Consider the following 72089-nt stretch of genomic DNA (forward strand, 5'->3'; position numbering starts at 1 on the left):
CTGAAAATGAAAACTAGTTGTATGGACTTTTCTCATAATAAAATCTCACTTTCCTCTGATTGTGTTAAACACTCAAAATGCTAAGTCAATATTAATTGAATGAAACTTGATTCAATTCTTCTTCTTAAAAGCCCTTTCGCTCTCCCCCTCCCCCTTGAAGCAGATTTGTTAATGCTTTCCATAGGATATAAGAAGTAGATTTGAAGGTGAGATTAGGCGTATTGGGGTAGAGTTCTGACCTTAATAGCTTGTATATTATTTAATAGATGGAGCTCTACACAATTTTACTCATGTGTCTTCCATATTTTTGCCTGTTTTGTTCACTGCCTGCATGGCTAGGTCTTAGAATGGTGTTGGGAAGAGTATGGTTCTCAGTCTTTTGTTTAATGACTATCTAGTATGTAAAACACGATCATTTTATTGGGGCAAACATTGGTGGTAAATAGAATAGTTCAAATTAGACTATTTTCAAATAAACTGAAGTTGAACACTTCAGTGGCTCTTCAGCAGCTGGCTACTCTCCCCCTCTTAGTGAGGGGAGGTTTCTTCTTTTTCCTCGGCCTCCCCTCTCCCACCATTTGGTTTCTGTATCACCAATTAGCGGATTAGATAGCATCGTTTCAAAGCTTTTCTGTTCCACCTATTTACTTTTAGGTTCTTACGATAATGTCCCCTAGCCTTTTGGTTTCCTATGGGTTTCACTAGCTAGTGGCTAGCAGATAACGTGGTTAAGCATAACAGTGTTCTTGGAAGGTAGTCAGCCAGAGGGGGCGAGGTGCGCTCCTCTTGGGCTAGCACCTGCAGCTGGGGCATCTTGGTAGAAGCGCTCAGTCCGTACTCTCCGCAGCTGCGGGAGGAAGTGCCCGTGGCGGGACAGCTCAGGCAAGGTCCAATAGTAGGCACCTGGGCTTAGGTGGCGGCGGCGGTGGGGGCCCCGCCCCTTGGGAGCGCCTCCATCCCGCTGGTCCTCCATTCAGGCCCCGCCCCCCCGGCTCCCGCGCCCCGCCCCGCCCCGAGGCCGCGACTAAAACCCGGAGCCGCCGAGGCGCCCAGGGGACCGGAGAGACGCTCTGAGCATGTGCAGAGCAGCTCGGCGGCTGCTGCCTGGGCGGGAGGCTGGAGCCCGGTGCTGATGCGAGCAGCCCACTCGGCCTCAGCCCCAGCGTGGTCGGCCCCCCGGGCCGGGCGGCAGGGAAGGAGCCGTAGCCTCCCCGCGGCCAGAGGAGCCTGCACGAAGGTGCGCAACCCCCGGCGGCTGCGGCGCCCTCCGGGCCCAGGATGATGGCGGAGCAGGTGAAATGCGCCTCGGCGGGGGGCGGCTCCGGAGCGGGCTCCGGGCCGGTGGTGAATGCGGAGCTAGAGGTGAAGAAGCTACAGGAGCTGGTGCGCAAGCTGGAGAAGCAAAACGAGCAGCTGCGGAGCCGGGCGGCCAGCGCGGCCGCCGCCCCGCACCTGCTGCTGCTGCCGCCGCCGCCGCCGCCCGCCGCGCCGCCCCCCGCCGGGGCCTGCAGCCCGTTGGGTCCGCGGAGCCCCCCAGCCACCGCTGCCTCTTCCGGGGGCCTGGGTCTCGGACTGGCGCTGGGCGCCGGGGGCGGAGGCAGTGGCAGCACCAGTCCCGCGTTCCCGGGGACCTACTGCCTGCCCAGCCCGGCGCCCTCCCTGCTCTGCAGCCTGGCGCAGCCCCCCGAGGCGCCCTTCGTCTACTTCAAGCCTGCGACGGGCTTCTTCGGCGCGGGTGGCGGGCCGGAGCCGGGGGTCGTGGGAACGCCGCCCGGGGGAGCCGCCGCGCCACCTTCGCCGCCCCCCACGCTGCTGGATGAGGTGGAGCCGCTGGACCTGGAGAGCGTGGCTGCCTGGCGGGACGAGGACGACTACACCTGGTATGGCCGAGCTCCGCTCCCTGCCCCAGGACCTGGGCTTGGAGGCCCCGAGGACGACGGGGAGGACCTGGGCAGGAAGGGGGGGGCTCCCTCTCCCCTGTGCCCCGGACGCTGTGGCCTAGCAGGTGCCGAGTCGGGCGACGAGTGGAGGAGGCTTTACACGAGGGCGGAAACCTGCTTCTAAAAGCTCAGGCTGACCCGACTGGGGATGAACTGGTCCCCTCCATCTCCTTGTATGCAGCTTTCCGCTGATGGTTGGGTCCCAAGCGCCTCATAGTATTAACTGAAAAATCCATGTTATCTTGTCTTTTTGTTACTCAGTCTTGCTTCCCCGTCCCCCCCGCCCCCAGCATTTTTGGTAGTGACGCGGAATGGGTAGGGGTTGGCCTCAGTCTGCGACTGTTACTCCCAAACGAACGCTGGGCAGGATCTGCGTATTGTCCCTCCCCCTGTGGCATCCCACGCTGACTAGTGATTGATCTCCTCTTAGAGACTCGTTCTTGTAGTTTGAGTTGTGCGGTCGTACGTCCTCATTCCCTCCATTTTCATTAATAGCTTCTCATTTCAGAGACTGACTTGGTTTACTTAAATGTGCTGACCTCACTGGCTTCTTAGTAATGGTATCAAAAATGAGAGCCTTTCAGGGAACGTAGTGGGCAACTTGAAGACACTCTTGCTTGGGAACTAAGGAGCTTTGCTTAATTAATTAAACTGGTGATTGAAGAAAAGTGAGATTAAAGAAACTTTAATTTTCAGAAACTTTAAGTTATCAGAAAACTTGAGGCTGGCAGCATTTATTCAGTTTAAATCAGTTAAGCTCTTTCTACTTTCCATCAATGAGTAACTTTGGAGGAAGGGGTTCTTAATTCCTTTATTTTCCATTTTTCATGCTATTTGCTCATAGAGAAATAATATGCTTTCTTCAGTCTCTAGAGGTACTGGGATATGGTCAGATGTGTGGAAGCTTCAGATAGGGTGGAACTTAGGTTCATATGGGGAAAATGAACAGCACTCACCTCTGCATAGCAGTGGCCTGAAGAATTGAGTTGTACTCCTTTTATCTTGGGTCCCTTTATTTAGGACCCTTCCTATTTTTCCAAGTTGAGTTTTCCTTACTTTGTGTTCCTCTTGCATGATTGCACAAGAGGGAATGGGAAATGGAGAACACTACTGGTTTCCTGTTGGGATCTGTTGTGTTCCTTTTACTTTACACTCTTTTATGTAAGAACTCTGTACAGTATGTTCACTAATTGGTTTGATTCTGAGAATCAAAATGTATGGAGAATATTCATATATAAGGCATTCATGCTCCTCCTTAGTACTTTACTTTTGGGCAGCTGTGCCAGTAGCTCAAGTTGTAAAAAACAAAACAATTCACCTCTTTCTTTAAGCCATTCAAGTTCCATTAAATGGGACTTTAAGCCATTCTTTAAAAGCTACACCTTTATTTTTGTGAAGCTGAGGCTGTATTGTAATCTCAGTGTCAGCCTGAAAATGGTACTGGAAAATGCTCTCATGGTGGCTCTTAGGTTGGTTATCACTAGTAACTATAAACCCTTATGCTCTCATGTTAGTTTAGATTGATTTAGTCCCCATTTGGCCTTTTCTGAAGATATGTGCTAAAATAGTGGAAGGAAACTTGTTTGTATTTTTGATGGAGATCAATTCTATGCTTTAAAATATTAGCGCTTAAAAATTTATACTGTTATTAAGTGTATTAGATTGGTGATAGTATATATAGCTAATATAATCTTAATATTTCTTTTGAATGGGTTTCTACCATAGTTATCCAATGATTGCTTGTACTTGATATCTAGACTTGGCTTTCGTAGTTTTGTTCTTGTTTTTTTAATCAAAATAGTATTGAAACAACTAACTTAAAAAAAAAAATCACCTAGTTAGTAGGATTAGCTTGTTAGCACTTAAGATGGTTTGAAGCAAATCTAAATGGTGGCAGGTTTTACTAATTTTACTCAACTATATAGGTGAATAAATAAATCATTGCCTTGACACTTTACAAGTGTTCCTTCAGACAGATGGACAGTATTTATAGTACTGTGTCTTCTTCAAAACAAACCTAGGATTAGAATCCCAGGTGGAAAAACAGGGAGGGATCATTAATCTTAGTGGAATGGACTTAAAAATTTTTTAAAGGTCACCTGATTTACAGAAAACTTTCTATCATAGCATTTTATGCCTGAAGATATTTTTGTATTGCAATATTTTGGGCTGTTGATGAACAAATAATCAACAGGGTTTAACCCACTTGTTAATGCTTGCAGAGCCATCTGCAGTTCCTTCATCACTGCAAACTGTGTGTGTCCCCGTCTTGTGGTCCTGCCGGGCACTTTTCCTTTGAATTCCCTGATATGTTTGCAGGAAGGCAACTTATTTTTATTTTCCATTTATTAAGAAACAACTGTAGTAGATTACAGGTACCTGATTATTAAAAATATTTAAAAATAAAAGTTTTACATTTTCAATGTAAATAAAAGTCAAAACACAGAAATGAACATAAAGTTGCAAGTCTTCTCTCTTACTCTCAATTTACAATCATGACTCAGAGTTACCCCTGCTCACATTCTGTAGATCCTTCAAGATAAAAACATAATCATGCAAATCAATTTGTAAACATATACGGATTAGTTTTTTTATACTTACCTTTAATTGCACGTGGCTTGGATCTCTGTCTCCCTGTAGCAACGGCTTCGTTGTTCAAGTAAAAATATGAACCAAGTTACTGTTACCTGCATCACCTGCAATTTTTCATGCATTTTTATCATGGTTTTTATCCTAACGAGTTAAATAAAATTGGTATTTGATAATTTATTTTGAGTAGTGCTGCCTGCTAAGATGTCTTCAGGAAAGAAAGTTCACAGATGTGGATTAATCACTGAACATTTTACAAGTTTTTCCATGTAAGTCTATTTTTTTAATAAAGCAGAGTATAACTATTCACCTTTTATTAATCACCTGGACAACACTTGGCTCAAGAATTAAGGGAATGCATAAGGAAACAGTGAATTAAAGAGTCAGTATTTTCTTGATGACAGTTCATTAGTTAATGAATGGTCAATCAGGTCTCTTAGGTCTTTTTTCCAAACAATTATTTAATGTGGAAGTATTCTTCTATTTATAACAAAACAAAACTTGATGTAAGAAGAACTATGTGTTTTGCTTTTCATTTTCATGAAAATCTTTGAAACAAAACAGTTGTCTGATTTCTTCAAATATTTATCTCAGTTGAATTTAAAGTATTTAATTTTGCCGTAATACAACCTGATTGTCTTAGCACAGTGATGCTAGAATTAAATGTCCCAGAAAACTAAAGTTGATTACAGTTCCAGAACCTTAATTCTTAAGTCCAGTTATTACAATCCCATAGTATTTCAGCTCCCTTATTTCACTGTTGAGGGACTGAAGCTCCAAGGTGACATGACTTCTGTAAGCTCCTCTATTTATTTACTGAAAAAGTCAAGATCAAAATCCAGATTGTTTAAACAGATTCAGAAGTGTTGACAGCATTGGTATTTCCCCCCAGCTTCAGATGTAACCATTAGCGGGCTATAAAGTCAGGTTAGTGGATTTTCTTTTTAACATTTAAATTTTATTCAATTGTTAACTTCTCATGAAATTTACCTTGCATCTTTATCATATAAAAAGTAACAGATATTTAAGTTTTCTTTAAAAAAATGAAGTGCAATAGAATGTAAAATTAGAGTGCATTATATCTTACAATACAAACTTGTCTTGGGTAAACTTATTTCAGTTTTACATGTGTGTGACCTGGGCTGAAATAGTAAATGTATTTGTACCTCATGGTGAAAGTTAGAAAAAGTCTAGTTTACATTGTTTGAAAGCAAAATGGACTGGAAAAAACAGGTGAAAAAGCACAGCTCTCTGAAGATAGTGGAGCAGTGGGTTTTGCACACTGCAACCAGAAAGACAAGTCTATATTCAGAAAATGCCAAGATACACATATTCCAGTTAATATACAAAACATAGGTCATATAAGGAGACCTTTATTTTCGTGGAGTGGCAATTAGCAGAATATTGAGACTTATGTAAAAGGGATATGGCAGGGATTTTAAACTTGCCCGACTGGAAAGAACAGGAAAAAAGTCCATAATTATACGAAGGAAAAATGGTGGTATGTACAAATTAAGGAAAATTTAATGAATGAATTTTCATCTTCCATGTGTAACACCAAGACCCTAGACAGCTGGCTAACCTCCTTGCCAATTCTTCATCAAAGCTGTTGAACACCTTGAACTATACATATGGCATGGCTAAATTAGACCACCTAAACTGTTTCTTGCATAATTAATTTTCAGTGAAAAGACCAGAGGGTGCTTCACTTTCTGACAATGCTAATTGAAAACAGCAGTGTTTTCTAAGAGCAAATGGAGTTGACTGAAGTATGTGCTGATGTGTCTTTAAAATGAAAATGTTGAAACGCTGCAGTAAGACACTGAAATAGAAGTTTAGATCTAACTGTGGAGGCAGTGGGGAGTCTGCTGTAGGATCGTTCAGTAACTAAAATTTGGACTTGGTGTATTCTTTTAATAACTTAGTGGGGGTAAGTTTCTGTTGCAATGGATGACCAGTCTGACCCCAGTAGGTGCTAGTGAATCGAACACTTTAATTTGACTAGAGATTGATTGATTGTGCTCGTCAGTGCTGATGTTTTAGCTTTCCTTAAAATAAAACTTGGGATTGAAAGCTCTTAAAATTACTTGAAAATTGTCCCGTGTTACTTTTCAATGACAGGTCTTTTTTGGATATATTGCTTTTGTATTATCTGCAGAAGGATGACTTTAGAACTAAATATTTACTGGAGAATAACAGATTTTTTTTTTCCTAGACAGTTGTAATACTTCATTTGAAGCATATGGCGGGCTTTGTAGTATTTCTTACCTCTCAGTGGTAGCACATTTATGAAGTCAAGTCGCCTAGAATATGAAATGTTTGCAAAAGGAGATTCTATGAGAAGGATGATAGTTTCTAGTCATACGCTTTTGCAAATTATCGGAGCAAAGTTAAAGAAAATTAGAGTGTGACTCAAGTGATAGCTTTTTTAATATTTGAAGAACTCTCAAGTTTTAGACTAAGGCTTTTCATATAGTCTTGCCATATTCTAATATACCATCAATGAAACTATAGAAGTTGAAAGTAATTTGTAAGTCACTAGGAGGTATGATGTATTAATGACGGCAATAAAGGATATTGTAAATGGTGCTGGCGTTGGCAATGACAATGAATAAGATGATTTTTTTTTTTAATTTATTGGGGTGACAATTGTCAGTAAAATTACATAGATTTCAGGTGTACAATTCTGCATTACATCATCTATAAATCCCATTGTGTGTTCACCACCCGGAGTCAGTTCTCCTTCCATCGCCATATATTTGATCCCCCTTACCCTCATCTCCCACCCCCCAACCCCCTTACCCTCTGGTAACCACTAAACTATTGTCGGTGTCTATGAGTTCTTGTTTCTCATTTGTTTGTCTTGTTCTTTTGAATAAGGTGATTTTTAAAAAGAACTTTTTAAAAGATTAGAACCATTTACGAAAAGTAAAGATTTTGCTTTGCTTATCTAATTTTGGAAATTGTAGGAGTGGTACTCAAGGAATTTGTAGCTGCATGATCTCCATAGCTAACTGCCTTTTTCCTTCTTTATTTAAATCCAGCTCTAGGCCTTAGCCATAGACATAGTAAGCTCAAACCTTACACACAGTAGGCTCAAAGCTATCCTGGGTACATTGTTTGGAGACTGACTCTGAAAATGATCACTTGTCTTAATACCATATATTTGCATAGTGCTTCTAAAGTTTTATCAAAGTAATACAATAAGTAGATGTAAAGAGTTCCAAAACCCATCTATAGCGAGGCTTTTTGCAGAAAAGCTTTTCTACTCTTTCTACCTCTGAGTCCTCCACACAGGCATCACTTTAAACTCCTCTAGTTGTTTCCTTGGTTCTTTATTTCTAAACTTTTTACTACATGCTTTTAAACATCTGTAGACTTCTTTTGGAAGGTGAGGACTAAGCTCTCTTCCCCTCACCCCCAAACCACCATATTTCCTTTCCCTTCTGAAATGTTTTTTTTAAATAATTTTTGTATTAAATCATGTAATTCCTATATTATGATTATAATTGTTATTAGCCGAGCCCTGTTCAATGCATGTTATATTTATTTTCTCTAAACCCTATGTTCCTCTAAGAGTTAGTAATCATCTAGCTCTCTTTTTTCCTCTTCACTTTCTTTAATCCCTTATTAATTATTTATCCAAACACACTATTTGAGCCATATAATTCCCTAGTAAGGTCAAACACATTTGATAATCTCTTAAATCTGTTTTAAAAAATGTGTTTTGTAGAGCCACCCATTCTGGTACTCTTAAGCCCACTGCTCCCATCTTTACTGTTTGCTCCTTAGGCTGGATGCCTACTGCTGTTGTCTTGGTAATTCCTTAGGTTTCTTGTCTATGTAGGATCTCCTGTTTCTTTAATTCTTTGTCTTCGTATTTCATTTATTCTTGGAGGTGGGGCACAGCCTCCAGTAGCTTTCTCAGAAAGGGTAAGGATGAGGAGTATACTTTGAAATCCTGCATATTTGAAAATGTCTTTATTTGCTCATGCAAGAGTCATAGTTGAGCTGGGTATGAAAGTATGTCAATAATTTTCTTCATGTTTGAGGATATTGTTCCATTTTGTTCTAATTTTCATAATGTTCTGGATATTGAAGTTTATTGTGATTTGGATACCCAGTCCTTCTTGACTTCTGCTTTCTTTTTTTAAAAGTCCCTAGTGTTCTACAATGTTACGTTTTACCTTAGTATGGGCCTCTCTATTCATTTGTTGTACATGACATTTGTGGGTGCTTTCTCTGTAGAACTCAATGGCCTGCCTTTAACTCTCAGAAATTTTCTTTTTTCCTTTTTTTTTTTTTAGTGTGTGTGTGTGAGAACTTGTAGTAATCAGATGTAGGCCCACCTGGTACAATCATTTAATTTTCTTATTCATCTCCTATTGTAAATCTGCATCTTTGTTTTGCTTCTGGGAGACTTCTTTGACTTGATTTTCCAAACTTACTCATTGAATCTTTTGTCTCTACTATAATAGTTTCGTTTCCCAAGCTTGAAGAAACTTTTTTAATATCCTGTTTTTTTATGAATGCAACATTTTCTCTGAGATGATATTTTATAATTGTCTTGGATTTTTCATCTGTTCTCTACATTGTTTTTCTCATTTTTTCCCCCTTTTAGTCTGAGGGTTTTATTTAAAAGGAATATTCCAATTATCTGTTGTCATTGGTTGTTTGTTCATACCCAAAGGAGGTATTGAAGTTGATCTAAAGCTCTGTATGGGTGGTGCTTTCTGACTGGTGCACTTTACTAAATGATTGGGTGAGTAGCAGTTCAAGTTTCAGTATTTCTAGGTCTTCTCTTGGGTTCATCTGTTTTTCCAAACATAAACCTTCCATACTCCTGAGAGATTTAAATAAGACAATCAGGTATAGGAATGTAAAGGGAGAAATGGGGCTAGGGTTCTAACCTGCCAGCAGGTACACTTTCATTTAGTCCCTTTGGTTCAGTAAGGTTCTTCATCCCTGCTTCAACTAAATCTGGTGTGCCTGAAGTCAGAGCTCCTCTGGGTCAACCTATCCACATAGTAAGCCTGTGGCTTTAGGTTGTGATGGAGAAGGAGTGTTGGCTCTTGGCTGTATGGGGGCGGGGGGGACCTAGGGTTCTGTTTGTTCCTTATGCAGCCTTCCAGCTGTATTTCCTTCTTTCAGTCACTTGATCATCCCCATGTTCTATGAACTTAAGGGTAAGTGTGAGACATAAGTACAAGATAGCATGGATGGATAATGGAATATACAAAAGAGAAATGAAGATGGCAGAGTGGGTCACTTAACAATCATGTGCCTGTGGGAAGTGAGCACTGCTTTTGACTATGTTGCGAGGCTGTGTGGTCAAATGAAAGAAAACTACATTACATAAGCCCTAAGAGATAAAGGGAATCTTCTAAAAACAAATCCAGAGGTATCACAGTCCCCAATTTCAAACTATACTACAAAGCTATAGTAATCAAAACAAAATGCTATTGACAGAAAAGCTGAAACAGACCAATAGAAAATAATTGAGAGTTCAGAAATAAAGCCTTACATGTAAGGGCAAATGATTTATGACAAAGGAGACAAAAATATACAATGGAGAAAGGAAAGTCTTTTCAACAGTGGTGCTAGGAAAATTGAACAGCAGTATTCAGAAGGATAAAACTGGACCACTATCTTACACCATACACAAAAAAATTAACTCAAAATGGATTAAAGATTTGAATGTAAGATGTGAAACAATAAAATACATAGAAAAAAACATAGGCACTGAGCTTCTGGACATTGGTCTCAGAGGTGTTTTTGTGAATTTGACTCAAAGGCAAGGGAAACAAAAGCAAAAATAAATGAGTGGAAAGGATGTGGAGAAAAGGGAACTTTCTTACGCTGTTGGTGGGGATATAAATTGGTGCAGCCACTATGGAAAGCAATCTGGAGATTTCTTTAAAAATAAAGAATAAAACTACCATATGATTCAGGAAAAAAAAAAAAAAAAAAAAAAAGAGGGGTGGGTATCTGAAATCCAGAGGCAGGCCAGTTGGTGGTGGAAGCTTCCTCATAGAGGAAGATAGGAGCAGTTGTCCCTTAGGATGCTAGAGGTAATGAGCAGAGCAGGGCTTCAGATAGTAGTTTCACATGGCAGCCGAGAGAGATTTGAGAAGCAAAGGCTCAAACAGGTGTCATGAGTTTGTGTATTAAATAGTGAGGAAATTGTATTAAAGCCTAAAGGTGATGAAATTTCACACTTAACTAATTTAGGGACTTATTTATGTTAGGGCTGTGGCACCTGCTTCTCTGATTCATCTACATAGTAGATGGCAATTTGAATCTCAAGTCTTAACATTGAGAAACAGGAAGCAGTCCGTTCCTGTCTTGTGACTTTTAAAGCTTTATTAAGGTATACATGAAATGTAAACTGCATCTATTTAAGATGTACTACTTGATAGGTTTTGACATGTGTATCCACCTGTAAAACCACCACCACAATCAAAATAGTGGATATATCCTAACTGTCCAAGTTTCTTTGTGTCCCTTTGTATATTCTCTCTCCTGATCCTGCCTGTCTTCAACCCAGGCAACCATTGATCTGTTTTCTGTCAGTCTAGATTAGTTTACGTTTTCTGTACTTTTATAGCAATAAAAACATCGTATGTACTCATTTTTACTTGTTTTTGGTCTAGCTTCTTACAATCAAAATAATTATTTTGAAATTCATCTGTATTGTTACACGAATTGGTAGTTCATTCCTTTTTATTGTGAGCTATTTGATTGTATAACAACAGTTTGTTTATTCACCTTTTAAGGAATATTTGGTTTTCAATTTGAGGCTATTATAAATAAGTCTTTGTTATGGATATGTGCATTCATGTCTTTTGGCTAAACACTTAATGACTTTTGAATGGCTGGAACAGAGTAGTATGTTAACTTTTTAAATAGCTGCCATAATGTTTTCCAAAGTGGTTATGCCATTTTACATTTCCACCAGCAGTGTATTGTGTGAGTTTCAGTTGTACCACATCCATACATCACCGATACTTGCTATGGCCAGTCTTTCTAATTTTAGCCATTCTATTATAATAGATATATAGTAGTATCTCATATTGCTTCTAGTTTGTGTTTCCCTAATAACTAATGCTGAGCATATTTTCTATACGCTGTTTGCCATCCGCAGATTTTCTTTGGTGAAATATCTGTTCATATCTTTTGTCCATTTAAAAAAAAAATTGGGTTGCTTATTACTGAGTTTGCAGATTTTTTATATGTATTCTACATACAAGTTCTACATACAGATATATGATTTGCAGATATTTTTCTCCCAATCCATGGCTCACCATTCCCTTAATAGTGTCTTTCAAAGAGCAAAGTTTTACTTTTTATGAAGTCCAATAGGTATGTTTTTTTCTTTTATGGGTTATGATTTCAGTATGAAAAATTGTATCTCAGAAATATTTGCCAACCTAAGGATACAAAGACTGTCGCCTATGATTTCTTCTAAAAATTTTACAGTTTCAGGTTTTACATTTTTGTCTGTGATCTGTTTGGTGTTGACTTTAGATATAGGAAGTGTGGATCAAAGTTTACTTTTTGCATATGGATATCCATTTATCCCAACACTGTTTGTTCAAAAGACTACCTTTATTGAATTGTCTTTGTACTTTGTCAAGAATCAGTATTCCATATGTATGTGGTTGTTTCTGGACCATCTCTTTTTTCCCATTGATCTATTTATCTTTATGCCATATGAAATGGCCTTCATTATTATAACTTCAAAATGAGTCTCAATCAGCAGTAGTTCTCCAACTTCATTGTTTTCTAAAGGTTGTTTGGCAATTCTAGGGTATTTGCATTAACATATGAATTTTAGATTCAGCCTTTATATATCTACAAAAAGCTTGCTGAGATTTTGATTGGGATTTTGTTAAATAGACCAATTTAGGCGTAATTGACATCTTAATATTTACCCTTGTCACCCATGGACGTTCTTTTTTTCCATTTATTTGTATCTTTCATTTATCTCAGAATGTTTTCTAGTTTTCAGTGTATGGTTCTTCACATTTTTTTCTCAGATCTATCCTTAAACATCTTAGTTTTTTTATGCTATTGTAAATAGTAAGTGAAATTTAAAAAATACTGATCATTGCTAATATGTAGAAATGCAATGAACTTTTATACATTGACCTGGTATCCTACAATCTTGCTAGTAAACTCCCTTATTATTACTAGTATCTTTTTTATAGATTTCCTCAGATTTTTTTCACATAGACAATCATATCATCCGTGAATAAAGACAGATTTACTTCTTGCTTTCCAATCTAAATGTTTTTATTTATTGCCTGATTGAACTGGCTAGAACTTCCTTGTCTTGTTCCTGATATTAGGGGAAAAGCATAGTCTTTCACCATTACAGTGTTTTTGTAGATGCCTCTAACGAGATTAAGGATGTTTTCTTAATTTGCTGAGAGTTTTTATCAGGAATGGATATAATATGTTTTATTCTTTGTCCATTAAAATTATCATATGGTTTTTCAATTTTAGTAGATCTGGTAAGTTACACTGATGTTTGAAAGGTAAGCCAACTTTTCATTCCTGGGATAAACTGCACTTGGTAATGATGAAGTATACCTTTTTCATATATATGGTTGGACTAAATTTGCTAAAATAGTTAAGACTTTTTTCTCCTATGTTCATGAGGGATATTGGTCTTTAATTTTCTTCCTTGTAATGTCTGTGTCTGATTTTAGTATCAGTAACACTGGTGTTATAGAATGTGTCAGGATGTGTTCTTTCCTCATCTGTTTTTTGGAAGAATTTGTGAAGAATTGGTATTCTTTAAGTATTTGGTAGAATTCAGTGGTGAAATCTGGGTCTGGATTTTTCTTTATGGATTTTTTTTGGTAATTTTCCATTCTTTTACTTTTAATCTGTGTGTTTATACTTAAAAGTATATATATATTTAAAGTATATGTATATTGTAGGCAGCATATAATTGGGTCTTTTGTGACCCTTTAAAAATGGGGAGAAACTGGACCACATGCCTATCAGAATGGACCACATGCCTTAGTTTTTATTGCCTAGGATGGTTGGTGTCCAGGGCCTATGCCTAAAGCAGTCATTGGGCAAAGGGGACAGCGGGATTACTATGCTTGGCTTAGCCCGGTGCATCCATCTCCAGGAGTGGTCTGCAGGCAGCCATATCAGCATCACCTGGGAACTTGGTAGACACTCAGGTCTTGGACCCCACCCCAAGCCTACAGAATCAGGTAGGTCAGACCTGCCTGCAGTCACGTGTTAGCAATCTGTGTTGTAACAAGCCTTCTAAGAGTTTGTGATGCACCAAAGATTGCGAACCACTGGCCTAGACTAACCTTTACTTGGGGACATGAAGAGAGCTGCGTAGTGCTGGGCAGTTCACGCGTCCTTTAGCAGCGGAGGGTGAAAGGGCTGGATTTATATGGGTAGGTGATAATCTTGTCAGAATAGGCTGAAGTGGGGCCCAGGAATAAAAGTTTTAAGAGTGTCCACATTCTCAGGGGATAATGATATGTTAGGATTACTATCAAGTTGATTAAAAGAGTATTTTAGAATCTTCATCTGTAATAGAAGCTAGCAAACTATCCTACAGGCAAATCGGGCCAGCTGCCTGGTTTGTGTGGCTGGTCAGCTAGATTTTTACATTATTAAATGATTGAAAAAAAGCAGAAGAATACTGTTTCATGAACTGAAAATTATGGGAAATTCAGCTTTTAATGTCTGTAGGTGAAGTTTATAGGAACACAGCTGTACTTAGTCGTTTACATATCATCTGTGACGCTTTGGGGCTGTAATGGGGGGGGTGAGCAATTACGACAGAGACGGTGTGGCCCGCAAGCCTAAGTACTTCCTCGCTGGCCCTTTACAGACAATGTTTGCCAACCCCTGACCTAAAAGAATAATTTACCGAAGAATGAATGGTACATTCCCCGGCCATCTTGGATAACTGATGAATTACTCTGCTATGTGGAAGTCCTGACTATAAACAGTAAAAGAGTGAATAATGAAGTATGTTATTTAAAGAAAGTGTGTTCATTAGAATTATGGTAACTTTGAGGGAGTTATTTAATGAGATCTGTAATTAGAATACAGCTTTATAAAGTAATGTCAATTACTAGAGCCAGTGATTATAATTTTTCTTCCTCCTTTTTTTTAGTTAACTGTTGGTTAATCCTCAAGATAAACCTTTTTAAATAACCCTATCGCTGAAACTCTAAAATTTACCTTAGCACAGTATGTCAATAAGAGGAAATCTTTGTTTTAACTTACACTGCTTCATGGTGGTAATTTTGAATCCTACCCATTACTATGTAATGATATAGATGCTGGAAGAGAACTCTTCCTAAAACATATATTTTGAAAGCTGTTAGTTTGGCTTTAATGAGAAAGAAGTACATACCAAATTTAGTATAGATTTGACCCAGGGGAAATACCTGATTATTTAAAAGGTTGAAAGAATCAACAAACAACTTCCACTTATTTTTAGACTTTTTTTTTTTTAAAGCACATAAGATTTGCTTTGTTTGCTATGTCATGTTTACATATATTAGCCACAGTTCATGTAAGATTCTGTTGCCAAGAAAAATGAAAATGTAAGTGAGGTAGTCAGAATATCATGGTGTCTGTTCAAGGTTAGTTCAATAACAGAAGCCCCCAATCTCTCACTTTCTGAGATGTAATTTCATAGTTTCTTTTTTTTTTAAAGTCCTTCCCACCAAGCTATAGAAAGCATTTTGGGGATATTTACCTGTGAAAAAATAGTTTGGGTATTTGAAGTAATCAAATGTGAATTCTGTTTTGATAGAAATGGTCAAATACATGTTATTTTCTCTAAAAAAGGTAATTGCTACATAACTATATCATACCTATAATGTAGATTTCTTTTTTTAAGGTTATACGTTGGCTCTTCAAAGACATTCTCATCATCAGAGAAATCCCTGAGCCCTTTGCAATGGTGTAGACACGTCCTAGATAACCCGACTCCGGAGATGGAAGCCGCAAGGCGCTCCCTGTGCTTTAGGCTGGAGCAAGGTAATTGTGAACCCCTATATTTACATTCGCCAACTCTTGCCACTGGTAGCTCTGCTTTTGTTGTTGGTTTTGGAATAGACATTTAAATGAAAAAACCTTACGCTGAGGTATGGCTGTTGCATGCAATTCACTTCACCTGTATTACACATCAAGGTTTCTTAATATAGAATATATTTAGTTTCCTGCTTATTTTTAGTCAGATTTTTAGCTTGTTTTAGTTTGTATTGCAAAGTAGGAATACATATTATTTTTCTGTTTTTTTTTCTTTCTGTTTGCTAATATACCAATAAATAAAATGGGTCAGTCTTAAATTGTCGGTGGATGGTAACAAGGTTTGTGACCGAATTCTGGTAGAAAACTGAGGTTCCATGGGGATCTGAGTACTGACCCTTTTGAGTTCCTTAAGTGTTTAGTTGGATGTATAACTGAAAGTCCTAACCTTTATAAACAGGGAAATAATCTTTGTATTGGATGTAATATTAGTTATGGAACCCAACATAAGTTAAAAAAACAAAATTAAGACTGTTTTAAAATGAAAAACAGCGAAAGGAATGAGTGGTACTGAGCTCCTTGCTATTTTTGATTAAGAAGACTACTTAATTAAAGCTATGATTATTTAGGCTTTTGCTTGTCTCTTAACCTCTCAGTGTCTGTTTCATTATCTAGGAGCACTATTTCTATTCCATGAACTACCTGTATCCAAATTTCATTTGAGCTTGAAAATGCAGATTCCTGCCCCATTTTCCAAATTAATCAGAGTGGGAGTGTGGCCAAGGGCATCTGCATTGACAAGTTCACCAGTGTGGTTCTTATGTGCACTGAAGTTTGGGAACACTGCCTGTGAAGCTCTTCGGGGATAATGAATGATGAGAAAATATCTGCACACGATAAGACACAGTATAATAGGTAACATTTCTTGAGCTCTTAATTCTATGACAGTCAGTACATTAAATTCTTGACATCCTTCACTTTATTCAGTCTCACCACACTCATCTGAGGTAGGTACTACACTCACTTTAGGAGGTGAGGAAAGTGAAGTTTAGAGAAATTAAGAGGATTATGAGGCCAGAGTGATACCCTGGGGGCAGAGACTAGAGCCAGCCCGGGTCTCCCTGACACCAAAGACTCCTTAACCAATATTCTATACTGCTTCTTGGCCAGTCATAGGGAAATATCAAGAGAAATCTGTTTTAAATATTTGAGGAAGGTCAAATTGAAAAGCAGGTTTTATTAACATTTTAACTAAAAGGAAATAAGTGATTTAGTAATAGAAAGTTGAAGAGTGGAATAGGAACAAAGGAGTATTAGGGTTGAAGCTTTGGTGACAGATGCTTATCTGAGAGAGCAACTGTCTGAGTCAGGAGACTCTAGTCTTGATTCTGTTCCCATTTACCCAAGTGACCCTAAGCAAACTATTAAATCCCTCGGGACTTTTCTCTTTCAAGGGCTTTATAGACCATCCCTGTTTCTTTATTCAAACATCCCTTGATTCAAGGACTTTTTATATGTACATTTTATATATATGAATTTGGCTCAATTTTATTTAAAATGAAATTCAGAACTAGAGTTCTTTAGCCCTGGGGTCAACAAGTTTTTCTGAAAGGGACCAGATACTAGTAAATATTTTAGGCTTGGTGGGCCCCACACTCTGCCATCATTAGAAAGCAACCATAGGTGCCAATGCTAATGAGTGTGTTCTAATACATCGTTATTCGTGGACGCTGGTATTTGAATTTCTTGTGATTTTTTTTTTTTCATATGTCACAAAATATATTTTTATTTTTTCAAAGCACTGAAAAAAAAGTAAAAACCATTCTTAGCTGGTGGGTATTATAAAAGCAGGGGCAGGTTGGATTTGGGCCACGGAGGCCATAGTTTGCCAACTCCTACTTGAGTTCATCTGCATACACGGTTGATTTAAAAAAAAAAAATAGAGGAGAGGCTTTTGTTAAATTGGGTGTAAATAATCCTGGTTGCTGGTGGCTTTTGAGATTTTAGAGTAAGCCTGATCATCTGATTTTCCCTTGATAGACAAGGGGGCTAAAGCAGAATTGTGAGGTCATGAGGAAATGAATTGATATGCTGCAGTTTTATTCATGATGTAATTTATTTAAATTTCATAGAAGAGAGTTTAAGCAGAAAACCAGCACTTCAAAACCAAAATTAGTCTTTTGCTAAATTTCTGTATGAATGTAAATCCTCTTTTGCTATAAGGATAAATGCTTTTGTTCCAAAGATCCATGGTCCATAATCCCATTATGAGAAGAGTAACCCAGTAGAATAGGTTATTCATTGGATGAATTCTTTTTTAAAATTATGTCATAAAGTAATATGTCTATAGTTTAGAAAGTATTAGTCTTATGGGTATTATAAGGAAAACAGCAGATTCCTATGCCATTCTCCCATGCCTGTTTTATTACCTAAATGAAATTACTTAACAAAAGCTATTTGTTTTGATGTAGTTGTTTGCCTCTATTTATAAATTCCATGCCTATATAGCTATCGCTCGAGTTGTCAATATTAAACATTATCCATTGGCTTTTTGCTTTGGATTGTGAAGGTTTAATTCCTTTAAAGACCACCCCATACTTTTTCTCTGCATATCCTCCCATGTAACTTTTTACTAATTTTAGGATACATCAACTGATTATAATAGAAATAGTCATATCTAAGTCATGTAGTATTTTATTGTTATTGGTTTTTTTTTCCATCGGACTTTTTGTTTTTTCTAGAGTTAATTGTAAAAAGACACTTACTTGCTTTTTTTGGTCTCTGTCATTAATTTATCCCCAAATTCTCTAAATGAACCATTCTCAGTACGGTTAGACATATAAATCCACCAAGGTTGTTTGTTTGTTTTTGTTTAACTATTCTTCCTGGTAATGTCCTCTGTTCTCTTACTCCGGTCTGAACTGGTTCTCTGCAGGCCTACGCAGAGCTGTCATGGTGGGACTTCCTTTTGCTCTCATCCTGGGAATTCTCCCATCCTCCCAAAGTGCTTATCACCTATGTCCTAGATGCAAAGACTTGCTTTTCCTTATATTCCCTCTTTTAGTAGAATACATCTCCTGTTGCTGTTTAGGGCAAGTAAGAGAGGAAAGAGGATATGGGGGAGGTAAACTTTGAGAACCTCATATGTCTGAAAAATGCCTTTATTGTACCCTCATGCTTATACTTGACTTTTTTTGGGCTAAGTGTATAATTCTAGGCTAGAAACCATTTCCAACAGAGTTTAGAAGGCATTTATTCCATTATATTTTAGCTTCAGGATTGCTTTTGAAGTCCTATACCATTCTCATTTCGGATTCTTGTGACCTTTCTATTTAAAATACGACAGGTATTTTAGAATCTTTTCTTCTTGGTGTTTTGAAATTTCCTTTTTCTGTGCTGGACTGTTAGTGGGCAGTTCAACCTGGAAATTTTTGCTCTGTAAAATTTCGAGCAGTATTTCTTTGTAATTCTCTCCTCCCCTCCAGTTTCTTTGTTCTTTCTTTCTAGATACTCCTTTTAGTCAGATGTTGAATCTCCTGGATTGATGTTCATATTTTATATTATTCTATCCTGTTTTCTTTCCTTGATTTTTATTTTTTTGATGTCCTGTCTTCTTGTCGATTAAAAAACAAAAACCAAAACCAAAACAAACCCTCTTCTACACTCCTTTGCTGTGTATTTATCAAGTAACTTTTATGTGCCAGGCATATGTAGGTAATTGGGATGCAGTCGTGATCAAAACAGGTGTCATGTCTACCTCACTGAGCTGACCTTCTGTTAGGTTGGTGCAAAAGTAATTGTGGTTTTTGCAGTTATTTTTAACCTTTAAACTGTAGTTACTTTTGCACCAACCTAGTAGTATGCACTGATGTTTCATTTATTTCTCTTGGGTTTTTGTAAGGTACCCTTATTTGTGTAAGGTATCTTAAATCTAGCAGCTTTCTTGTTCAATTTAAGTAATAAAACCTGTTTTTGAGGAAAAGCAGGAGAGAAGCAGCTGCTTGGGCAGGGGAGAGAGCCCCAGAGTTTCAGCACCTTCCTAGTAGACTTTGAAATAGTCGTCCTCTGTTTTTGCTTCGCCATAGACCTCCCTACCTACCCTCTGCGGTACTTTGCACCTTGAATTCTAGAACCTTTCCAGGTCCTTGTTGGCGTATACCCCACTGTGGGCCCTTAGAGCCGAGAGTGCTAAGACCTAAGTCCGTTACCTAATGTTTATCTGTTTTTCTCATTTGTAAATGAAATGATCCCTGTGCCCCCTTAAGTCCAATAGGGTCTCCTCTCCTATTCAGTCTTCCATGTGGGTATTAGACTAAGTTTAGCTGTCAGTCTAGTGTGGTTTTGTAAAAGAATAGTGTGGTTTTGTAAAGAATTCATATTTAGTCTTGCATATCAAAGAATTTTTACAGGCTTCCAATTAAAGGGGTCCTTTGCCAGTGATAGCTAATTAACAGATAATCAGAAATTATGGTTTTCACTTTATTCATAATGTAGCATAAATATATAATTGGAATAATGTGAACATTCCATATTTTAGAAGTTTCAAGTGCCTCTTTAATAAAGTATTTTCTTTTTGTTTAGACTTCATTTCTCTCTTGAACAGTCAGCATTTTCAAGTAACAAATAGTATTGAGCATCTTCTTTTGAGACCAGGGTTGTTTCCCTTCATTTGAGTATCAGTTGCCTAAGGACAGGGGACCTCGTTTTTGTGCACATCAGCTAGAAGGGAGCCTGGCCTATAATAGACGTTGTTGCTAAAAGGAATGCAGTTTTAATTCTTTTTGAACGGCGACTGTTGTAATTGCAGTTTTCATTTTGAATATTTTAAGATGGGGTGGAGTCTTTGCACCACTTTCCTTACCAGCTGTCTCTTTCTTCCAGAAGAAAGACTGGCGTCATTTGAAGTATCACCTTGCAGCATCGTTTTCTGTCACAAGCATGTTTTACTGTAAAATAATCAGCTTTGACTTACCTTACTGAATTTTGTTGCAAAATGATTAGTGGTTGTATACATTCCCCCTGAATTTAAAGACTGTTCAGTGAGACCATCCACGGCCACGGAGAGATTAGAGATTAGATTTGAAGAAAGGGTAAAGTCATCCCCTCTCACTCTTGTACCGAGGGACAGGTAAATGTCCTTTAATGTTACCTGGGGCTTCAGGTAAGATGCTGCTTATCAGAGAGCAAATACTTTACACATCTGGTTTCTATTTCTTGACCCTGATGTTTTGGGAAGAGAATTACTCAAAAATTAAGGATTAGTTCCCTGTAGGACACGTGAAGAAGGGCCGTAGTTAGGAGGAGCCAAAGTATACCTAGTGGGTGGACCTTGTACGCCCTCTGGTCCCTTGGTCTGACATCCCTTCTTTCTTATTCCCTCTCGTACCCTAGGAACTTAGCCTGTGCTGTTTTCTTGGTTGCACATTAGCCGTCTTCCTGCTTAATGAAGAAGCATCTCCAGGAAGACATCTGTATAAGGGTTTGTCAGAGTCAGTATCTGCAGGACCGTGGGCAGCTTTTCTCCCAGGATGGTCCCTAATTATACAATTGCTAATGAACTCGTTTGGATTGAAACTTCTCGAGGGGCCTCTGGCTGAGTTTTTGCTACCTGTGTTCTTGATTTGGGAGGTCTTCAAATAGCCTTCATGCTGTATCTGACAGCTTTGTGTCTGTGGATATAGATAAGAAAACTTGGTAAGTTATGGGAGAATGTATGGGAAGGGTTCAAGTTTTGTCTTAAGGTTGTGAGAACAGGCTTATTAAAATCCTGCTCTTCTGAGGAAAGTTTGCTTTTCTGAAGCAAATGAGGGGGAAGAAAGTGATGTTTTGTAAGACTTAATTTTATAGGGAGCTAGCACCTGTATTGTGACCGTTTTAAGATACTGCTAAGAGAAGTGCTTTGTCTCCATAGCTGCAGTTTTGCAAATTGGTTATATGTGTGTGTGTTTAAGTTATAATAGGATAATTATCTTTGGTGTAAGGTATATATATAGTCTTACAGATGACATATGTATCTGATACCCTTAAATTCTCATAAGGAAAATTAATTGAATATCAATTAAATTAAAATTTATTTTATTGTGGATCTCAAACTAATTTTCCCCTTTTCCAAAGTTTTTTTAATACCAAAATGTCATAATTTATAAAGTCTTAGGTATCAAGTAGTCAACATAGGCAAATTACTTACGTTTTCTCAGCCTCTTCTACATTTACATTTATTTTGTAGAGTTGTAAGGGATTAAATAAAGATGTTTGTAAAGCAGACATAGTAACAGCTTAAATAGTAGGTCTCTTTTCTAATAAATCTGAATAATGTAAATGGCTTTTCTGGATAATCTACCGAAAATAATATTGAAAGTAAAATAATTAATTGTTGAAAGTTAACTCTCTGGGACTTCTAAATCTGTAGTCTATTCGTATAAAATTAATTAAGACCCAGAATAATATTTTCTCTTTTTCCCCCAAACACTGAACCATGATTTTAATATGCAATCTTAGACAAAACTCAATATCTTGATTGTTTTTTCTCTTTTGAAAATGGTTCTAACAATGTTCATTATTTTCCACTTTGAAGCATCTGAGAATAGGGGCCCATACCTTAATTTCATGTTGAAATGCCAACAGCTTAATAACTTTCAAATGTGTTTTAAGTTCTGAATGTTTGGTTTTTGGGATTTATTAATAACTTGACAACATTTAAATTCCTTAGATGAGCAAAAAGAGTAATTGAACATTTGGTGTTGTAACTGGTATCCGAGTAGCCAAGCCAAGAAAAAAAGTCACATGGTGGTGCTCATTAAAATGGTAGTTCTGAGGGTGGAGATTTGAGTCTGTTTTGGTCTCTGCTGTACCTCTCCCAGGGCCTAGAATAGCTTCTGTCACACTGTAGGTGTTGAATGCTAATTATTGAATGAACGAATGTGGCGGAAGGGATTTTGATCTGGTTGTTAGATGTAGTGACATAGTGCCTTAGCTCTGCGTAACTGTATGAGTAGGAGCGTGCGCCTTGTTCCTAGTATTTCGCTTGGTAAGTGCAGACATTTAACAGATTTCATGGAGCTATTAGGTTGGTACAAATGTAATTGTGGTTTAAAAGGTTAAAAATAATTGCAAAAACCACAATTTTGCAGCAACCTAATGTTAGATAGATTTCAGGAAATGTTGAATGTGACATTACTTTGAAAAATGTGAAGTGCTATATAAGTATAGAGGCACATTTCTGATATGCAACTCTTTATTCAAAAACTGAGCCAAAAAATACAGGGAATCCTCTTTGTTTGGCTATTTATACTTTATGGAAAACTAATAGCGTTTTTTTCTTTGATGGGTGTCTGTTTTCTCTACCTTTACATAAAGATACTTGTTAGAGTTAAAATCTCAAATTGAAAAATTTTATGAATGTAGTTTATTTGAGAAGAGTAGAAATTTCAAGACAACCTCGTTAATCTATTCCTTTTCTTCTGTTTCTTCTTAGATCTATACGTATTCCATTTCTGACGTGGTTTTCTATATTCTCCACTTCCCACACCCCTTTAGAATATTAATAATAAATGCCCATAGAACTCGCATGGGTAGCATTAACTCACATGGTATCCTAAATTGAAATAAGACTAATCTCGTGCCATGAGTCTTGGATGTTAAATAACCAAATAATGATCAAAAAGCTTATCTAAGTAATTTGAGACACCCAATATGTGGCTCAGTTAATTTGGGGCCAGTTAATAAAAGCTTATCTTGCCTTAAGATCCTTGAATGTCCATAACTATTGAATCAGGACAGGTCACATTTGAAGAGTGTGGGTATAGTTTTCACAAATGGTGTAGCCCTGCACAATTACTATCTTGGGTCATGTTACCCTATGACTACCTCTCATTTCCTCTGGGATTATGTGCTAAGCAAATGCGGATAGATATTATTTCTTTGAGTTTTTCTTTTATCTTCATATGATACCAGTTCCCATTCTTGTCTCGTTTGTTATGATGTAGTGTTTCTCTCTAAATTTAGCCAATGAAGAGGAAAGTTGTCGACTAATCCGGTGCTCTGAAGGTGGCTTTTTCATTTGGAAAAGCCACACAGATTGAACCGAGACATTAAGAAGCTTATCAAGTGTCTGTCTCCTGGAGCCTGTCCAGTCTCTCCTTGCGTGGCCCAAGATGCTATCTCCATCAGTTCATGTTTCCAGTCTTGAGGTGCTCTGTCAAATTTGGAACACAAAATTAAAACTTAGTCTGTGCAGTTCATTTTAGGTAAGCTTTGTAAAGGATTCTCTTTCTCACTGGAAAAATAATTTGGAACCATACCGAGATTTTTGCGCCAAGACAAGGTCTCTTGACATTTGCTATTATTCCCACGTGCTGGAAATTGAAGAGACGTTGGCATGATTGTGAGCTTCCATCACATTTGCTTTGCTCTTATGTTCAGAATGGCCCCCAAACATTTGCTTCCATATTAGAGACGCTATTTTGTACATCAAGTGACAAATAACTGAAATTGTGCTCCTATGAAATTTGTAGTTTCTATCCCATGCGTTTCTGTGTGCTTTGTGTTTTGTTTTTGTTTTGCATTTCTGCTATGGAAGGTGTTTATTAAAATAAAAGCAATAACTTATGACAGTGCATAATGTTTGTTATAACGAATAGATAACTGACATGCTATTTTGTTACCTACTCCAAGAAGGAAAAAAAAAAAAAAACAATAGAGAGTCTCTCAAAGTAGTTGTTTACTCTTTTCATACTACTCTGATAATTGTGCCTCTATGGCAGCAAAATTTTATTTTGGTAGGTGTTCATGCCTGTTTCTTGGGACCGCTACAAAATAGAATTGATTTACGCAAGAATTTGTAGACTCTTCTTTTCTGAAACATTGGGCCTTGGTCAGAGAGAAGATTCCAATGCTAGATCATGAAACAAATGTATTGAGTACTTGCTAGGTGCAGGGCCAGGCCTAGGTACTCAGGGTACAATGGAAGACACATTGAATACCTAGGTTTTGGAGTCTAGTACGACCAACAGATTACAAAGATAGCAGCTCTTGCTTTTTTCTTCCTTTCCCTTAAAACAAGTATGATGATGCTTACAGACCTGAGTCTGAGTGCTATGGCCAGGAAATACTTTCACAAGAGTGTCCCATGTCGAGGAGTCAGCAAGAGTTAAGCAGCTACCTCTGTAGGAGAGGGGAGCAGAAGAATGCCCCTGACCACAGGAACAGCGTGTGCAAAGGTCCTGAGATGGGACAAGACTCAGGATGTGAGGAACTGCTAGACTATTGTGGTGGGAGAGTAAGGAGGGGAATGAAGAGGGAGAAAACGAGCTGCGTGACTCTAGATGAAACTGGAGAGGTGTGCAGGGTTTTCAGGGCCGTTAAGAATTCTGGACTTTATCTTAAGATGGTTGGGAAGCTTTTGAATAGTTTTAAGCAAAGAAGTGACATGATTCTGAACAGGAAAGCTACAGGGTATATTGTCTGAATTGCTACGAGACTGAGCATTTTTGAAATCTGGAAAGATGTGGAGAATGAAGTAGAAATTCTTTAGAGTTTGAGTAAAGTTAGGCGTTAGCATTTTTCAGGGGGATTCTTTAATTTAGATAAATTTGGAAATGTTTTTCTTCTGCTTGTCTCATTAATACCCTGAATTTTTTCTATGACCTCGTGAGAAATGATAGTTTAAAATGTGGGCAAACTCTTTATGATACTTAATTTACTTTGAGAACATAAGGCTTTGATATTCTCATTTATTTATAATACACGGAGCCTTGACTTTTATATAGTAACAAGTTTCATATATTCAAGTTTTGGAGCTCTTGTCAGTTTCTACTTGTGAGTTTAATTTTTTTCCCCTGTCATAGCTGTAAGATTATATTTCAAGGAGTGGTGTGTGTGTGTGTGTGTGTGTGTGTGTGTGTGTGTGTAAAAGTATTGGTCTTTTGAAATTCAGATTTATAGTGTGTGTAATCATATGCATGTGTGTGTATGTATACATGCAGTATTATTATGTGTTATCTTCCATTTTCTTAGTGTTTTTTAGATAAGTTGGATCATTAAAAGGATATTCTAGCAGTAGGAGTTGCTTGCATGTGCTAAAGATGATAATTGCAAGTATGAGGTGAGGTCTAGTCTTTAGGATAAAACAAGATACCTATTTTTAAAGAAGGTAAAGAGATCTAAGTGTGGGATTCCTACCCCTCATTGAGAAGCAGAGTTTGAGGTAACATAATATGTTCACATTTAATTAAGCAGAAGGTGGGAGGAATATTAGATGGACTCTAAAGCATCCCACCCCTAGGATAACAACATCCTTACTTTGTATTATGGGGTCCGCAGCCACTCTGCTGCTGCATGCCCAGGCACTGTGTGGAAAGCTTGTTTATGGAACTAATCCACCCATTTGCTTAGTGCTTGTTGCCAGTTTTCTTTTTTAAAGTTAGAAGCCCATTAGGGTAATATCTACATTGGTGCAGAAGAAGCTCATGCTAGTTATCTCTTCGGATTTAGTCTTGGTTCGTAAGTATGAACCAATAACCAAGTCTACTTGCTTTTTGAGAAAATTAATAGCAAGAAAAAAGACACACAGATCAACTGACTTTGTAGGAAACAAGTAACTGGGAGGATAGAGAACTTCAAGAACTTAATGTGCTCTTATTTAAGAGAGTAACACATCTTTAAGACAAGAACAGATCCCTGGGAAAATAAGCAGTCAAATCATCCTTTTTATTAGTTATTTTTAATTCCTTGAAAATTCTAAAAGAATGAGCAGGGCTAAAAAACAAGCTGCTTATCTGAATTAGTCAAAGAAATCAGAAAGGGGGTGGGAGAGAGAGAGAGAGAGACATAGAAAAGATAGGGGACATGACAGATCCCAAACCTCTAATCTTTAATAGTTTTAGAAACAGAAACAGAAAGTTGAGGGGAAGAAAGAATCAATAAATAACAAAAGAAAATTTCTTTGAGTTAAAGAAAGACAAGCTTAGCATGAACTAGGATAGATTAAAAAAATGACTTACACCTAGATATCCATGTTGAATTTCTGAAGTTTAAAAAAGATAAAATTCTAAAAATGTTCAAAGGAAGAAAAAGTTACCTACGGTGGTAACAGACCTCAGACAATTCATAAGAGATATTTGATGCTAGGTGGAAAATGAATATTGTTTCTAAAGTTTTGAAGGGAAATTGTTTTCAAACTATGATTTTGTACCCAGGCAGTCTTAAATTGTGGAGACAAATGGAAGAGATTTTTCGTTTTGCAAAGACTTAGAAAATATTACTTTATGAACCCTATTTTAAGGGTGGAAAAAAAGTACAAGGAAAAGGATCCATGAGATCTAGAACACAGTAGCCAACAAGACGGCCTAGCAGGAGCCAGGAAAGATGAAATCAGAAAATGCATTGAGGTTGAAGGCTTGTGATATTCTTAAGCTAGTGGTTAGGGTCTAGTGCCAAATAATTACCTTTCTTTCTCTTGGTTCTTTCATAATATTCAGTTCCTCAGTTAACGATACTTATTTCAAAACACTGAAGAGCCACATTTATGTGGTTTACCATCTAATGAACCTTTAAAGCTGTCTTAAGTATAGCTATGGAACAGAATGGAAATACAATAAACCTTGACCATGTAAAGTAGAACTGTCAAATCTGGAGATGGAAGTGGAAGGTAAGAGAGGGAATGTGTGCACTGCATGTTTAACCTTTGCACTCTGGTGAGTCAGCTGCCAACAAGGTGTGTTGGTTTGTCTACTTAATGTTACACTTACATACTAATTGCATAACTGTCTCCAATTCCGAAACAAAACTCCTGGAAAGTAGGTCTGGCTGTTTTGGACTTTCATGTATACTTTAGTGCTCTTCTGTGTTCAGATATTGTAATACCATCATGAAAGTGGTTTTAGAGCTTAAAAAAAACAAAACAAAACAAAAACACGTGATTTTTTGGTCAGAACTCTTAACTTTATATGTTTATTTTCTACCACCCCTCAAGATTAGTGAGTCAGAGGCCTTTTCTGCCACTGGAATAAAAGCCACATGCATTGTGTCCTTATTGGAAGAACGGTACTTAGCCTAGGTAGTACTGAATAGGAAGGATTGTCAAATTCCATTTCCATCATTCTTCTATTCAGGACCTTCTAGTGCTTTCTAATAACCCACTGGGCTCGAATTTCCTACCACTCTCTTCTTGGTCAAGGGCAGGAGTACTCTTACTGGTTATTGGTTATCTAGTCTGTCCTTCGTTTCAGGGAGGGAAAACCCACTATTTTCAGACATGAGATCATGTAGGGTGTAGAACTTGGAAGTATTTCTAGCTAGTTGTCACAGTTGACATTATGGCTGTAGTCTAAGCTGTCAAGGATCTACATGACGACATCACATCAATGACAGATTATTAGGTCATTCTTTTCCCTTGTTCTTTTTACTTGCACACAGGCTCCCTTGTCACATGCTGTGACTATTGTCACTGTCCTTAAATTTGATTTAATTCTTAGCGGTCAGGCCTAAGGGGAAAATAGTTTCTATAAAAGGGAATTTTTAAACATGCCTTTGAAGTATAATTACTGCGAAAGTTAGATTTTTTTTTTTAAATCTCCCCTGTTAACTGCAGATAGAAAGTGATTATGACTTTTGAAGTTGTAGAGATCACTCTTGTCCTAGATAACTCTGTATTTGGTTTCTGTGTGCTTAAAGCTGGCAGCTTACACCTTCAGTTTGACCAGTGATTATGTGGAAGCAAGTGGACAACCCGGAGAATTTCTCCTTCCCAGCCATCATTTTCCAGCTGTAGTTTTCGGCCATTGTTCTGGTTAGAGAAGACCCCGCAAAGGATCCAGTAGTGGCAGTGAGAAAAGCTTTTGGCACGTGGTCTGAGAAATAGAAAAGATTTAATGCTTTAATTATGATGACTAGATAGTTTAGCCAGTAAGATTACTTTAACTGTTAAGACGTAGGAAACATTTGACCTATTTCAGATCAAGAACAATTATAAAACTCTGATCCCTATGGAATAAATGTTATTTAATTTATACTCCTTTGTGGTGAAAGTTTGTAACTCGCATTCAACAAATATTAAACATTTATCTGCGAATCATTGGAGGTATATGGTCCCCTTTCAAACCTAATATATTTTAAGACTTAATCCTAATGTTGAAAGTGACTTTCTTGACTAACTGTAGGTATTATTTAAATGGATAAATGAATTTTTTTATTAGCTATTTCTTGAAGATAAATGCATTCTTTTATTAGTCATATTTTTGTAAGTTGTTACATTTTGAATACAACTGGAAGTTGAAATACTGAGTATCTACCATGTTCTGGGGTAACGTGTGTGTGTGTGTGTGTGTGTGTGTGTGTGTGTGTGTGTTGGTTACTAATTTTCAATCATTATATTTGTCATCATAGGTTGCATGAATTAGAACTGTGGGAACCGAGTCAAATTAATCTAATAGGTGTTTCCAGCTATAATTTGATGATTGAGAGACTTGAGGGTTATGGTTAACTTACCCTCTTTACTTTGTGTCTGGGAAGAGCACTCTGAACACCTGTTTCAAAGTGTAGTAGTAGGACGTCCTAGATCCCATATGCTTATTTATCAGGTCATGGAGCGCTGTGGAGAAATTAATGCTACTCAAGTTTACCCAATAAAACTAGTAGATCAGATAAGCTGCAAACCATATGTTACTGCTCCAGGGGGCTTACTCTCAGGTTGGATTCAAGTCAGCAGTGTTTACTTAATATAAACGTGTGGCCTCTCCAGAAAACTTATACCTCAGTCTATGCAGAGTGTATAAGAGTGAACCCGTAAAATACTATCTTTGCCTAAGGTCCTTAATTCCTTTGTTTAAGCTTAGTCCAAACATCTGAGTGCATCTGTGTGCCAAGCATTTCTGTAGGCTCTGAGTATGTAAAGATGTAAACCTACGAAGTTTATACTGGAGAGGATGGTTGTGAAAATGAAGGTCTTCCTGCCCTGGAGGTTTGTGGGTTTAGGTCAAAATGCTATGGTCTGGATAAAACTTCCCGCCAATATAAGGGAGAATAAAAAGCATTACAAAGAGGTGATGTCTCCCGTCCCTCCACTGATCTCAGACCGCTCTGTGACTAGTGTTAGTAAAGAACCAAGTATTTGAATTCCTCTAATTGTTTGGTTTAGAGCTGAAGCTTGTCTACCCTCTTGTGTAAAGAAAGGATAAAAACAGAAGGATGGAAAGCTTGCTTCCTTTGACCTTGCTTTTAGACTCTGTGGTAAAGAACATTATTATTTAAGAGTCAAAGTTACGACCTTAGGAGTCTGTGGTTTTAAAGAAACCATATTTTTTAAAAATGTGGCATTTGGGCCGTTTATTTCCTCTGAGATAGTTTTTGGATAAAAAAGTGAGAACTTGTCACATATTCCGATCAAAATGTTGAAGGTTCAAGGTTCAATACTTTGCCTCTAAGTTGGTAACATCTGAGTTAAATGTATGAAATTGTTTCGATAACACACAATGTAAAAATAATGCCCATCTTTTTTGAGAAGACAGGTTAAACTGCCTAAGAATTAGGGAAAATGAAACAGTAGAAAATTTCTGCACTCTGCTTTCTCCCACCTAGCTTCTAGAACATTTTTCCTCCAAATTTAGAGAATGGTTTTGTTACAATTTGCTGTGATTTTTCAGTAGTTTTTTTTTTTAATGCTTTATAGTTCGAGAATGCATGCTGTCAACTTTTGTCTTATATTCACTACAGCTTTTGTCTTATATTCAATAGGCTCTGCCTATTACCCTCTGACAAACATTTTTTTTTCTTTTTCTCGAAAGGGACACTGCAACCCCAAGATGTTACATTGTCAAGCTCCAACTCTCATACTAGCATATGGCAGGATGGAGACTGGAGCTCTGGTATCTGGATTCTTAGTCCAGTGTCCTTGTAGTCTTTTGTCGGTCTTTCTTACAATGTTAGGAAAAATTGCAGTAAAGAAGTATGCTATCAGCCATCCTTATTATGTCTCAATACCCAACATACCGTTGTAATAGAATTCTAATCCTGTGCATGTTTCAGCATGAATATGACAAACAGGTCTGTATGTTAGCCCAGGGGTTGGCAAACTATGTCCATATCTGACCTTCTACCTCGTCTTGTATGGCCCCTTTCAGATTTTTAAGTGGTTGAAAACAAATCAAAAGAATAATATTTCATGACGCATAATTCTTATGAAATTCAACTCTCCATGTGTATAAAGTTTTCTTGGAGGATAGCCACGTTCATTCATTTATGTATCATCTATGGTTGCTTCACTGCTATGATGACAGAGTTGAGTAGTTGCAACAGAGACCATATGGCCAGGAAAACCTGACATAGTTACTAGCTGGTCTTTACAGAGCACGTCTGCCAACTCTTGTGTTAGCCTGTTGTGATGTTTGACTTCCCTCGGCATTGAATACAATGGTCCAACCCTTCCAGACCACCATCTAACTCTTCTTACCGAGATCTTACCTTAAATTTCTAAAATTCCCAGTGGCAAGTAACCTTCAGTCGTTAGGGGTTTTTGTTTTGTTTTTAATTATTTGTTACAAAGTTCGTCACTTTGACATCTCTGTAAACAATACAGCAACCACACTCCAGCTATCTAAGCTTTAACTTGTAAGACATATAAATGCCCTCTACAGAATCATAAGACGTTGACACTTGCTAATATCTTCCCATGTTTTGTTTAGGCTTACGTGTTGATTAGTATTGTTACAGAGATTCGCTACTAGACTCCCCAGGCAGTCACTTTTGCTTGTCCCTTTACTGGTGGCCAGGCCATTACTACCTCACAAGTTCCTGCCTTCTCAGCATATTTATTGCTTTCTAACTTACAGATAACAGGGTATAAATACCACCTTCATCCTCTTCAGTCTCTACATTCTCACTTTTTGTCTACCTGTGTTACAGAGGAAGAAATGACCCTCCCTTTTCCGAGGCTGCCCCTTCTACCATTCCTCTTCCTTCTGCCTCATGTGTCCCTTTCCTTCTGACCTCTGGGATCTTACTTCCTCTGTTCTGTAAACTTGTCTCCTTTGGTTCTGTTCTCCTCGTTCTATAAATACGTAGGTCTCCTTTATCCTTAAAACTGTCCTCCCTTTCGTTTCATGCTCCTCAAGTTACAACTCTATTTCTTCTTTCTTTTATAGCCAAATCTCTCTAGAAAGAGTAATTTCTTCCTCATCTTATGTCTGCTTGACCTGTTAATACTGTTTCTGCTTTAACTCCTCTGTTTAATCTGCTCTCACAAATGACCAGTTGTCCTAGCCAGTAGCCTGTTTTCCAGTCCACATTCTAAAGGACCACTCTGCAGTAATTCCCACTCTGAACTATCACTTCCATGTCAAAACTCTTCTTCATCACCTGTGTTCCTTTTGGCCTCTACTGATCCTTGAGCTTCCTGAATGACCTTTGTTAGTCTCCTCTACTTATTCTCCCTTTATCCACTCTTAAATGGTCTTTCCTTATGCCTCTTTTTCTTCTTGACATTCTCCTTGGGTGAGCTCATTGTTACCTGGGGCTTCATTTAGCCCCTATTTGTTAATGTGCCCTGATCTCTTCCTCTCTAGCAGTCTTCCCTGAACTCTTACCGTGTTTCCCCGAAAATAAGACCTAGCTGGACCATCAGCTCTAATGTGTCTTTTGGAGCAAAAATTAATATATTATTATATTATATTTATATATTAATATATAACTAATATATATTAATATATAATATATTATTAAGACCCGGTCTTAATATAACATAATGTGATATGATATAATACCAGGTATAGTATAATTTAATATAATACGGGGTATAATATAATACCGAATCATATTAATTTTTGCTCCAAAAGACGCATTAGAGATGATTGTCCAGCTAGGTCTTATTTTTGGGGTAACACGGTTCCACAGACCAGGTGGCTTATGAACAGCAGACATTTATCGTGTACAGTTCTGGAGGCTAGACATCAGAGATCAGGGTGCCAGCGTGGCCTGGTGAGGGTCCTCTTCTTGTTGTATCCTTGTTACTGGGAAAATGATGTTGAATACGTCGGCTTTTTGTCTTGAAGGAATTAATTCAATCAAGACACTGAAATTTGTGCATCATGAACAGCAAAATTTTATTAGTAAAAGAAAGTATGCTCCGAGATGTGGAATGGCCTGACCCATAGAGGGAAGCAGCCTCGCCTTACATTGCATGAAGGCTTTTATTTCTATGGCTAGAATTGCCTCCCCTTTTCCCCTCTCTTGTCTCTCTCTCTCCCCCTGGGGTGCCTAGTCCTCTGGTATTTAGCAATGCATATCTTTGATGTGGGGGTATGAGTATACACATCCCCTTGATTTGGGGGTATAAGTAAACATCCCTTAGGGGACTTGAAAACCTGGACTCCTGTTGGGCTGGTAAGGAACTGATGATGATCCTGACAAACAGGATGTGCCCCCCCCTTCTCTGACTCCTCACAACATCTCTCTTTGATTTAGAGGTACCTCAGTTTTCGAACGTAATCTATTCCGAAAGACTGTTCGAGTTTTGAAACGTTCGAAAACAGTGGCACGGTTTCCCCATAGAAAGTAATGCAAAATGGATTAGTCTGTTCCAGACCTTTAAAATCAACCCTAAAACTGCAAAGTTAGCATGAATTTTACTGTCGAATTATACCATAGATCCATAAAATTGATGGCGTTCTTAAACTGAAATGTTCATCATTGGAGACGTTCGGAAACAGGCACCACTGTATGTGTAAGCCTGGAGTCCTGCTGGCAGCTGCCAGGGGCTTGACCCAGGTAGGAGCTGCAGCCAGGGGCTTTCTAACCGGACCTAGGTCTCCTTCTCCTGCTCATTTCTATCTATCTACCTACCCTATTATCCTCCCGTGGCGGAAGGGGCAGGGAGCTCTGTGGAGCTTCTTTCGTAAGGGCACTAATTCCATTCAGGAGGGCTCCAGCCTGATGACTTAAGCAACTTCTGAAGGCCCCACCTACTAGTAGCGTCTTTGGGCATTAGCATTTTAACATATGAATTTGTGGGGAATACAAACATTCAGACCATTGCACCATGATTAGAAATGTGGCCATCGTGTTAGAAGCCATTAGAAAGAGTAAGAGCAGTGCCCTCCAGGACTACCTCATCCAACTCAGATCAGCTCAGATGCTACATTACTGACAGTCAAGTTTATAGAAGTTTCGCTAAACACACTTTCAGCTGTTTTGTGAATGGCTTCTTTGATTGTAAGAAACGGTAGCATTTCAAGAGTTTGAGGAAGCTTTGTTGCCTTCCTGCAGGGTTTACTGCCACCTACTGTTCTTGGTATAATCCTTCACTTGAACTGTGCATCCAGCGCTGTAGGAACTACGGGGTTGCCCTGAAAATGAGGCCTAGCCGGACCATCAGCTCTAACGCGTCTTTTGGACTAAAAAATTAATATAAGACCAATCTCATTTTAATATAAAACCGGGTATATAATATAATACCCGGTCTTATATTAAGTTTTGCTCCAAAAGACGCATTAGACCTGATGGTCCAGCTAGGTCTTATTTTCGGGGAAACATGGTAGCTCATCCTAGATGGTGGGCTAAACTCCTGTTTAACTAGTTACCCCAATCACTGGTCTCAGTCATTAGTAATATAAAATCATTTAGCTGGAAACCAGAAGATTCGCACACATAAAGGTCGGCAACTTAGCAGTTACTAGGAAGTATTAACGAAGTGCTCCTACCGGTTGGTGTATTTCTTCATGGAGCCTCTAGCTGGGCTGAAATGCCTAGACTAACCTGTGTTTTCAAATAAATTATAGTAAGTTTAACAAATGGGACAAAATCATTTAGATGTCAAGGAAGCAATGGTAGAATAGTTTGAAGTAAGGAAATATTAGTGAACTTACCAAGATTTTGACCACATTCAACATGTATTGATTGCATCCTGTGTGCCAGACATTGTGTTAGGTAGATACTGAGCTGGCTACCTCCCTAGTGAGAAGGACGAGTGAAAACAATGGTTTCCCAAATATATTATAGTGTGGCTTTATCTTTGAACTCTTTTACCTTGATACAGTACTGACCTTTTGAGGATTACCATTTAAGATTTTCATTAGATCAATTACTTTTTTCCTTTTATGTGAATTGTCCTACTGCTTTCTTAAATTTGATTTTGATTATATGCAGGGACATATATTCAACAAAAATTTGAATATATATTGTGTTTACTGTGCGTCTTAGTAAAGATGATCAAGGCATAGTAGGAATGGCATTGTTTCTGGGAACTGTTTTTGTGGCCAAAAGAATAATTTTCAGTGTGGAGAATTAAAGAAATTTAGATTCTTCCTTAAATCTATCATGCCGCCTGTCCTCTGTCATTTTTCATCACTTGATGTTATCACAGGAGCATTTATCAAATCCATTTTTGGGGGTGGGGTCATATTTTGCTTAATGACATACAAAAATAACTACACAGATACGTTATTTTTTAAGTCAGGCAACTTAGAAGATGTACAGAAAATAAATTAATAGACCTTTAGACAGTGTCAGGTTATTATTTTTTTTTTTTGCAGGAAGATGAGGGATCAGTCCACAACTTAGTAATTTGTAACATTTATCTCAATAGAAAATGCTCATTAGACAAGGAGCCAAAGTAAAAAGTTGAACCAGTATGAGCATATTCTTAACAAGGGAGTTTTGGAAACGCTTCAGAGATGGTCATGGCATAGATGGCTAATGAGATGGTCTGCAGTACCTTTCAGATCTTGTGTGTGATGGAAAGGCATGCGGTAATTTAATGGGAAAAGGTAACAGTTAAAATACATGACTAACAACTTTGGCACTGATGTTCAAAACAGACTTGCTGAAGGTTGTGCTGGTGGCTAGAAGTTCATGGAAGAGGTTGCCGCAATCTGGTGAGATGTGGCGAGTGTCTTACCAAGGCAGATGTGGTAGAACTGCAGAGAGCACCCAGAAAGCAGTGTCCTGGAGGCAGTGTAACTTAAGGCATTTGGGAAAGAAAACCTTGCCAAGTAGGATAACGAAGTTTAATCGGTGCATCATTCTGTGTGGGCCCAATTCTCTGCTATTCTAGGGGTTGCAATTAAATGAAAAAATACAGAGTCCATGCCACCTCCAAGTTTGAGAAGCCCCTTACTTATAGCTAGAACTTCGGAGTAGGAGTATAGGAAAATGTCACTGTTGTTCAGAAGTTTATCACGTGTTTTCTCCTTTAGCAAAGTTGTCTTCCTCCTTTCTTAGGTTCATTGTGATTATCCCTGAGCCTCAAATAATTTCACATCCTTATATGAAAAAAAAGAATCCATTGATTGTTTGGAAAACATAAAATTGCCCTATGAGAAGTGCTTTCTGTTTGTCTTATTCTCTATGAAAATGCTTCCTGTTACACTTCTTCAGCTACAGAGTGAAGAATAAGTAGGATGTGATGGCTTCCGCTCCTTTCCTCTCTCCTCCTCCACCACGACCTTGGGCGCCAGTACAGCATCTTTGTTTTGTTAGCTTGCCCGCAATAACCCTCCTCCCTCTTCTTAACAGCCTCCAAAGCCAGGAGACAATGTAGAGCATTCTTTCTCGCCATAGATGCTAATTGTGTGCCTAGTTGGGATCTTGCTGTCATAGCCACAATCACTGTGCCATTGTGCTGTGAGGCTGGGTCACTGTAGTTACTGTGCAGAGAAATGAATGCTGTTTACTTGGGGTGCGTCGTCGCCTGCACCTGTGAGTGAGAACACGCAGTCACTGTAATTTGCCTGGCGAGTGATCACGCTGGTATAAAATAACATCATCTGTGAAGCGAGTTAGCAGTCACAAAGGACTGTTGATCTTTTTTTAATATAGAATTTTTAATGAGAAACTTTGAGTAATAGAGATGGACGATATGAGAACAGCTACCTAGTGTGTGTTTCCAAGTAACCCTGTTTTTCCGTGTATTTGGGGGTCGGAGGTACTTATCTAGAAGTGAAGGCGCTGGGAATGCCAGCTCTGCCAGTCCCTGCTCAGCTCAGACTGAGAAGAGTGCTAGCCACGGTTGCATATTGGATAAGTGATGTGACTGGTGTCAGTTAGGAACCAGGGTGGCAGTGTTCCCTTAAGGAAATTGAAGAATTCTGAAAGCGTAATCATTGTGAAAGGAGACGTTTCCTTGCCTCGTTCTTTCACTTAGGTAAAGAAAAATGTATTTTTTTATGTGGTGGTTGGAATGGGATAGTACTTAAATCTCAAGAATTCTTGCTGAAGTAAAAGGAAACATTTTGCTCTTTGTAAATAACCTTGGTGATATCTTGCAAGGATTTTAAGAATCCCGACTTAGAGCTGATTATTTTCTTGACTACCTACATCCCATAGTTTCTTTCTCTCCATCCCAATGCCCATTTTTAAACACTTCATCCGTTTGCCGGCTCATTAACATTGCTCATTAAAAGTAATTTGGGGAATGCATTTTAAAGTAGTTCTTTTTATATGTGTTTCTTCAGGTTCTGTCAAATTTCCAGCGAATATAAACCTATTTATTGTTTAAAGTGAAGTTTAACCTAATTTATATTTTGAATTTATTCTCTCTCATCCTGCTTAGTACACGTCTAAATTATTGCTTTTGAGGAAAGTGGATTTTGACTAGCACAGTAATCTGCATCTCTTGAATGGAGAATAAGTGATGTTTCGTGTGACTTACTCAATTTTTTACAGTTTGGAGTCTTTTTCATCATCCCCAAAACTTAGAAATAGCAAGGGGTTGGTAATTTTGGAAGGGGGTAATGCATTAATTAGGCCAGGTGAGCCATAATGTAAGAATTAGATTCTGACATTAAATCATCTGCCCATTGCAGGTAAAATTCTTTTTTGTTCCTTATTTTATAGTATTAAAGTAAGCATATGTATAATCATACCGTCAAATGTTATATAAATAGTATATGTTCAATACAGAAAATTTGGAAACTATTTTTTATAAAAAGCAAAAAAATCCTACAGATCAATTAGTCTGTATAGCTGCCATTAAAAATAGCTGTCATTAAATTTTGATGTGTGTGCCCTTCTGTGATTTTGTTTCATTTTTCCATAAGTCTGGTTTGGGACTCAAGGCCATTCAGAAACACAGCAGTCATTTCAAATTTCTTCCATAATTTAAGAACAAGTTTCCATAAAAATTTTTGATCAACATTTTCTGATATTAAATGGGTTAAAAATAAACCTCAGGAAAAAAAAATACAAGTCTGTGTGTAGTACTAAGAACATTTCCCACAGTTTGTAAAGATTGTGAGTTTCTTTCAGTTTTTCTTTTGACTCGAGCTTTATATTATCACAAAATACTTAAATCTTTGTGCAGAAATAGAAAGTAGAAAACATTTCTAATAATAGAAATTTAAAACAAATTTTCATTGTTATACGGGTATATTGGCTTTAATCAAAGTGAGACTGATTGACTTTTTCTTGATGGAGTTATAAATAGGACCCTAATTCACAAATTGCCTTTGTTAGTTTGCAAATTTTCCCTTAGATAAATGGAAGTCAGTTAAGATATTCTTATGAAACGTGGCTTTGTCTTTTCATTTTTTTAACCACTTCCCTTTCTCCCTCTGGCAAATCAACATCTGCTTCCGTATAGCTAATTGCTGCTGTTTATTTTCTGCTTCTGTGACAGCTAGCCGATGGCGGAGTCTCTTCTCTTCAAATGTCTCACTGGCTTTTCCTTATAGTCCTGTTGCAAGACTCAGTCCTTATAGCAATGGCATTAATACACCCAGCTTCTCTAAAACCTCAAATAAAGCAATACTAACACCTGAAAGAACAGGTAATATTTCAACTTCTTGACTAGCTGCTTGCTTTGTCATTCAGTCACTAAACACAGCTTAAATATCCATCTTTCACTGAAAAGCTTGAGGGTCATCTTATCATAATGGAGAGTTTGTGCTGCACAGTTACTTTGGGTACCAAAAGGGCCAGCATTGATTTGTACTTGAACTCCATTAATCTGCTTTTAATTGTGTATAGTAGGCCATCTTCCCTAGTTAGCAAAAACATGCCTACCGTGTTTCCCCGAAAATAAGACCTAACCGGAAAATAAGTCCTAGCATGATTTCTCAGGATGACATCTCCTGAACATAAGCCCTAATGCGTCTTTTGGAGCAAAAATTAATATAACACCCGGTCTTATTTTCGCGGAAACACAGTATATAGTTATGTTTTCAAATGCCTAATGTACTTTGTAAAATTAAATGGCAAATGTGATTCAAGTACTTTTTATTATGATTCAAGAATATAAGTTTATTATATATCTTGTTCCTGGTAGCTTTTCATGCAGTCAAGGCTACATAGAAAAAGACAGCCATAGAAGATTTTTATAAGATGCAGGTCCCACCATTTCCTTATTTGACTCAGCTTTAGTGTGATTCCAGTCCTTTGGGCCCTTTCTTCCTTGGTTCTCTTATTTCAAGCCATTGCCTTTTCACTTTCATGAATTATTACAAGTCTCCTGTGACTCTTCTACTCTCAATTATGAATGCTTTGTATATGCTTCTGTGTATGTATGTGTGCCTTTTATATGTGGTATTCATTTATAGTACTATTTAAAACATAGACCAGATTAAAATTTAATTTTAAAATATGCAGTAATTACTACCAGAGACCAGCATATCTGATTATTAATTGAAAGTGAACTTGTATTCTCATACAATATGTTTAGATATACGGTTAGCTAATGGGATTCAGATTCTGGCATTCATTTTTTTCGTTGTTGTGATAAAGAACAAAACATGAGGTATATCGTGTTAACAGGTTTTTTTTGTTTTTTTGTTTTTTTTTTTTAGTGTATAGAACAGACTTTTTTTTTAATTGTGAAAATTGAATTTGAAAAAGTAAATGGTTTTGTATATATGAATTATAAACACATGAAAATGTGTGTATTGTCTCACCATTAAATGGTGATATGTTGATTGTTTTTTGGTGACAGAAAACAGGACAAAAATTTCTGGGTTTTGATAACATGAATTATAAAGCATAACTAGATATCAGTTCTTTAGACTAAATAATAAACATTTGTCTTTTAGGTTACACCTCCAGGGGCTCCCCTCTCAGTCCCCAGTCATCTATAGACAGTGAGCTCAGTACTTCAGAATTGGAAGATGATTCTATCTCCATGGGATACAAGTTACAGGACCTCACTGATGTGCAGATCATGGCGCGTCTGCAAGAAGAAAGTATGTTCTTTTCATACTATAAAACTTTTTTAAACTAGAGGCTTCTATATGAAATACAAAGGTATGGGGAGTTTTCAGTATTTCTTCCCAGGTAATGGGCAAACAATTAGATTCTTCCTCTCATACTATCCAACTTTGTAGGTGGAGCAATTAAATGCTTCTCACACTCTCATGAGCATTGTAAGGTGTTAGGACATACGCTGACCAAAATACGAGATTGGCCAATTAAGTTCGTGAACTCATCCTAGACAAAGTGCTACATACGTCATTGCTGAATATCACTACGGTCACCTTCGAAGTACTCTCCTTGGGAAGCTATGCACCGACACCAGCACCCAGTCCACCCTTCAAAGCAACTTTGGAACTCTTTTTCTGGAATGGCCATCAGAGCTGTCATTGTATTACCCTTGATGTCCTGAATGTCATCAAAATGTCTTCCTATCAATATTTCCTTTATCTTCAGGTAAAGAAAGAAGTCATTGGGGGCCAGATCAGGTGAGTAGGGAGGGTGTTCCAATACAGTGATTTGTTTACTGGCTAAAAACTCCCTCACAGACAGTGCCGTGGAAGCTGGTGCATTGTTGTGATGCAAGAGCCATGAATGGTTGGTGAAAAGTTCAGATTGTGTAACTTTTTCACGCAACGTTTTCAGCACTTCCAAACAGTAAACTTGGTTAACTGTTTATCCAGTTGGTACAAATTCATAATGAATAATCCCTCCGATATCAAAAAAAGGTTAGCAATACCGTTGCAACAGGTTCACGAACTTAATTGGCAGATCTCATACATGGATAGAAGGACATTGCTAGTACAGCCACTGTGGAAACGGTCAGTTTCCTAAAAACTAAACATGCAATTTCCATAAGGCCCAGCAAGTTTCACCCTTGGGCTCCCAGCTCAATGGAACATTGTGTTTACACAAAAACTGGTACAGGAATGATCATAGCAGCTTTATTTGTAATAGCCCAAAACTGGAATGAACCCAGATGTCCTACAGTAGGTGAATGGCTAATCAAACCCCTGGTACGCCATATCAGGGGTACTACTCAGCAGGAGAAAGGAACGGGCTGCTGGTGAGCACAGCAGCTTGGATGACTCTCCAGGGAATTCTGCTCAGTGAAAAAAGGTGATCCCAAGAGTATAATTCCATTTATATAACATTTTGGAATGACAGTTTCCGAGATGGAGGACAGATTAGTGGTTGCTACAGATTAGAGAAATGGTGTGGGATCTGAGGACATAGGTGGATGTGGCTATAAAAGGGCAACACAAGGGATTTCTGTATTTTTTTGTGGGTTTTTGGAACTGTTCAGTATTTTGACACTAGTGGTAGACATTTGATCCTACTGGTGATACAATTATATAAAACTTAATACTGACATTCATGCATGAATAAAATTGGGAAAATCTAAATGAGATGGGTTTGCATCACTGCTAGTATACTGGTTGTCATAGACTTCTCCAATTTGGCAGAATGTTAGCAGTGGGGGAAAGTGGACAGAGTACACCAGGGATCTCTGTATTATTTCTTAGAACTGCATGTGAGTCTATAGTTATCATAATAAAAATTCAATTAAACTGCCTTGATTTACTTCTCAGGGTAAATAATTATGGAAGAGAAGATCATTGGACATGGGACAGTTTATCCCTGGTTCTGCAACAAAGTTACAAGAAATAATCTGGGAATGAACTACTTCAAGGATTTTAATGACATCAAAATGCACGATAAGATGTAGCTCACAGAACTGGGCTTGGCTTGTCCTGGAGTTATCTTTTCAGGCCAACATAAGTGGCAACAGCCTAGTATCATTTGAGCATAATGATTTCCTGCTTTCAAAATTAGTCAAGGCTACTATGAGAAACATGATAATGCTTATGCAGAATTTAGTAAGATACATTGTGAGGGGAAAAGTGATATTTTTATGTCATTATTTAGTAACAGTAAATTAACAGTCACTCTAAGTCTCTATGGCTAAAAGATTGGATGTCAGTTTTCAGAAGTTAAGTGGTTAGGGATAGACTACTTTTAAAAAAAATATGGTATTGCAATGAAATGAAGAACTAGAAACTTCCAGTTTGACTCTTTTTAGATGGTTGTCATTTAGGATGACCCAAAACTACTGCAGTACTGAAGTGTCAGTATGCTTTGACAAAGATAATATTAGTAGCAAAAAGAACAAATGAGAGGTGACCTTGTTAGAAAAGACTTGCACTGCACGTTTTGAACTTTCCTTTGACTTTCAGAGTTGTGGTGGGGAGCAGGAGGAGTTCCTACGGCTGCAGAGATTTGCTTATTTTAATTGTCTAACTCACAGCGAAGTATTTATGACGACGATGAATAGGTTTTCCTAAGTAGCCTTCCTAGGTCTCCTTCCAGACTTTAGGAAGGATCATTTGGGGAAATTGACAGACATTGATTGAGGAATTGTAGCAGTACAATGGTTAATGTTCGCTGCAGTTGGGACAACCTTTTTGCAAAACAGAACGGTAATATTAGACATCTGTTTGGTAGATAAATGTATCTTTTCTTGGGATTTAATAAACTAAGAATGAGATAATGGGTCTCCATTTGAATCATTTGGCACAAATTTTCCTGTAATATTTGATAAGTTGGAACTTAATTTTGCTGTATTGAAATGCCTCATAATATTGTTTCGTGTTATTTTATAGGTCTCAGGCAAGATTATGCTTCCACTTCAGCATCTGTGTCAAGACACAGTTCCAGTGTGTCATTGAATTCAGCAAAAAAAGGGACATGTAGCGATCAAGAATTTGATCGATTCAGTCTGGAGGATGAGGAAGAATTTGATCATTTGCCACCACCTCAGCCTCGTCTTCCAAGATGTTCACCTTTCCAAAGAGGAATTCCCCACTCACAGACTTTCTCCAGCATTCGGGAGTGCAGGCGGAGCCCCAGCTCCCAGTATATCCCTTCAAATAATTATCAGCAGCCACAGTATTATTCACCTCAAGCCCAGACTCCAGATCAGCAACCAAATAGGACCAATGGAGGTAGCTTACGATGCGCTTTTGGTGTCTGATGTGCATTGGTCTTTCGTGCGTGCTCAAGAAATGCTTTTCAGGTCAATGACAATAACTGGTAAACGTTCCCAGATTTATTAAGTACATCCTCGTGACCTGATCAGTTTGGTCCGAATTTAAATCTGTAATTGACGATTTCTGATCACGTGTCCCAGATTTACAGACTTAACATCTTCAAGAAAACCCCCGTGATGTGGTTTTCTGGCCCAGCATGAGTCATAAGTGGGGGAGCACCTTTGTGTTGTCTCTAGTTCCGCTGTACGATGGGCAGGGTTGTGCACGCTGAGGAATCTGTAGTAGCTCCGTGGAGCCCAAGGCGCCGAGCTGCAGCTTTCCTCACCTTTCCCACAGCCTCCAGTCTCTTACTGCCTGTCAGCACAGAGTGAGGGATGGGCAGCATGGACGATGATGCTTGGAGAGGATGCTGCTTGTCACATCCAGGTTTAGAGGAAGTTGGGATGTGTCCTTCCCTCTGCTTCCTGACATCTAGAATTCAGGTTGTGTAGCAGTAGGAAAATGGAGGCTGGTATTTGGCATGTTAATGGGAAGTGGATCTGCCCTAATGTCAACATGGGTTGGAACGTGTCATTCTCTTTTGTGGTGTGTTTTGTTTTGTTTTGTTTTTCCTATCTCCCGTCTTCATCATTTGTCTTCTTTCTCTACTCCCAAGAGTTATACTCCTTGACTTTGCAGAAACTATAGGGAGACCCATCATGTGCTATTCTAAGCCTGGTATGTTTTTTGTGCTAACGATCAGTCACACAAATCCATGTAATGTGGAGCAACAAACCATATGTATGCAGGGATAGCTTCTAACTTCATAGCACCATTGCTCAAAGCTGGGGACAGAAGTGCTCGAGCAGGTTGTTTTATAATATTGCAAGGCCAGATACAAATTATATTTGTGATTCTCTGTTAACCATGTTTTTAGTTTTTACATTACTGTGTACTTTCATTCATGCTAATTGAGAGGTCATTTGAAAATATTGAAAAATTTAGTCTTAATTTCTCTCATTTTGTACCCTCAGATTTCAAAGTTAAAAGAAAAGCATGGCAGCCAAAGAATGTCATAGTGACTATTTTAGTAAAACTCATAATATCAGGAAGACAGTGTATTCCATGAGCTCAGTGAAAGTCCTAGCCTTCCTAATGTTACAGTTAAGGGAGAGGGCACCGAGTGGTGTTTCTCTAAAGGTTGTGTTGTCAGATGTCTTAGAACATCACATCCTAGTTGTCAGACAGGTGCTCGCTCTGCGTCTCGATTAGTACTGTCAATGGGGATCCTTGTCTTGCCTTAGAAACGTGGTTTTGCCTTACGTTAAACACCCGTATGAAAAGGACTGGGTTTCCCTGAGCCTGTGCTGTGATGGTTCTCATTAGGAAAGTGGAGAAGATCACAGCGTCGTGTCCCACTGTGGTCATTTTGTTCCTCAGCAGTCTGGTCTCCTGCAAAGGAAAACGGAGCGCAGTAGCAATGTTCTGAGTTAGACTTCTGATGATTTGCCCAGTGGTTGAGAGCACAGGCTCTGAAGTCCAACCGGTCCTGTCCTGCCACGGAGCTGTCACAGGTTCCTCATGGCTCGCAGCACTGCTGCTCCTGCCTATCGATTTTGTGAACAAAATCTCTCTCCTAGAGAACTTAGGTATAACTTCTCCTAACCTAAGGGAAACGAACGACGATCACTGGCACATTACCAGGAGTAAATGACAGGGAATAAATGTCTCTCTCTCCTCTGCCACCCCCTTAAAAAAAAACATGAGTTAGATATCAGAGCCTTCATTTGTTATCACGGAATATTATTTGAACATCATTGTGAGACAAGAATGGTAACTATAAAACTAATCTGTCTGATATGTTTCTAAATTACCAAAATAATATAGATAGGAGGAAATTATTGTTGAATCATTGATGCATTTTGAAATAATTAAAAATAAACCAGAAATGCATTATTTATATTTACTGCTTCCATAGCTTCCACACTGCCTAGGTTCAAAAGAGACAGCTCTTAAAAGTTGTTAGAATATTTCTAAGAGATCATAGAATTAAAAGAGGCACATTGGGAGTAATTTGCCAGGTATGGAAAATGACGAAATCTTGCAGAATCCTTACTACTGTGTTTCCCTGAAAATAACATCTAGCCAGACAATCAGCTCTAAAGTGTCTTTTGGAGCAAAAATTAATATAAGACCCAGTATTATATTATACCCGGCATTATATTATGTTATATTATTATTATATTGTACTCGTCTTATATAAGACCCGGTCTTATGTTATAGTAAAATAAGTGTTTGCTCCAAAAGGCACATTAGAGCTGATTGTCTGGCTAGGTCTTATTTTCGGGGAAACGCAGTAACTGTAACTTCTAGGGTGTGGCAGGGGTCGTTGGCACGATGTAATCAGGGTAGCCCAAGGTTCCCGCTGGGCCCTGTATGGACTGGGAGGCTAGAGCTAACTGGTAGTAACTGAGCATCCCCTTTATTCCCTAAGATTCTTGAGTCTTTGTTCCAGAGTGGTGAGCCTTGCTGCTGCTTTCACATGAGGAAACTCCTGTGAAATCTTTCCTTGATCTCTTCCTCCCGTGTCCTGCTGCTTCTTAGGTCTTGAGGATAGATTGCTGATTTATTGTGAAGACAGAAATAGAACATTATTTAAAGTATATGCGGCCAGTAAGATACCCCAAGTTGTTTGGCAGGAAAGGGGGCCTCATTTCCAGTTGTTCTTTGGACACAACGTGGGGATCATAGCTTAGCTCCCAGAGGAGAAGTGTTCTAAGTATTTGAGACACACTTGGAAGCCTTTAAAGAGTATATTTCAGCTTTGTGAAACTGACTTGATGCTTAAATATGAGTAAAGATAGGTTTTAGAGATGGATACATCTGGATTAACAGGTTAGAGACACAGCAACCAAGTCTAATGTGTGAACCTTTGATTGGATTGTGGTTTAGGGGGAAAAGAGTATGAAAGACATTCTTGAGATAGCTGGAAAATTTTGTGTATGGGTTATTAAAAGCTATGGTTAATGTGTGTACATGTCATGACAGTATTGTGATTCTATAGAATTTTCTTAGGAGATACCTAAGATTTCAAAGTACCTGAGAACCTTCAAGTTTCAAATTTAAAAGAAAACAGTGGCAGGTAAAGAGTGTCACAGTGACTAATTCATTAAAGCTCGTAGTACCAGGAAGACAGTGTTTAATGAAAGACATAGCCTCATATTAAAGTTGAAGGAGAGGGCATTTAGGGTTAGTGTCAAGAGGCCTGTGGCTTTTCCCTTTATCAACAGCAGACGAATGTGTACATATGGAGATGAATTACATATGGCAAAGTGAAAACTCCCGTGTTTCCCCGAAAATAAGACCGAGTCTTATAATAATTTTTGCTCCGTACGATGCATTAGGGCTTATGTTCAGGGGATGTTATCCTGAAAAATCATGCTGGGGCTTATTTTCTGGTTAGGTCTTATTTTCGGGGAAGCACGGTTGTATATGTAGGTGGGAAACACATAGATGTTTATGGTACTATACAACACTTCTACATATATGAAAACTTATAATGAATAGTTGGGAAATTTTTTTAAACTATAGAAACTCACTTCATTTTCTAAATAACATACAGTTATTTCCCTGTGCCTTCCTGCTGCTTAAATAGATACAAAGTGATTTAGTCCCGTACTGTGTTGATAGAGGCCCACTCTTTCATGCCAGTCATTGTGATGTTCAGAAGACCCAGCTGTAGGCCCTACGACTTTAGCCCTCCTCTCTTACTTCCTCTCTCCTACCGTGCATACACCCTCTGCCAGCACATATATACATAATAGTTGCGGAATGTTTTAAATGCCTGCTGCTTGAGCATAGGAGCTTTATTAGGAATTTAGGAATATAAGACATGGTTGGTAAAAATAGGCCTCGAGGTGATTAGGAAAATGGTTAAGAAATCTAATAGTCATTGGCAGTATTTGAGCATTATTACTCTAGAAATACTCGTATGCACAGGGAGTAAGGAAGTTGTGTAAGTGGTAGACACCTCAGCTAGGTGGTATACAGAAACTCTAAGGAGGGGATGGTTGTGCTGATTCTTTAATAATTAGTAAAAATTAGATGGATATAATACTTTTTCTGGTCTCCTGTCATCATGCAATTTCGTATACAGGGCTTCTTTGAATAAGCAGTGCAGAATGAGCAGTGCATGTAAAGGAGGAAAGAATTTAGTTTTGCTCTTGAACACATTTTGGGTTACTATTCACATATATCATTTGTTTTCTGATTTAGCTTGAGAGAAAAAGACCACAAAGTTAGTGTCCTGATTAGTGTTTCAGGGCATCTATTAATAAGGATAAAAGTATCTCATAGAGTTGGAGGTGTGTGAATTACATGAGATACTACAATGGTATGTGGTTCTCCAAAGTTCAACCCAGTCTTTCAAAATGTTATTCTTTAATAATTTCTCTCATTTGGGAGAAACGAAACTTAATGTTAAATTTTCGTTTTCCCCCTTAGGATTGATAATGGAAAAATAGATTGAGACACACTGGCCTAGGCTATAAACTCAGTGACAGACAGCCGAGGACTGTATCTAATGCACTGGTGTCCCCAACAGCTTCTGGCACACCTGTCACGGAGTATATCACAATCAGTATTTGTTCCCTTTCTCATTCATTCACTCCACAAGGTGGGGAGGGGTGTCCGAGTGTGTGTGTGTGTGTGTGTGTGTGTGTGTGTGTGTGTGGTCTCACTAAGCCATGCCCAGGAGCCTGGGCTTTCAGATGAAGGTGAGGGAGTAATTGGAGTGTTTTTAGAAGGTGACTAGATGTGTGCTTGTTCTCTGAGAACAGTGGAACTGGCTGGCTGGAAGATGGATTTGAGGAACAAGTGCTGGGAGACAAACCAGTTGAGAGGATTTTGTGAAAGTGTGTGTGATAAATAATGAGGTCCGAACTAGGTGTTAGTGGAAGATTCATTAAATATTTATGAGGCAAAATTATGAGGATTTGGAGTCAAGGGTGGAGAGGGGACGTGAATCTTAGGAGATACTCCAGATTTCTGGATTAGGTCTTTTGGTAGACAGGGCTACTATCAACAGATGTAAATGATGTAGGAGCTGTGTGTGTGAATCCGGGTTTGTACTTGAATGGGTTTTGGCTTAGTGTTCAAATATATCCTTTGTGTTCTGAGCTTCAGTGACCTGATATATGTACTTTAGTTTTTTCTGGTTTGGGGGAGGTCTGTGAATAAAGAGAAAACTAACTTGTAGTGTTGCAGTCTTGCCGCTGATTTTACCTCTCAGCAAGAGATCTGTGCGTGACTCTCTGCTGCCCCTTAGTGGCAGAAAATGTACTTAGCAAGGACAAAGAAATGGAAGCACTGAAGTCTCCAAAGGTTTGGTGGCTGGCATACTCACGGTAAAACGTTGCAGAAGTTAATGTGGTCATGTTGATGTGATCAGTGACTCTCTCGAAACATCTCAAGTTATAATTTTAATAATTTCTTCCATTTTGATATGCTAGCAAAAGATTCAGTTAGTGTGGGCTTTGACTCCTCTAGGTTTTTTTGTTTTTGTTTTTTTTAACATGTAACAATTGCTAGTGTTCTTTTCAAAAAACTAAATGGGTGTAAGATTATTGTCTAATCTCACTTTAACACAATTTTATCCATTTATTATATGGGAACAAATAACTGATTAGCTAATTCCACCTCTTTTCATAGACCTTGTGTTTTCTTTTAACAGTCTGTTTGGTGGAACCTTTCTGAGATAGTGTGTTTTCCTATACAGAGTGTTAATTCTGTTAGTTATAATTCATAATGTTGAGCAAAATATGATTTACAAATTGTATTTACTTTTGAAAGCTAGTTGTTTTAATTGGCGTGAAATTTATGATTTTTAACTCGATAAAATTTTTTTCTCTTCTAGACAAGCTCCGAAGAAGTATGCCTAATCTAGCCCGGATGCCAAGTACAACCGCTGTTAGTAGCAATGTGAGTTCTCCAGTCACCGTGCGAAATAGTCAGAGTTTTGACTCAAGCTTGCATGGCGCTGGGAATGGAATTTCAAGAGTACAGTCTTGTAGTAAGTACACGGTTTTTATTTTTTTTTGTATTTTTTAATTAGCTGTAACAACATTAGGAAAATATCTTACTATTGTTTGTTCTTTTTGTTTTCCTTGAGACCACTACTGGGAACTTTTCCTCTTGTGACTTTCTTTTTAATAATTCACCATTACAATTGAGTAGTATTTTTACTGTGCCTATGCTACCAATTAATAATTAGTAAATGATATGTAATCCTTTATAGCTAAGGGTAGCAGTAGAAGCACTAAATGGTAATTTGTCCACTCATCATACAAAATAATCTGTTTTCGTTGTGGATCTGCCTCTTCCTGACTACCTACTTGATATCCTTACTCTGAAGAAAGCACTTATTTTGTCTACCTGTTACATTGGTGTTGTTTTTAACCAGCCTATAGCTTTTTTCCTCAAAAAAAGAAGTTATTTTAGTGTGTCCAAAGTAGTTATTTATCTGCTCATTTTCAGCTTACACATGGTCTGCCACTCATTCTCTATACATTTTACCCAGCAATGAGCAGTGCAATGACTGTTCAATCCAGTGCTCATGTTTTGACTTTGTGTGGGAAATGGTGGTTATAGGTCTACCCCCCCAAACCCCCCATTCCTGCTCATGCTGTCTATATGGGTGGTTGGAGTTAGGTCTGAGACTGACCCCTGGGAAGCAGACTCAAGGTCACAGTCGTCGTATTGATATGCCCAGTGGGAGGCCTGAAGTGTGTTCAGAGTGCTGGCCTGGAGCCACTAACCAGATGATGTCCAAGGCTGCATCAGAGTGGTTTGTAGCCCTTCTCCCTCAGGTCAAATGGTATTTCCCCAACACGTGATGGTCTTTCATTTCTTTATGTCATAGTTCCTATAGACAAAATGCCAACATTTACTCTACATGAGGAACAGTGCTAACTCATTTATATCCATTTCTTGTTTAGCTTCAACAACCCTATGAGGTAGTTTCTGTTGTTGTTCCCATTTCTCAGGTGAGGAAACTGTTTTAAATAGGTTAAGTAATAGTTTGTCCAAGACCATGCAGGTGAAGGAACAGAGATGGAAACAGTTCTGATGACCCCAGAGTTTATGCTTTTAACTAATGTGATATTCTGACTCTGACATGCTGTTCTTTTATTCCCTTCTTCAACCAGTTTACTCTTATTTGCCTTTATAATACAGCCCAAATACCACTCTCTTTGAAAAGGTTCCCTTGATGACCCTAATAGACTCCCCCTTGCGACCCAAAACATGTCTAGAACGGATTAGTTTTTGGTGCTTATGGCTGTTATTCAGTCTGCCATCTGAGTACTTTGCTGTCATTCTGTTTATCTTTCACACCAGATTATCAGCTCCCTCTGGGCTCAGAACACAGTTTATCTGATTTTCTGTCCCGAGCACCTCTATGCTGCCTGGCACATAATGAGTTCTTAGTAAATGTTTGACTGAATGAATAAATGAATGCTATAGGGTTCTATCTTAGGGCTTAATCTGTTAATGTTTCAATTAATGACTTGTGTAAAAACACAGATGACAATCTGTGAAATTTGCTAATGGTGGGAAACTGAGAGGACTACTAATATTATGTCAGGAGGTTAGGACAATAGGCCAAATAGATCGTGGTGAAATCTGAGATAAATATGCAGTTCTAGGCTTGAGTGCTTGAGTATAAAAGTCAATAGTATAAGGATAGAATAGGAAATGTATGGTTTTGACAGTAGTAAATGTGGTAATTAGGAATTTTTGTTAAGTCTGTGTGGGTTAATAACATTATTTGAGTGCCAGAAAAATGTATGTAACCCAAATGGAATAGAATGTACACTGTAAAGAATGGCCAGTTTTGATGCAAATGCTCAGAAAATGAGAACATGTCCAAAGGATATACAAAACAATTTGAAGGAGCTCCCAATGACCAACTAAATCTGGGACAATTTGAGCCACAGAATAAATTGTATTAAATGATTATAATACATAGATTAAAATAAATAACCATGGGTCCATATTTAATTGAATAAATAAATGGAGACTAGGGGAAATTTTTCTTTACGGAAGAATTCCAATTAATAAATGCAAAAGAAATGAAGAAAATAGAAAAATCATTGTTTGTAATCCAAGCATTGTAATCCAAGCATCATAATGAGAAGGGAAAAAACCCAAGAAGAGTATTAATGTGTAATAGAAAGGCAGTCATAAACTTGATTCAAATCTTAGGATTCTACTCTCACTTTTATTCTTCAGCATTCTAACTAAGCAAATATTCTTGACACATTCTCAAATTATATAATGAAGATTTCTAGTTCTGAACCATTTTACTTTTCGGCAAGAACAAAGGTAGGATAGAGAATGTTGGAAAGGCAGTGCGATACAGAAAGCACGCTGGATTTGTCCAACGTATGAGTTGGGATCTTAATCATAATCTCAGGCAAATTATGGATCCTTTCTGATTCTTATTTTCTCATATGTAAAATTGGGATTGTGTCTTAATTTTAACTAGTTTCTATTTTAGTTTTTTTTTTTTTACTTGTCAATTACAATTGACATACAATAGTTTCAGGTATGCACCATAGTGATTAGACACTTATATAACTTATGAAGTGACCACCCTGATAAGTCTAGTACCAACCTGACACTCTACATAGTTATTACAATGTTATTGACTATATTCCTGGTGCTATACTTTACATCCCCGTGACTATTTTTATAACTGCCAATTTGTACTTCTTAATCCCTTCACTTTTTCCACCCTAATCCCCCTTCCATCTGGCAACCATCAGTTTGTTCTCTGTATCTATGGATTTATTTGTTTTTGGTTATTTATTTTTTAGATTCCACAAATAAGTGCAATCATATGGTCTTTCTCTGACTTATTTCACTTCACTCTCTGTCCATCCATGTTGTCACAGATGGCGAGATTTCATTTTATGGCTGAGTTTTATTCCATCATATATAAGTACCACCTCCTTGTCCTTTTGTCTATCAGTGGACACTTAGGTTCCCTCCTTATCTTGGCTAATGTCTTTACTCCACGATATATTCTTGCCTGCTTTGTCATCAGTTAGTTGACCATACAGGCATCAGTTTATTTCTGGGCTCTCTATTCTGCTCTGTTGGTCTGTGTGTCAGTACCACGCTGCTCTAATTACTCTAGCCTTGTAGTATAGCATGATATCTCCAACTTTATTCTTCTTTCTCAGGATTACTTTGGCTATTCGGGGTCTTCTTTTGGTTCCATATAAATTTTAGGATTATTTCTTCTAGTTTTTTGAAAAATGCCATTGGAATTTTGATAGGGATTGCCTTGCATCTGTAGATTGCTTTGGGTAGTATGGACATTTTAGTGATGTTAATTTTTCCTCTCCATGAGCACTCTATATCGTGTTCTATTTATTTGTATTTTCTTCAGTTTCTTTCTTTAATGTCTTAGTTTTCTGAGTACCGGTACTTATTATTTTTTTAATCAAGTGTGGTTTTCTGTTGTATATCAGAGTTAATAGGACTGTTTGCTTGAATGACTATTATAATTTCATTTCAAATGATATTGATTGGGATTTCATTGACTCTGTACATAAATTGCAGGAGAATTGGTACATTAACTATATTAAGTCTTGTAATTCATTAGCATGGAATATGCCTTCATTTATTTAGACCTTTCATGTCTCTCAGCAAAGTTTTGTAGCTTTCTGTGCAGAGGTTTTATACATCCACAGTTAAATTTATTCCTAAGTATTTGATTTTTAAAATATTTTTTTCAAATTTTAGTTTCTACTAGTTTGCTGGTATTTAGAAATACAGTTGCTTTTTGTATTTTGATGCTGTATTCAGCAGTTTTGCTAACGTTACTTACCTTGATAGTTAATAGAATTTGGAGTATACCCAACATAATGAGGGCTTATGAACACCAACACTTATTCATGCAAGTTCGTAAGACTCCAAACTAGAAATAACCCCGCTTTTCATCGTCAGAAGAATAGTAGTGTGTGACATTCGTAGAATAGACATAATATTGAGCGAAAGAAGGCAGACACAAAACAGAACGTACTACGAATATATAATTCCATTTATATGAGGTTCAAAATGGGAATATCAAATCTGTGGCAATGAAAGGAACAGCAGTCACCTTCGTGGGGGGTGTGACTGGGAGGGGCCTGAGAGAGCCTTCCGAGGTGCTGCTAATGCTTTTACCTTGATGTGGATAGTGGTTACAGGGGTGTGTTCACTTTGAAATTTCATTGTACTCTAGACATAACATTTATGTACTTTTGTTTTATAAGAAATTGGGATAAAATAATATGTTGACTTTTAAAAAAATAGACTTTTTTGAGTTGGGTTAACAGAAAAATTGAACAAGAAACCGAGTTCCCATATATCCCCGCTCCTTACTCACCCCATCAATTTTTCCTATTAACTTCTTGCATGAGCGTGGTATAGGTGTTACAACTGATAAGCCAATGTATTGAAATATTCATGATTAGAAGCACCTAAATTAAGGAATTGTAGAATTGGTTGGAAAGGAACTTAGAGATGATTTGTCAACCAATGCAAGATCACTGTGTCCCAGAAACTTGATGGGAACAGAACTATAGCAGAATCTTACACAGACCTTACTTTTCATTGAGTTTTTTGACTACTGTACATGTACATCAGCACTCCTAGATACAGATTTCACCTACTACATTCTTGAGCAAAACTAGTTTTTAAGGAAATATTTTCAAGTGATATTAAATAAAACTATAGACATTTTCTGGTTTTCTCTCCTCCTATTTTTATTTCAAAAAGATATTTGTTATATATTCTATGCTTAAGTAAGTTCAAAATCAGCTAAACTGTTTTAGAAACCAGGCTGTGTTCCTGTTTAACTGAATGGTAGGTACAAGGCAGCGAAGGCTGGAGTAGTTAGCAAATAGACAGAGCTGTGTGCACGTCGTAACCCCTCAGCTTCTCGTTACCTTGATAATGACAGCAAAATCCATAAAATGAAGGGACCTCTCTGGGTAAGAACCCTTAAAAACTTCATCAATGTACTGGCCCAACAAGTGTGTACCATCTCACATTAAAAAACAGTGAACTGTTTGACAGAAATTTTCAAATTTTTCAGTCCTTTTCTCCAAGGGAAAAATTGAATTACAAATATCTTTTTGAAATTAGTGTCCTTCATTTTAATGGATTTTGCTGTTGTTATCTACATACTTGCCAGGTTACTACATACGTGCCAGGCACCATTGTAAGGCTTCATATAGATTAACTCATTTAATCATCCCTTCATCCCTATGAGATAAGCAGTTTTCATTATGGCATTTACCTAAGAAATACATTTGTAATAAGCTGTTTGTATCTACCAATGTCACTTCTGTCTTCCTTTCTGTAATTACAGCTAAAATTGTCCCTTGTTTCATTTTCCATGGACTAATCCCCAAAGTAACCATCAAGAAATCCTAATGTCTTCCAAGTAAGCAAGGAAGAAACTGTCCTGTGAAAACTCAAATTTGTTAAAGAAAAGGAGGTTGTTCTTAGAATATAATAAAATAATACAGTTAGGCACTCAAAAATGTTGTCGATTGACAGAATAGAAGACTTGTCAAGAATTAGAATTTTCAGTACTAAATGCTGTCTGGAACTTGTATTTCATTTTATGTATAACAGGGGTGCCAAAAAATATATACACGTTTTAAATGTATACACATTTTAAGAGTAGTTAACACTTTGGTCACCATTGCTCAAGCAGTAGTTCACCTTAATCAGAAGTGTCTGGATGCTGATGGTAACCACTTTGAGCACCTCTGGTAATTGCAGAAGTCAAACGTGACTTGTATTCATCTTTTTTTATGGGTATATGTTGAATATTATAATTATAATAGTGTTTTCCTTAAAATGTGTGTACATTTTTTGGCACCCTCTGTATTTATATAACTTGGAGACAGTATAAGCTTTTTTGAATATAATGCACATTTCCTAAGTTGGATAGTGGTAGACGATCTCTTACTTACAGGTCATTTTCTCTTCTAGTTCCATCACCAGGACAGCTTCAACATAGAATCCACAGCGTGGGACATTTCCCAGTGTCCGTCCGACAGCCTCTTAAAGCTACAGCCTACGTGAGTCCAACTGTCCAAGGCAGCGGTAACACGCCGTTACCCAATGGCTTACCTTTATATTCCAACACTGGAATCCCCACACCAAACAAAGCTGCAGCTTCTGGGATAATGGGCCGCAGTGCACTTCCGAGACCTTCATTGGCAATAAATGGGAGTAACCTGCCTCGAAGCAAAATTGCACAACCTGTTAGAAGGTAAGAATCTTTGTTTCTTGGTCTACATAACTTCATTTGCAATTTGAAATTAGAAACTGCTCCCAGCACCATTTTGTCTTCCTTGGTCTCAGTCTGCCCTCTCTGGCCTTCCTCTGAAAGTGAGGGGTGGGGGTGTCTCCGTGTGCTCAGGTCCCCTTCTCTCTGATGTCATCATCTTCCTCCCTCCCTCGTTACTTCATTCCTGATGCCGTTAGCTTTTGCTTTCATTTACCAAGCAAGCTCCATCTCCAGAACGCTTGCATTTTCCTTCCTCCAAGTTATTTGCATGGCCTGCTTCCCCTCCTTCAGGTCTTTGCTCAGATGACACCTCTGTCCACAATTGCAACTCCTACAAGAGTTGTAACTCGTCCTTCCCTTTCCCCATAGCAGTCATCACCATCTGTTGGACTGTACATTCTGCTTATTAGTTTATGTATGGTCTGATTCTCCTCAATTCAAGCTTCCTGAAAGGGCGGGGGGAGGAGGGGCAGGTAGTTGATCTTTGATTCACTGCCCTGTGTCCCTAATGCCAAAAGCTGTGCCCAACACAGTAGGATTGCAAACGTTTTTTGAATCAATAATTTTATCAAAATGAGCAAAACTGTGTTAGGCACATATGCACATGCACTCACACACACCTTCCCTTCACACTCAAGGTTTAAAAGCATCTTAGTGATATTTAGATGGGATCTGTTAGCTTCTGTTGGTAAGTTCGCTATAGTCCAGATAGCTTTTTTCCCAAAAATTCTAGATTACTTTTAGGGCACATGTCAGATGAGTTCATGGTCATGAGGTACCTTTCTTGAATCCGGATATCTGCAGTATTTTATGGTTTAAAAATTGTATAAAAGGTTGACGAGAGCTTGGCAGATGAGACCATGGAGGCAGTCACTATAGACCAACTCTTACAAGAAATGAGGATATTAAGGTGGGGAGCCATAGTCCAGGTTTGAAAGGGATGTGGGGACAATTTTTCTTTCCTTATGTGTTGGCACCGTGTTTCCCCGAAAATAAGACCCAGCCGGACAATCGGCTCTACTGCATCTTTGGGAGCAAAAATTAATATAAGACTCGGTCTTATTTTACATATATAATCTAATCTAAGACCGGGTCTTATATTAATTTTTGCTCCAAAAGACTCATTAGAGATGACTGTCCAGCTAGGTTTCATTTTCGAGGAAACACGATATGTACAGTGGTACCTCGGTTTTCGAACGTAATCCATTCCAGAAGACTGTTCAAGTTTCGAAACGTTAAAAAACCGAGGCACGGTTTCCCCATAGAAAGTAATGCAAAATGGATTAATCCGTTCCACACCTTTAAAATCAACCCCTAAAACTGCAAGTTTAGCATACATTTTACTATCTAGTGATACCATAGATCCATAAAATTTACGGAGTTCATAAACCGAAATGTTTGTCAACAGAGACATTCGAAAACCATGGTACCGCTGTATAGTTTTTATTTTCTGATTAGATGCTCAGACCAGAACAATTGAAAAACAGAAAATAAGGGCTGACCTATAATCCTACCACTCAGATAGAAATAATTTTGGTGCATGGTCAGTAAATTCTGGCTTACCCTGCCCTAGTAAATGCAATGCTGTGTTGTTTATGGCTGAATGGGACATATATAGGTAAATAGGACCATCTGTTTATCCTTGGATATATGTCTCCAAACTCACCTCCTGAAAAGGTGTCCCTGCCAGACTATATGAGAGGATCACTAGGAATTACTCTTTTTAAATTCTTTGCCAATCTGATAGGCAAATCTTTGATTATTTGTAAGACTGAAAATTGAAACTCTTTGTATTAATTAAAATTTCTTTGTATTAATTTGCTATTTGTATTCAGTGAAGGAACACTTATTTTTAGGCCTTTTTTCTACTGATGAGTTTATCTTTTTCTTACTGATTTAAAAATATCCTTCATACATTTAAGGATACTAAGCGTGTTTCACTCATGTCGCAAACCCACTTGTGCACGTACAAATGCATGGCCCTGAGCTGACAGTGGGTTTCCCGCAGAGGAGCGTGTTGTGCATCTCCATAAGTGGGAAGCACAAGAAACACTGGGAAAAGGGCCCAGAGGTTGTCATTACTGGAGTGGAGGAGTGTAGGTGGGCAAGCAAGGGGGAGAAAGGGATGTGACTCGGGGGGTTAACAGTTTCCTGTTTTCTTACCTTTACAGTTTCCTTCAGCCTCCAAAGCCACTGTCTTCACTCAGCACTCTGAGAGACGGAAACTGGAGAGATGGTTGCTACTGACGCAGTTTGATGTACCTTGAAGAATGAGAAAGAAGTGGAAATGAGGGTTGTGTTACCTAGCTGGCTGGGTAGCAGTGGATGTCGGGAGATTCTTTAACCTACTTACTGCATTGTTTCCAATGGACCGGTCACCAGAGACTAATTATTGCACTTAAGTATTTGCCTGAGATACTGCAGCACTCCCAAATCCACGCTTGCAGTATTGTGACACTTAGATCTAGGAAGTTTTTGTAGAACTGCTATGTACCTGAACACTTTTTGAGAGAATTGAGATGTATCAATAATGCTTTCTTTGCCATATGAGTTTTTTTTTTAAGTAACTTGTTCGATTTACTCATGTGTTTTAAACATCTTCACATTACATGTTCTGTATTTTAATACTTACGTATTTACAACTATGTTCTATATATAACATATGCATTGAAATTTACCTTTTTTTATAGTTTACAGGAATTTTATTTTTTGTGCCTATTTCTTTTTACACCTCTGTGAACCACTATGGAACAACTTAAATTTTGTGCCATAAAAATATTTTTGTGGTAAGGTACTATTTTTTTAGCTCTAGGGATATATCAGCAAAAATCCACCATAAAATTTGAGAGACATAATTTTATGTTGAATGAGCACAATGTAATCTGAAGCATTACAAGGAGATAGCCAGACAGCAAGTTAAATGGTGTCTTTTTCATCATTAATTTATTTTCCTCCATGGGTTTCATATTTATAATGGCATCACAAGCTCATTGCACTTAATACCTGCAATGTTTGCTACTGTACCACAATTGATTTTCAATACTTTGTTACAGAGGATGAAACTGTAATGTTTTATTAACAATGCTTCTGGAAATGAATGCATTTTAAAGCAAATAAATCCTTTTGATAGACCTTTTACAAAACCCATTTGCACTAATGGATGCTTTTCTTATGGTATATAACTTAATATTTGTTACAGTGTACACTGCTGTTTTGGAATGTTCAGAAATAAAGACTATTTCGGCAATACCAGGTCATGCATGAATGTGCACCATAAACCGTATGGATCCCATATATGTATTTCCCTACAGTCGTGAAAGTGGGTGTTGTTGGCTACGTTCTCGTATAGGGCATTTATAGCTAAAGCAGGTAGAGTATCCATGTTGGTAAAAATTGTTTCTTTCTCTAAAATACTTGTAAGGTTTAGTTTTAGTTCCATTTAGAAGGCTACTAGAATTCAAGTAGTCTGTTGCCCAGAAATACATTTATGGATGAACACTGTCGGGACATTTAATATTTTATGGAAGTTGAACTTGAAATGCTTTCTCAGTATCAGTAAAATAGCAAAATATTATTATTCCATATTATATTTCATATATGCTGGAAAACTTTTCACCTGAAGGTACTATTATGGAAAGGTTATGCAAAAGTTTTAATGTTAAGTTTAAAAAACCATTTTACTTAAGATCATTGAAGATTTTTATTTTTTAAAAGTGCCTCTATATATAATTGTATCTAGAACTACAAAAGATTGGCTTTAAAGTAGCTTGTACTTTAAATGAAATGTGAGCTAGAGGAAAGGAAGTATATTTCTGAAGCACTTCTTTAGTGACAAGACTGGGCTAGACATTCTAATTCTAACGATTATCTGCTGTTAACACTTTTAAAAATAAAGATACTGAGTCCGAGAGATGTGACATTAACCTTGGGTACACATTTAGCTAGTAAATAGTGAGGCTGACTTTTGAGTCCAGGTTTACCTGATTTCAAGTCTATTTTTCCCACAACTGTGCTCATCCTATGAACACATACAGTTTAGTACGTTTTTAAAAAGAGTTTATATTCTGCTGAGGAAGTTAAAGGATTCATTTTCAATTCAAATGTTTCACTTATATTCAAAAGAGTCTGTTCAGCCCTTGTAATAAAAAACAAAGATCCTTGCATCTTAGATTTTACAGTCTAATTTGGGGGATAGAGACAGTAAACCATAAACAAGTAAATCACAGTATGTTAGGTCCTAAGTGCTATGGGAGAAAAGGGAAAAAGGAAATTAAAGTAAGGGGAGTTGAGAAAATGGCGATGGGGAGAGATCACACTGGTAAGTAGGTAATCTGTGTAGATCTCGTTAAGGAGTTGACACGAGCAAAGATTTCAAGATGAAGAGAGTCCTGACGCTATTTCACCTTCTCACCTGGAGTTCTACAGAACACAAAATGCTGTTAGTGAATTCTCCCTAGGGTGGTATATAACAATTATTCTAGGTGCATAGGAGAGAATTTAATACACAGTGGTACCTCGATTTTCTAACGTAATCTGTTCCAGAAGACCATTTGAGTTCTGAAACGTTTGAAAATCGAGGCACGGTTTCCTCATAGAACGTAATGCAAAATGGATTAATCCGTTCCAGACCTTTAAAATCAACCCATAAAACTGCAAATTTAGCATGAATTTTACTATCTAATGATACCCATAGATCCATAAAATTTACGACGTTCATAAACCGAAATGTTTGTCAACCGAGACGTTAAAAAACCGAGGTACCACTGTACTGCATACAACGGGTGCCCTAGGGCTGTGGTTCTCAAAGTGTGTTCCCTACATCAGCTATCAGCATCTCTTGGGAATTTTTAGGAATTCAGGTTCTCAGTCCCCACCCCACCCTCCCAACCCTACTAATCACACCTCTGGGTGATTTGCCAAACCCACTTTGTGAAAGGCTGCTGGGAAGCAGGGAACAGCCTATGCAAAGGCTTAGGGGTAAAGAATGCCTGGTGTGTGTGAGGAAGAGCAAAGAAGCCAGCGTGGCTGCAAGTGGGTGGAACATGGAGGAAAATAGAAGAGATGAGGTCGGAAAGGTGACAGGGCAAGATCATGGAGGGCACTGTGGTCCCCAGTGAGGACGGGTTTTACTCAGGAATGGGAACTGTTCATGGTTTTCAGCAGCAGAGTTCATGATTTGACTTATTTTTAAAAGTATCACCTTGGACTTGGTGAGAAGAGACTATAAAATGGCAAATGCAGGTTAAACTATTTAAAATGGCCAAAATCAAGATAATATTCTAAAAGCAGTACCATCAGGATTTCTGTATGGATTGGATATCCTGTGTTCAGAATCAAAAGAATAATGCCAAGAGTTTTGGACTGGCAACTGGAAGGATGGAGTTCCTCCAACAGAGATGGGGAAGGCTGTGGTGGAGTAGGTTTGAAAGCCGTGATTCTGGCCGAGATCACCAAAGTGTGTTTAGACAGATAAAAGAGGACTAAGGACTGAAGCCTGAGACACTGGTGCCCTCAATCTTATGTCAGTTCCTTGTACTGGTAACAAAGTGGGACTCATGCAGAAAAGAGATCCCGAGACACCCAATTCTCAAACATGGAAAGGAGCTGGTTGCTGTGTTCACCCGGACAACCAGGTCTGGTTTACATTTGTGTTACATTTGTATTGCTGCATAATAATTTCCCACAAAATTTAGTGGCTTTAAGCAATATTATCTCAGTTTCTGTGAGTCTGGAATCTCGCTACTGCCGAGCCGGTTCCTCTGGCTCAGAGTCCTTCACAAGGCGGCACTCATCTTGCGACTCAGCCGGGAAAGAAGCTGTTTCTAAGCTCACTCACATGATGGTTGTCAGGATTCCTTTCCTTGTGTGCCACTGACCAGAAGCGGTCCTCAGTTTCTTGCCACATGGACCTTTCCTTGGGCATTTACACCATCGTGACTTGCCTCCTCAGAACGAACGAGCAAATGAGAAGACCGAGAGCGAGTGTCAGCGAGAGGAAATCACAGTCCTGTATAACCTAATATTAGAAGTGATTTCCCATCACTTTTGCCGTATTCTATTGATCAGAAGCAATGAGGTCTAGCCCTCATTCGAAGGTGGGGTATTACACAAGGATGTTAATGCCAGGAGACAAGGAGCATTGGGGCCATCTTAGATGCTGCCAGCAAAACAGCCATCAATGTTACTAGATAAACGTACCACAGTAGAGTATTACGCAGCCATAAAGAAGAATGAAATCTTACCATTTGCAACAACATGGATGGACCTAGAGAACATTATGTTAAGTGAAATAAGTCAGAGAAAGAGAAATTCCATATGACCTCACTTATATGTGGAATCTAAAGAAAAGAATAAATGAATGAACTAATCAGAAACAGTCTCAGAGACACAGAGGAAACACTGAGGGTTGCTAGATGGGGGGTGGGGATAAGGGGGAAGGTGAGGGGATTAGAAAGCACAATCAGTAACAAGATGGCCACGGGGATGTGAAAGTCAATTTGTGGAATGTAATCAATAATGTTGTGAAGATTTTGTCGGGTATCCGATAGACACTTGTCTCGTTAGGGAGACCACCTCAGGGATGATGTAGATGCCTGATCACTGCACTGTACACCTGAAGCTGAACAATACTGAATGTCAACTATAATTTATATACATATATGTGTGTGTGTGTGTTTGTGTGTGTATTCTGTACTCGTGTGTATATATACACGTGTGTATATATGTGTATATATATATATATACGTATATATATACAAGAAGTGGAGTACATATATACGTGTATATATATATATATATTCTGTACTCTTGTGTGTATATATATGTGTGTGTGTATATATATATATATGTATATAAATATATATATATATATATACACGCACAAGAAGTGGAGTACAGAATTAGGAATAGAGATTGGAAACGTAATGGCTGTGTGCGATGTCAGAGGGGTAGTAGATGGGGGGTGGGGGTTTATCACTATGTGAGGGATATAAATGATAAATGTCTAACTATTACATTGTTTTGTACACCTGAAACTAATAAACTTTTTTTAAAAGTAGTGAAATGGGAAAACTAATTACTAGATAATACTAACCTAATTTCCAAAATGGTTGTACCACTGTACATGTCCGAGCATGTATGAGAATTCCTTTTGCTACATACTGTTGGGTGTGTAATAGTAGAGTTCTGGTTTTAATTTTACATTTCCTTAGTTGCTAGTGAGATTGAATACCTTTTCATTTGTTTATTGAACATTTGTATATCCTCTAAGGATTCCTGTTCAGGTCTTTTGCCTATTTTCTTATTGATGTTTTCTTATTAATACATAGTAGTTCTTTCTATAGTCTGCTATAAGGCTTTTGTCAGTTATATGTGTTATAAATATACTTTTGCAATGTGTAGGTTGCCTTTTAATTCTATTTATGTGTTTCTTCATATTAAATTTGTTGGGGTAGCATTGCTTAATAATAATTCTCAGGTGTACAAGATTATAATTCGACACCTGTGTATATGGGGTGATTTAATGATAAATTGTACTATATTAAGATTAGTAATTCTATCATTTTTAAGGTCATTTAATATCTTGTTTAAAGAATATTTCCATAGCCTGGAATCATGACTACATGTGTGTGTATATCATGAATGTATGTGTGTGTGTATGTATGTGTACATAAATATAAATATTTACACATACATATACACATATACATGTATATACACACATACTGATATACATTCTCAAAGTTTTGTTTTTCACCTATACATTTATAATCCATCTGGATTTGATTTTTGTGGACAGTATGGGATAGGGTTACAACTGTATTTTATATTGTCCATGTGGATATCCATGTGGATATCTAGTTGTTCTAGTAACACTTATTGAAAACTTCATCCTTACCCTACTTCTTTTTGTCATAAAGCAAATGTCTTGATGCATGTCTGTGTGTGTCCTTCAGAACTATTTCTGCACCAGAAGCATATTGTTTTAATCACTATAGCTTTATAATTAAGTTTTACTAAATAGAGCAGTCCTGCTATCTTGTTTTCTCTCAATTGTCTTGGCTATTATTGTCCCTTTGCATTTCCACACACATTTTTGACAAGCTGTTCAAGTTCCAGAAAATCTTCCTGTTCAGTCTTATAGTCCATAAACATTGTGTACCTCTTCTATTGAGCTATTCTTGAGTCTCTCTCGAATGAAATTATGCAGGCTCTCCATAGAAGATTTGCACATCTTTTGCCAGATTAACTTCTAGGTATTTGATATTTTTTATACTACTGTAAATGATATTTTTTAAATTTCATTTCCAGTGGTTTGTTTTGAATGTTTTATTCAATAGCTTTAAATTTATGTTATACAAATTTATCTTTAGAGTCTTTACATACACAGTCAAATGTATAAATGTTTGCTTTATATCTTCCTTTCCTATTCTTACATATTTTTTTTGCCTGTGGTCATCAATGCAATATTAAATATAAATAATGATAATACATATCTTTCCCTCTTTGCTAATTTCAATCTTTTGCCATTGTTTCAAGTTTGTAAGAGTATTTTTTATTGTAAAAAAATGTGAATTTTAACAAATGTTTTCTGCATCTATTAAAATAAGATTATTTCATTTAACCTGTTAATATGCTGACTCACTGATAGGTTTTTATAATGTTGACTCAACCTTGAATTATTGAGATACATCCAACTTGGTCATGATGTGTTATTCTTTCTAAAGATAGATGGGTTTGATTTATTAATGTTTCATTTAGGTATTTTTGGTCCATTTTTTTGTTTTAAATTTTATCATCTGTCTTTTTTAAACTGTTCCTGTTAAGTGTTGGAATGAAGACAGTGTTAGATTCATAAAATGAGTTGGGGGTGTGGATTCTGGTCAAGTTGGAAGATCCTGGGCTCACCTCCTCCCATGACACACCAAAACTACAACTACATCTAGAGCAACTATCAATGAGAACAACCTGAGGGCCAGCAGAAGATTCTCTACAACTGAGGATGTAAAGAAAAACCACATTGAGATGGGTCAGAGGGTCAGAGACATGGTCTTGTCAGCATCCACAATCTCGGTGCAGCATCCCATAGGTGGGAGGGATACTATGGCTGAGGAGGTCCCCCCGAGGAGTAAAGGATCTGAGACTCATCACGCTTCCCAGCCTGGGTACCAGCACCAGCACCAGGAAGAGGAGCCCACGTAACATCTAGATTTGAGGACCAGCAAGGCTTACATCCGTTGGAGCCATAGGGCTATGGGAAACCGAGCATGCTCTTAAAAAGCGCACATGCAAACTCAACTCACTCTGTGTCTCAACAGAGGCAGTGGTTTGAAAACATGTTGGAGGGGTTTGAAAACTCTGTTGGAGCTTTTTCTGAGAATGGAGGCACTGGCAGGTGCCGTTGTCTCTTGATTTGGTTTATTTTGCTTTCCTTCCACCTAGCAGGCCCCATGCTGGTGGATGGCAGTTCTGGCACTCAACATTAACTTCCTAATAGTTTGCCCTGCCCCAGGCTTTCCTCTGAGGACCCACGCAGCTCAACCTGCCCCTCCTGTCAGCACAGTCATGCCAAGGTGCCACCCCACCCCACAGAACCCAACAACTCCTCCAAGGCAGCACCCACCCCACCCCAGCACCTGGAAGGAGGCCCTGGGTAGTCCTCAACAAACACTGAAAAAATATTTCACAAAATACAACATCCCTTCATGATAAAAACCCTTAACAGACTGGGAACAGAAGGAACACGCCTCACATAATAAAGCCATATACAAAAGAACCACAACTAACCTTATATTCAGTGGAGAAAAATTGAAAGCTTTTAAGATCGGGAACAACATACGATACCTACTCTCACTACTACTGCTATTCAATATAGTATTGGAAGTCCTAGCTAGAGCAATTAGACAAGACAAAGAAAACGCATCCAAATTGGAAAAGAAATAAAATTGTCACTATTTGCTGATGATATGATCTTATCTACATAAAAATCCCAAAGACTCAACCAAAATATTGTTGGAATTAATAAATTATTTCAGTAAAGTTTCAGGATACAAAATAAACATACAGAAATCAATTGCATTTCTTTATACTAATGGTGAAACATCTAAAAAACGCATTTTAAAAAAACTATCCCTTTCACAATAGCACCAAAAATAATAAAATAACCAGAAATAAATGTAACTAAATGAAAGATCTGTACAACAAACACTACAAGATTTTACTAAAAGAAATTGAGGAAGACACAAATAGATGAATGGACATCTCATGTTCATGGATCAGAAGAATTAATATTGTTAAAATGTCCATAATTCCCAAAGCAATCTATAGATTTAATGCAATCTCTATCAAAATGCCAGTCGTATTTTTCACAGAACTAGAATAAATAATCCTAAAATTTACAAAAACTAGAACCACAAAAGACCCCAAATTGCCAAAGCAATCTTGATAAAGAAGAAAAAATTTGAGGTCTGACACTCTGGATTTCAAACTATACTACAAGGCCATAGTAATAGGAATATAATGGTACTGGCTCAAAAATAGACCAATGGGATAGAATAGAAAGCCCAGAAATAAATCTCAGCATATATGGCCAAAGTAATACTCGACAAGGGAGCCAAGGACACCCAATGGGAAAAGAATAGTCTCTTCAACAAATACTGCTGGGTAACACAGAGAACCACATACAGAACAATGAAATTGGACCCCTACCGCACATCAGTAACAAAAATGAACTCAAAGTGGATCAAAGACTTACACATAAGACTTGATACCACAAAACTGCTAGAAGAAATGTAGGGAAGAAGCTCCTTGACATTGGTCGAGGTAACAATTTTGGGAAATGATGCCAAAAGTACAAACAACAAATGGGACTATATCAGACTCAAAGGCTTCTGCACAGCAAAAGGAACAATTAACAAAATAAAAAGACAATCTACTGAACTGGAGAAAAATTTTTCAAACCATATAATGGATAAGGGGTTAATACCTAAATGATATAAAGAACTCATATAACTTAATAACAAAAAGACAATCCAATAAAAAATGGGCAGGACATTCTTTCCAAAGAAGAAATCAAACTGGCCAACAGCCATATGAAAAGGTGCTCAACATTACTAACAATCAGGGAAATAGAAATCAAAACCACAAGGAGATTATCACCTCACACCCGTGAGAATAGTTAACATCAAGAAAACAAGAGACAACAGACGCTGGTGAGGATGTAGTAGTAAAAAGGAAACGCTTGCGCACTGTTGGTGAGAATGTAAATTGGTACAGCCACCATGGAAAGCAATGTAGACATTCCTCAAATAATTAAAAATACATCTGCCATATGACCCAGCAATTCCACTTCCAGGTATATAATCAAAGGAAACAAAAACAGAATTACATAAGAAATATATGCTCTCCCATGTTCAGTACGGCACTATTCATAATATCCAAGATATGGAAACAACCTAAATGCCCATATTAATGAATTAATTGATAAACTATCTGGTATATAATTGTAATGGAATAGTACTAAGCCATGAGAAAGGAGGATATCATGCCATTTGCAACAACATGGCTAGATTATGAGCACATTGTGCTAAGTGAGATAAGTTTGACAAAGAAAGATAAGTACTGTATGATATTTATATGTGGAATCTAAAACAAGAACTAGTAAAAAAAAAAACAATAAAATGGTGATTACTAGAAGATGGAGGGTTGGGAGTATAAGATGGATGTTGTTTAAGAGTTATAATCTTGCAATGAATAATAAATAAGCCTTAGAGATCTGTATATGCACTGTATAATGAATATAGATAACTATACTGTACTACAATTTAGAGACCAAAACTAATTATCCAGGCCACTAAAAAGAAAGGATAGTTATGTAATGTGATAGAGGTGCTAAGTATCATTACAGTGGCAATTACAATATATAAATATATCAAATTAACACATTGTACACCTTAATTTATGCAAAGTTATGTGTCAAATATACTATTCAAATATATAAAAAATAAAAGAATGTAATAAAAAACAAGGAATAAATTACATAATGATAAAGGTCAATCCAACAAGAGGATATAACATTTGTAAATATTTATGTCCACACCATAGAAGCACCTAAATATATAAAGCTCATATTAATGGACCTAAAGGGAGAAATAGAAATACAATAGTAGTAGACTTTAATACTCCACTTTCATCAATGGATACATCATCCCAACAGAAATTAATTAGAAGACATCTGCCTTAAACGACCCATTAGACCAGGTGGACAGCACATTTCATCCCAAATGCATACAGTATACATTCTTCTCAAGTGCACATAGAAAATTTTTCAGTATAGATCATATGTTAGGCCACAAAACAAATCTTAGTAATATAAGCAGACTGAAATCATGTCAAGCATCTTTTATGACCAAAATGGTATGAAACTAGAAATCAGCTACACAAAACTGGAAAATTCACAAATATGTGGAGATTAAACAACATGTGGCTGAACAACCAATGGGTTAGAGAAATAAAAAAAATACCTTGAGAAAAGTGAATGAAAATACAACATACTAAAACTTATGGGATACAGCTAAAGCAGTTCTAAGAGGGAAGTTCACCTCAATAAATACCTACATTGAGAAACAAGAAAAGTCTCAAATTAAAAAATTTAGCTTTATACCTCAAGGAACCAGAAAAAGAACAAATAAAGCTCAAAATTAGTAGAAGGAAGGGAAAAACAAAGATAAGAGCAAAAATAAGTAAAATTAAGACTAACTAGACAATAGAAAAGATCAATGAACTAAGAGCTGGCCCTTTGAAAAAATAAACAAAATTTACAAACCTTTAGGTAGACTCACCAAGAAAAAAAAAAAAAGAAAGGACTCAAAGTCAAAATGAAAGAGGAGACATTTCAGCTGATACTACAGAAATACAAAGTATCATAAGAGACTACCATGAGCAATTATATGATAACACATTAGACAAACAGAAGAAAGAGATAAGTTGCTATAAAAATACAGCCTACTAAGACCAAATCGCGAAGAGATAGGAAATCTGAACAGAGCAATTACTAGTAAGGAAATTGAATCAATAATCAAAAACCTCCCAACAAGCAAAAGTCTGAACCAGAAGGCTTCACTGGTGAATTCTACCAAACATTTAAAAAAAATTAACGCCAATCCTCTAACTTCCAAAAAACAGAAGAGGAGGAAACACTTCCAAACGCATTTTAGTCCAGCATTATCCTGATACCAAAATCAGACAAGGGTATCCAAGAAAATTACAGGCCAATATCCCTGATGAACATAGATGGTAAAATTCTCAACAATATATAAGCAAACCAAATTTGACGATACATAAAAAGGATCATACACCATAATAAAGTGAGACTTATTTCAGGGATGCAAGAATGATATAATACTTACAAATCAGTCAATTTGATATACTACATTAATAAAATGAAGGATAAAAATCACATGATCATCTCCATAGATGTACAAAAAGCATTTGACAAAATTCAACATTCATTTATGATTAAAAAAACAAACAAACAAAAAACCTCTCAGTAAAGTGGGTATAGAGGGAATGTACCTTAACATAATAAAGGCCATATATGACAAGCCCACAGCTAACATAGCCAATGGTGAAAAGCTGAAATCTTTGACTCTAACAACAAAATCAAGACATGAACATCCACTCTTGCCATATTTACAACATAATACTGGAAATCTTAGCCACAGTAATCAGGCAAATAAATAAATAAATAAATGGCGTTCAAATTGGAAAGTAAAACTCACAATTTGCAGATAACATGATACTATGTAGAGAAAACCCTAAAGAGTCCTCCAAAAACTGTTAGAATAAGGGAATTCAGGAAAGTTGCAGGATACACTCAATATACAAAAATTTGTTGCCTTTTTATACGCTAAAAATGACCTATCAGAAAGAAAAATTAAGAGAACAATTCCATTTACAATTGCATAAAAAAGAGGAAAAAAAGAGGAATAAATTTAACCAAGTAGGTGAAAGACCTGTACACTGTTAAACTGATGAAACAGTGAAAGAAATCGAAGGCACAAATAAAAAGCTATTCCAGGCTCACTGATTAGAAGAATTAATGTTGTTAAAATGTTCATAGTACCCAAAGCAATCTACAGATTTAACTCAATCTCTATCAAAATCCCATGCTTTTTTTTCAGTAATAGAATAAACAATCCTAAAATCTGTATGGAGCCACAAAACTCTCAAAATAGTCAAGGCAATATTGAGAAGAACAAAGGTAGAGATATTACGCTTCCTGATTTAAAGTATATTACAAAGCTATAGTAATCAAATTATATAGTATTGGCATAAAAAACAGGTACATAGACCAATGAAACAGAATAGATAGCCCAGAAATAAAACCACTTGTGTATGTTCAATTAACTTCCAACAAAGTAGCCAAGACTATATACAAGGGTACAAAACCATCTCTTCAACAGTGTTGAGAAAAGTGGACCACTACCTTATACCATACAGAAAAAATAACTCAAAATGGATTAAAGACTTGAACATAAGACCTAAAACCATAAAACTCCCAGAAGAAAACTTAGGTGGTAAGCTCCTTGACATCAGTCTTGGCAATCATTTTTGTATTTGACACTAAAAGCAAAGGTAACAATAGCAAAAACAAGTAGGACTACATCAAACTAAACTTCTGCGCAGTAAAGGAAACCATTAACAAAATGAAAAGGCAGCCTACTGATTGGGGGAAAATATCTGCAAAACACATATCTGATAAGGGGTTAATATATAAAATATTTAAAGAACTCATAACTCAACAGTGAAATAACCCCCAAACAATCCGATTAAAAAATGGACAGAGGATCTAAACACATTTTTCCAGAGAAGACATACAGATGGCCAACAGGTACATGAAAATGTGCTCAACGTCACTAATCAGGGAAATGTAAATAAAAACCACAATGAGATATCACTTCACACCTGTTAGAATAGCTATTATCAAAAAGAAATAAGTGTTAGTGAGGATGTGGAGAAAAGGGAACACTTGTGCTTCGCTGGTGGGATTGTAAATTGGTGCAACCCCTAAGGAAAGCAGTATGCAGATGCTTCAATAAATTAAAACAGAACTACCATATGATCCAGCGATATCACTTTGGTATATTTATCCAAAGAAAAGGAAAACACTCATTTAAAAAGATATGTGCACCCCTATGTTCATTACAGAGCTATTTACAACAGCCAAGATATAGAAACAATCAGTGAAATAAGTCAGAGAAAGACAAATATCATAGGATCTTCCTATATGTGGAATCTAAAAAAGTCCAAAAAACATAACAATAACAAAAAGCTGAGCTCATAAATACAGAATATAGATTGATGGTTGCCAGAGGTGGGGATTGGGGTTTGGGAGGTGGACAAAATGGGTGAAGGGCGTCAAAAGATATAAACTTCTTTTAGTTATAAAATAAATAAGTCCTGGGGATATAACGTACAGCATGGTGACTCTTGTTAATAACATATATTGTGTATTTGAATACTACTAATAGATCTTAAAAGTTCTCATCCCCAAAAATATTTTTTGTAAATATTTGTGGTGATGGATATTAACTAGATTTATTGTGAAGATTATTTCACAATATCTACAAATATCAAATCATTATGTTGTATACCTAAAAGTGATTTAATGTTATATGTCAATTATACCTCAATGAAAAATACGCATAAATTTATCCAGTATAAGAATTAGGAAACCTTTGGTGTAATGGGGAGAACTGACTGTTCAAAAATCCACTCAAATCCATTTATACTAAGCTTGTTTCTTTTCTTTATTAATCAAGTAGTAACAGTATAGTGTTTTGCTTTTCTTTGTATAGATGGTAATAGTATAGTCTTTTTGAATTTAGTTATAGAACTTCCCCTTCATTCTTAACCTAAAATGATGATATACTGTTATAACAATTATGATATACTTAGTTTACAGTGTAAATAAATAATCTGATTATTCTGTTTAAATTAATAAGCAAACAACAATGGTTTATTCTCTTTGGGAAAATTAAATTCAATAATTGATTTCAGATTTTGAAAAGTAAAATGAATATTTATCTTATTCTTTATGTTCAGATTTCTCTTCTAGAAAGTAATGATTAAAACTTAGAGACTGAGAGGTGAGATAGAACATGTTCTCATTTTATTTTATTCACCTTGTCTTCATTAATAATATGCTCATGAGAACGTTGCAATAATGTGGAGTATAGTAATTTAAATAATTACTTTTTTATTTATTTTTAATTTTACTTATTTTTGTCTGTTCCCATATTTATTGTCGGTGATATTTTTTTTTGTGATAATTACTTTTAAATCTTGGTTGACATTACAATAAACTCTTTTGGAACCACTGAATATACCATTTTTCTCTTGTAATTTCAAATTTTACTCATTAAAAATGTTAAAAAATATCATCAAATGTCTATTTTGTTATCCAAATATGTTGATTTTCAATGAAAAAAAAAGTGCATTGTGTATCAAGTTCATGTTCTGCTGTTCCTTATGACAACTAAAAACTTCGATGTGATCCTGTAAGAGGTTATGGTTAGTTGCAATCTCTGAATAAAAAGGGAAAGAAGGCTATTCAGTGATTCTCTTAAAAACATTAAGACTGTCAATATTCTGTGACAATCAGAAGAATTTCTTTAGATACTTTTGAAGCTAACAGGGTGATTCCAAATGGCACTGTGAACAGCTTGGAACGATTTTTAATATTTCTGTACTGTTTCTGATTGTATCTACTGCTCTATCAGATCTAAACCAAACAAACCAAGCTCATAGATACAGAGAACAGATTGGTGGTTGCCAGAGGCAAGGGGTGGGGGTGGGAGAAGTGGGTGAAGGGGGTCAAAAGTTAAAATAAAGACAACAAATATGGCTTTTCATACATTACCTTCTTTAGCATGAAAAGTCACATAAAACATCTCTACACGTCAGATTTTATTTTATTTTGCTAGC

General features: G+C 37.4%; 1 protein-coding gene across 2 annotated transcripts; it reads left to right on the plus strand.

The window, feature by feature from the left end:
• The first annotated feature begins 1052 nt into the window (after positions 1 to 1052).
• On the plus strand, positions 1053 to 58350 carry SLAIN1 (SLAIN motif family member 1). Of its 2 annotated transcripts, XM_033105120.1 has the most exons (7): positions 1053 to 1880; positions 15424 to 15563; positions 39563 to 39712; positions 42383 to 42724; positions 48663 to 48818; positions 54803 to 55085; positions 57275 to 58350. In XM_033105120.1, exons 1-7 carry the CDS (start codon positions 1279 to 1281, stop codon positions 57348 to 57350), a joined length of 1749 nt encoding a protein of 582 aa, XP_032961011.1. In that variant the 5' UTR covers positions 1053 to 1278; the 3' UTR covers positions 57351 to 58350. The 2 variants fall into 2 exon arrangements, with proteins under 2 accessions (XP_032961011.1, XP_032961012.1); XM_033105121.1 differs by lacking the exons at positions 1053 to 1880; positions 15424 to 15563 and adding an exon at positions 21032 to 21248.
• Positions 58351 to 72089: the final 13739 nt, after the last annotated feature.

Source organism: Rhinolophus ferrumequinum, chromosome 4 (genome assembly GCF_004115265.2).
Source record: "Rhinolophus ferrumequinum isolate MPI-CBG mRhiFer1 chromosome 4, mRhiFer1_v1.p, whole genome shotgun sequence".
In the NCBI taxonomy this organism is placed as follows: Eukaryota; Metazoa; Chordata; class Mammalia; order Chiroptera; family Rhinolophidae; genus Rhinolophus; species Rhinolophus ferrumequinum.

Bases quoted from the DNA above. Each gene is read 5' to 3' on its own strand.
- SLAIN1 (XM_033105120.1), top strand. From the start codon at position 1,279: ATGATGGCGGAGCAGGTGAAATGCGCCTCGGCGGGGGGCGGCTCCGGA. The intron at 39,713-42,382 runs GTATGTTCTTTT...GTTATTTTATAG, and splicing joins GGCGCGTCTGCAAGAAGAAA to GTCTCAGGCAAGATTATGCT. The intron at 55,086-57,274 runs GTAAGAATCTTT...TTACCTTTACAG, and splicing joins ATTGCACAACCTGTTAGAAG to TTTCCTTCAGCCTCCAAAGC.